Raw genomic sequence first — 68,488 nt, 5'->3', positions numbered from 1 at the left:
TTAACGGCTGAGTAATATTCCATGGTGTATATGTACCACAGCTTCCTTATAGAGGGGTGGTTCTCTACTGGAGTCCCCATCTGGGAACTGACAGAGAGGCAGATTCTCAGCCCCACTGAGACCTCCTGAATCCGACTCTGGGGTGGGGTCCAGCCATTTGCATTTTCAGAAGGCCTCCAGGGGATTCTGACTATGCTGAAGTTTGAGAGGCACTGACTTGAGTCATGAGCTGTCAGCCCCTGCTGTTGTCCAGCTTTGCTGGGATGGGCTTCTGACCCCAGAAAGCCCTGTCATCTGTGGGCCTCAGATTCCTCATATGTCTGTGGTGTGGAGATTCAACCAGAAGCTCCAACGGTTGCAGCCAGAGGGTGTCTGGGCCCTAAAACCTCCTGAAATTGCCCAGTTAGTGGGGATGTCCGAGTGGGGAGGGTTTTGGTCTTACCCTGGGTCCCTCCCTCCACTGTAACCTGTTTCTTCTTGTTGCACAGCCCCAGAGTGTCAGGGGACTTGGAAGGGTGTTTAAGAAGATAGTACGTGTTTGGAAGAGGTATGGCCCAATTATTGTCCCAATAATCAAATTAATTGGTGAATTGTGGGCCCAGGAAAGAGTCCTAAGGGTCTGCCGGCCCTGGTAAAGACTTCTGGACTCTGAGAAATAAACTCTTGTGAGAACAACTTCCTCCAGGCCTCAGTTTAAATTGTCTCCCCTTCTCCCACTTATCATGACTGAGTTGTTTACTCTGGGAGGCCCTCTGTGTCGGGTGTGTGTATGTATGTGTGTCTGTCTGTGTGTGTTTGTGTGTGTGTATGTGTTTGATCACTCCTGTATGTGTATGTGTGTGATCACTCCTGTGTGCTTGTGTCTGTGTATGTGTGTGTGATCACTCCTGTGAACACGGAGAAGTGTGAGGCCCCTGCTCCTTCCAGGAGGGCACGGGGGAGGCAGCAGCCCCAGGAGCCCCAGGGCAGCGTCCCCACCCTCGGGTCCCTCCCGAACCCTTCACCCGCCCCCGCCCTCCTCCTCCAACACCCAGTAGGATGTAAGGAGACCTGCTGTGTGTGCAGTGCTGGTGGGGCTGCTGTTCCAGCTCACGTGGAGCTGACAGTCCATGAAGGGCCAGGATTCTCACCTTGTTAAACACTCACAGAGTCACAGTTAAGTCTCAGGGATAAACTTGCAGGTGCAATGCCCAGGACGTACCTCTTGCCCTCAACAGTCTTAATTTTGAAATAGGCCATCCCTCCTGGCTTTTCCTGTGGCACTGAGACACATCACTGTCTCTTCAGCTGGGTCCCAGATTGAAGTGGTGGGCTTGTGTTTAGGGATCAGCTCAGTTCAGTTCAGCCGCTCAGTCGTGTCCGACCCATGACCCACAGAATGCCAGGCCTCCCTGTCCATCACCAGCTGCTGGAGTCTACCCAAACCCATGTCTATTGAGTGGGTGATGCCATCCAACCATCTCATCCTCTGTCGTCCCCTTCTGCCTTCAATCCTTCCCAGAATCAGGGTCTTTTCAAATGAGTCAGCTCCTCACATTAGGTGGCCAAAATATTGGAGTTTCAGCTTCAACATCTGTCCTTCCAATGAACACCCAGGACTGATCTCCCTTAGGATGGACTGGTTGGATCTCATTGTAATCCAAGGGACTCTGAAGAGTCTTCTCCAACACCGCAATTCAAAAGCATCAATTCTTCTGCACTCAGCTTTCTTTATAGTCCTACTCTCACATCCGTACATGACTACTGGAAAAACCATAGCCTTGACTAGATGGACCTTTGTTGACAAAGTAATGTCTCTGCTTTTTATTTTTTTATTTTTGTCTCTGCTTTTTATTTATTTATTTATTTTTTAATTTTTTTTTTCTTTTTTTTTTTTTTCTTTGTCTCTGCTTTTTAACATGCTGTCTAGGTTGGTTATAACTTTCCTTCCAAGAAGTAAGCGTCTTTTAATTTCATGGCTACAATCACCATCTGCAGTGATTTTGGAGCCCCCAAAAATAAAGTCAGCCACTATTTCCACTGTTTTCCCATCTATTTGCCATGAGGTGATAGGATCAGATGCTGTGGTCTTAGTTTTCTGAATGTTGAGCTTTAAGCTAACTTTTTCACTCTCCTCTTTCACTTTCATCAAGAGGCTCTTTAGTTCTTCACTTTCTGCCATAAGCGTGGTGTCATCTGCATATCTGGCAATCTTGATTCCAGCTTGTGCTTCCTCCAGCCCAGCATTTCTCGTGATGTACTCTGCATATAAGTTAAATAAGCAGGGTGACAATATACAGCCTTGACATACTCCTTTTCCTATTTGGAACCAGTCTGTTGCTCCATGTCCAGTTCTAACTGTTGCTTCCTGACCTGCATACAGGTTTCTCAAGAGGCAGGTCAGGTGGTCTGGTATTCCCACCTCCTTCAGAATTTTCCACAGTTTATTGTGATCCACACAGTCAAAGGCTTTGGCATAGTCAATAAAGCAGAAATAGATGTTTTTCTGGAACTCTCTTGCTTTTTCGATGATCCAGCGGATGTTGGCAATTTGATCTCTGGTTCCTCTGCCTTTTCTAAAACCAGCTTGAACATCTGGAAGTTCATGGTTCACATATTGCTGAAGCTTGACTTGGAGAATTTTGAGCTTTATTTTACTAGCGTGTGAGATGAGTGCAATTGTGCGGTAGTTTGAGCATTCTTTTTTTTTTTTTTTTTGGAACTTAAATATGATAGAATTTGTCAACAATAAATAAACATTTTTAGTGCAAATAGTGCAGAAAAAATTTTCAAAGCAAAGATCATAGCAATCATTCTAATCTATACAAAATCAGTCTCAGTTCTGTATACAGCCTATACAATACATCTAGGAATTCAGCCATTGTGATGAAATGCCAATTTGCAAATCATAAATATAAATGTGCTTAGTTTTGTGTCCCATTCCTCTCTTTGCAGTTCATGTTTTCAGGAAAATCTATAGTGGAGCATGAAACTGGCTGTGCATTGCTATCACTTGTTGAAGTTTCTCTTCCTTGGCTCTTCTACAGTGGCAAATTGTTCTCTTTTCCATGAAGCTACTGAGAAAATCATCTATATCTGTTTTTCCCTCCAAGAAATCTTCTGCAATATTATCAGATTCTTCCTCAGCTTCATGTGCAGCTACTTTTAATCTTGCCTGTAGAGCACTTGCACTACAGCTGTGTGATTCCTGACTCTGACACTTTCCATTTGTATGACCTCAGGGATTCAATATCCATGTGCCTCAGTTTCCTCATCTCACTAAGTTCATGCTGCCTTTGCATCTTCTTTTCAAAAGTTGATTTCATTTGTGTAAGTAATTCATACTTATCTAAAACAGTTTGCCTTTTGGCTTCCAAGCTGGGCTCCAAAAGGAGATTTTTCCTTGCTAGTTCCTCAATACTTTTTACTAGGTCATCCTTGTCAGTAATAATTTGCTTTAGTTGAGGCAAAGTCACAAACTGCTCTAGCAATACATCCTCTTGCTCGTTCATATCTGTAAGCTGTGACACACTTAGTTCTGAGAGTTCTGGAAATGTATCAGGAATATCGGGCATCTTGTAACCAAAACCATTTTGGCTTATCGGTGTTGAAGTGTCTGTTGTGGGAACGGGCAATGGCAGATTTGAAAGGACACCAAATGAAGGAGCAGCGGGTTTGGCGGTTGTATAACTTGTTGTTGAAGAAGAAACAGTGTCAGCAACAGATAAAGAGCTGATAGTCCTGTTTGCTTCTTGTGGGGGATACGGAGGAAGAAATGGGAAACCCTGAGAAGCATAAGGAGGCATCCCACCTGGGTTACTGTACAGGTATGGGAATGCTGTTGAAGCAGGAGCTAAAACTGGAGGATTCTTCCAAAACTCATCCAATAGACTCTGAATAATTTTCCCAAGATTTGAATGCATTGTAAAATTGCTTACTAATGGAGAGGTAACATACACTCCTTGTTTATCCACTAAGTGATGCCATATTGGTGGATAAACACTGATCACTGGTTTTTCCTGAGGAAATTGTGGAGGAAGTAATATGTTAATGTTAATTGTCAGGTTATTTACAGTGAAAGGCAACCTGTATTCCACATCTTTCTGTATTTCAGCTATACTGGAGTGTGAGTTCCGGAGGGACTCGATCAGGCGCTGCTTCTGCTGCTGGAGGCTGGTGAGACCACCGGGGGACCCAGCTGCGGAGGAGGAGGCGCTCTTGGTCAGGGGAAAGAGCCAGCTCATCCTCCACGGGTCCCCGGGCCAAGGCCCCGGAAGGCTCTGGCCTGCTTCTCCCAGCGGCTCAGCCCGGCCGTTCTCCAGCGACAGAGGAGGAGCGGGCAGGCACGGCCCGGCCCAAGTGCTGGGCAGCCACGTCTTCTCTAAGCCGGCCCGGCGTGGGGTCCTCGGGGCCGGGGGGGCATGGTCTTGTCAGCGCAGCAGCTGAAGAGAAGGGAACTCGCCGCTCTAGACCGGCGGTCCTAACCTTCGCCTTGAGCATTCTTTGGGATTGCCTTTCTTAGGGATTGGAATGAAAACTGACCTTTTCCAGTCCTGTGGCCACTGCTGCGTTTTCCAAATTTGCTGACATGTTGAGTGCAACACTTTCACAGCATCATCTTTTAGTATTTGAAAGAGCTCAACTGGAATTCCATCACCTCCACTAGCTTTGCTCGTAGTGATGCTTTCTAAGGCCCACTTGACTTCACATTCTAGGATGTCTGGCTCTAGGTGAGTGTGAGTGATCACACCATTGTCGTGATTGTGACCCATTGTCTGGGTCGTGGATGGTACAAAATTTACACCATTAAATACAAGCATCTTATCCATCAGGGTGAAGAGCTCTGCATGAGGGTGTGAGAGACAGAGTGACAGACAGATCACATGTCTACTTGCCTGTGTGTTCAGACACTGCCCATGTCCTGCCCGCTCCCCATTCTCTAGCTGACCTTTGCTCTGGGGCAGACTGGAAGCACTGGGGAGTTTGAATCCAGGGAGCAGCTTCAACTAACCACTGAGGGGACTTGATGGAAAAACACCTCTTCTTCCTCCCTCCTTGTGTGGCCCACTCCCAGAAGTGTCACACCTCTGCCTGAGGTCCCCAGCCTCAGGTCTGTCCTGCCTGTCCAGTTTTGCATCAGTGTTGACCATATGTCCCTTGCTATGGACCAGGCCCTAAACATGCATATGTGACCACTGATAGCAGAAAGGAAATGATGCAAACAATTTTTCCATCTCAACCCGTGAGAAGGAGACAGAACTGGTTCCGGGCAGAGAGGTGTGCAGGCCTTATCAGTGCCTTCTACAGTGATTGGTGAGATAGTCTGCTGCTTGACCTTTTTGACCTTTTGCCTCTGAGAAAATAGGTAGCAGACTATTTCATGAATGACACTGAGCATCAGTTCACGGCATGCTTGGCTTGTGTCCTCTCTGCACTCGGCCTGTGGATGTGACTGTGAGGGAACAAAAAGCCCGGCCCCCACCTCAGTCAGTCCTAAAGCAGCGGTGCACTTTCAGTTCCAGGGTTTTTGTGGTGAGGCCGAGGCTTGTCCCGAGGTGAGCACCTCTCTGCTCAGCTCCTTCCTCTTCCCTCTCCTCCCCTCTCCCTCCCTCCTTATGACCACCTCCCTCAAAGTTCACATGCCCCTTAATTTCCTGCCGAGGTCCTCCTTCTAGAGAACACAGGCTGTGATGACAGCGGAGTGGTGCAGGGTCCGTCCACTCGTCTCAGACAGGTCAGGTATGGGGCTTGATGTGCAGATAAGAGAGAAGGGCCTCAGGAGTCCAGGGTGGTGGTGCAGAGCGGGGTGGGGTCGGGGCAGTGCAGTAAGCCAAGGGGCATTGAGGGTTTCACAAAGTGGTCAGAGTGGTACAGGAGGTCAAGAGGCCCATAGAGTTGGAATTTCAGTAACCATGTGTATTGCTAGCTATTTTCTATTGTAATCATCTCCCCTTCCTCCTCTGACTTGGGAAAAGGATACAACTTGACCAAGGCAATATCTGGGTTGTGTAACCAGGTTTCACAAAGCCCAACTTTCTTTCTTTCTCCAAGACTGATCGGGCATCCAGCACCGTCCATCCAGGCTGCCACCATCCAAAGTGGCCTGGCCAAGCCCCCAGGGGTCCCACAGGGCAACTGAGTCCACGAGCCACCCCAGGCCTCCTGGGCACATGAGGATTAGAATGGATTAGTGATGCTGGTGATGGATTAGAATGGGCTTCATGGTCTCAGGACTCCTCTGTCCCTTGGGCACACTGTTTCTCCCAGCAGCGCTCTCTTGTCCTCCCAGTGGCCCCCGCTTCCCCCCAAACCACCGGTGTCCAACCAGAGCACTGGGCAGAGAGTCACTGAGGTCAAATCAGAAGGGATGTCCTGAAATCTCTGCGAGCCAAGAGGAGGAGTTTCCTTGTGTGGTTGAGGTCAGGGAAGGCTTCTCAAGGTGGAAGGCAGGTCAAGCAGAGGGATCAGGTGCAGAGATGGGAGGAGAGCAGGAGGCTCCAAGGTGGCTTGTTGTTGGGTTGGGTGGGGCACCCTGACACCTGAGAACTGGAGGGATGTCCCCACTGTGGACAATGGAATTGTCAAGGTTCAGACCCGACTGCCAAGCTGGAATCTGTGTATTCTGAAATCAGGGGATACAATGGTCAAATCAGCATTTTGTCTTAGCACCTAGAAATTGGTATGCAGGGAGAATCGTGGTGTGGGAGAACCTGAAAATCAGAGAACATGGAGTCTGGAGGTTGTGGCTTCACTGAGAGGACAGAAGACGGGGTAGGCCCAGGGCAGCGGTGGCAGGAGGTCAGAGGAGTGTCCTCAGGAGGAAGAAGGAGCAGGTGGGGCTCCCAGGCTTCCAGCTCAGGGCTCCTGCAGCAGCACCCTGCCAACAGCCCAGTGCAGACAACCAGGACATTCATGGGAGTCCTGAACCCAGAGACAGAACAGTGATGCATGTTCACGAGAATGGTGTCTTGAGAAGGGCCGTCCCCAGGAATGTGTGAGGACTGGGAGGAGAAGCAGCCTGGATGCACCTGAGCCAGCCCTGCCTCCTAAGAGGAGAGTCCTTGGAGGAGAGTCAGCAGGAGCCCCCATGGAGTTGGAGGGGACCCAGGAGGGCAGGAACAGGGGAGATGGGCAGAGGGCATTTTCAGGAAGACAGAGTGTTTCCCCAGCGCCTGTGAAGATAAAGAGGTTGAGTGTAGCCAACAGGCCACAACTGCTGACATCTTTAGTGTGAGGAAGGCAGAGGAGAAGAGTAGGAGAGGGAACAGGTGAAGCCGACACCCTGACTGGCTGAGGGTTGCAGAAAGAAGAGGATGGTCTGACCTTGTGACTGCCTAAGGACAGGCTGGATGGGTGGGACTGTAGAAGGGATTGGAGCTGTCATCCACTCATCCAACTTTACCTCTGTGCCTACTGGGTGCCTAGAGGAGGAGTTGTTGTTCAGTCACTCAGTTGTGTCCTACTCTTTGTGACCCCATGGACGCCAGGCTTCCCTGTCCTTCAGTGTCTCCCAGAGTTTGCTCAAACTCATGTCCATTGAGTCGGTGATGCCTTCCAACCATCTTGTCCTCCGTTGTCCCCTTCTCCTCCTGCCTTCAATCTTTCCAGTATCAACGTCTTTTCCAGTGAGTCGACTCTTCTCATCAGGTGGCCAAAATAATGGAGCTTCAGTTTCAGCATCAGTTCTTCCAATGAATATTCAGGGCTGATTTCCTTTAGGATTGACTGATTTGATCTTTCAGTCCAAGGGACTCTCAAGAGTCTTCTCCAACACCACAGTTCGAAAGCATCAATTCTTTGCTGCTAGCCTTCTTTATGGTCCAACTTTTACATCCATACATGACTATTGGAAAAACCATGGCTTTGACTAGATGGACCTTTGCCGGCAAAGTAATGTCTCTGCTTCTAAATACGCTATCTAGGTTTGTCATAGCTTTTCTTCAAAGGAGCAAGCGTCTTTTAATTTCATGGTTGCAGTCACCACTCACAGTGACTTTGGAGCCCAAGAAAATAAAGTCTGTCAATGTTTCCACTGTTTCCCCATCTACTTGCCATGAAGTGATGTGACCAGATTCCATGATCTTAATTTTTTGAATGTTGAGTTTTAAACCTGTTTTTCACTCTCCTCTTTCACTTTCATCAAGGGGCTCTTTAGTTCCTCTTCACTTCCTGCCGTAAGGGTGGTATCATTTGCATATCTGAGATTACTGATATTTCTCCTGGCAACCTTGATTCTAGCTTGTGCTTTATCTGGTCCAGTGTTTTGCATGATGTACTCTGCATATAAGTTATATAAGCAGGGTGACAATATACAGCCTGGATGTACTCCTTTCCCAATTTGGAATCAGCCCATTGTTCCATGTCCAGTTCTAACTGTTGCTTCCTAACCTGCATACAGGTTTCTCAGGAGGCAGGTCAGGTGGTCTGGTATTCCCATCTCTTAAAAGAATTTTCCACAGCTTGTTATGGTCCTCACAGTCAAAGTCTTTAACGTAGTCAGTGAAGCAAGTTGAATAGCAAATACACTCCTTTACACTGAATCCTGAGGTGTGGAGGCAGAGGGGATATAGATAGTGCCTGGCCCCTCCATCTCCTGGAGGATTTAATCCTCTTAAGCAAGACTGCCTGTGACACTCCTCATGGGGTCCAGGAAAGGCCAAGAGGTTGTCAGGAGATGGAGAAATCATTTCTTCACCTTGCACAGGGGCCTCCCTGCCCACTGCTCAGAAATTCCATGAAGCAACAGCAGGGGCTGAGGCAAGTCCAGCTCACACCCTGGGAGGTGGGCAGGGGTGGGGCGGGTCAGGAAGACTCCTGGTTGAGCCATTGCATTAGGCCCAGGCTGAGCATAAAGGCCAATCCTGCAGTCTTGGAGGTGGCAAATTGGGGACCATGGAGACCCAGAGAGCCAACCTCACCCTGGGACGCTGGTCACCGTGGCTACTGCTGCTGGGACTAGTGCTGCCCTCGGCCAGCGCCCAGGCCCTCAGCTACAGGAGAGCTGTGCTTCGTGCTGTGGATCAGTTCAATGAGCAGTCCTCAGAAGCTAATCTCTATCGCCTCCTGGAGCTAGACCCGCCTCTCAAGGACGTGAGTTGGGGAATAGGGTGGGGAGGGGGCCGTCTGCCCCCTGCCTTGGCCACACTGTCGCCCCCTTCACTCAGGCTGTACCTCCTGTCAGGAAGGCAATTCTCCCTCTAGGTGGCTCCCACCTCTTCCAAGAAATCTTCCCAGACCTGGGTCCCCTGCCAGCCCCAGGCTTCCTGCCTTAGCATCTCTGCTGTGGGAACAGGCGCCTTGCACACCTGGCTCCCAGGACTTCCGGGAGCTCCAGGGATGGAGGGGGTCACAGGCTCTGTGAGGTGACGTCCCTGCTGAAGCCCCTCTGCACCTTGGTGTCTCCCTCCCAGGGAGGCCTCTGTCAGCCTGGAGGTTCCAGGTACAAGGGCTCTCCCTGCAGGCGGCCCTGACCTTCCTCAGCCCCTCTGCAGGGAGGCGCTGCCCTCAGCGCTGCCGTGCGGTCCGCTCCTGCTCTCTGTGAGCCTGTGAGGCCAAGGACGGGCTCTGTTCCCTCCCCTGGGCTCCCAGCACCAAGCCCAGGGCCGGACACGCAGGGGGCTGGAGAGGCTGCCGTCTGGGTGGGGGCGGGGAGACAGATCAGAGAAGGAAAGATGAGCCCGAGCCCAGTCTCCCCATTTTATTCCTGGATCAGGATGAGAACCCAAATGTCCCAAAGCCTGTGAGCTTCAGGCTGAAGGAGACCGTGTGTCCCAGGACAAGCCAGCAGTCCCCGGAGCAGTGTGACTTCAAGGAGAATGGGGTAAGCCTGGGGGCTGGGAATGCGGGTGAATGCTTCCCAAGCTGCTGAACAAAGGGCTTTTTAGTCCCTGGGCTGAGCCTGGAAGATTATGGCCCGGGTGGTTCCAGTTTGACCTCCAGCCTCTCATTCCAGCTGGTGAAGCAGTGTGTGGGGATAGTCACTCTGGACGCGGTGAAAGGCAAAATGAACATCACCTGTGAGGAGGTGAGTGGCTCCTTCTGTACTGCAGGAACTGCTAGGGTGATGGGTTGTGGAACATCCTTAGGACCAAAACCCCCTTCCCCATCCAGGGCAGAGGCGGGCGCTCGTATCCTGGCCACTCCGTCCTGCGAGCCCCAGGTCTCCAGCAGTGGTTGTGTCTCTTAGAGCAGTGGTTCTCTAGTGGGGTCCCCACTTAGGAACTGACAGAGATGCAGATTCTCAGCCCAACTCAGACCTCCTGATTCAGACTCTGGGGTGGGGTGCAGCCATTTATCTTTTCACAAGGCCTTCAGGGGATTCTGATGGTTTGAGAGGCACTGACTGGAGTAATGATGTTTTAGCCCCAGCTCCCTTCCACCTTCGCTGGGATGGGCCTGTGACCCTGGAGAGCCCCTTGTCACTCGAGGGCCTCAGTTTGCTGTTCTGTGTATAGGTGTCGGGATTCAAACTTGTGCTTCAAAGGTTGTAGCCAGAGGTCACCCTCGGGCCCCAAATCTCCTAGTGTGGGCCTGGGAGCTGGTGTATGGTTCAGATGGGTCTGCTCTTAACCCTGGTTCCCTTTCCCACAAGTAACCTGGCTCTTCCTGGTTCATAGTTGCAGAGTGTTGGGAGATTTAAACGATTTCGTAAGAAGCTGAAAAAATTCGTTAAGGAAGCTCTTCCATTCGTCCCACTACTCAATCTCGGGTAAATTGCGAGCCCATGGAAGAATTCTATGCGTGTCCTCCCTGGCTCAGGCTTTTGGATTCTGAGAAAGTAAAGTCTTCTGAAAACAACGTCCTCCAAGCTTTAATTTCACTTGTCTCCTCAGATCTTTACGTCTGGGAGCCCTCGTGTGTGTGTGTGTGTGTGTGTGTGTGTGTGTGTCTCTGTGAGAGTGTGTGGGTTTAGTGTGTGTATGTGTGTGTGTGTGTGTGTGAGATCACAAATGCACAGTACAGAAATGGTTGTTATTTCGGTAACAACCAGGAGGGGATGGGCGGCGGGCAGCAGGCTAAGAGAACCAGGACAGCATCTTTATTCTCAGGTCCCTCCATGCCCCGGACCTGACCATGAACACGCATATGTGAACACTGCTTACAGCAACAAAAAATGAATGCATTTCATTTAGATCCCTGAGAAGGGAGATGTAACTGGCCCCTGGCTGGGAGGTCAGCAGGCTTTTCAGTGAATCAAGTATGGGGCCTGATGTGGAGAAGGACCCAAGGTGTCCAGGGTGGTGGTGCAAGAGGTGGAAGGCTTGGGGCTGTGCTGTAAACCCAGGAGAATCAAGGATTTTACAAAGTGGCCAGAGCAGCACAGTAGTCGAAGAAACCCAGGGAGTTGGCATATGGTATGTACATAGGGATTGGGCTCTAACAATAAGTGCACAACTTGTAGAGTTTTTGATGTACAAACACATGTGTGTGATGAAACTGGAAGGGCTTCCCTGGTGGCTCAGTGGGAAGAAATCTGCCTGTCAGTTCAGGAGATGTGAGTTTGATCCCTGGATCAGAAAGATCCCCTGGAGGAGGAAATATTCTCCTCTTCTTGCCCGGAAAATCCCATGGACGGAGGAGCCTGGCCGGCTATAGTCCATGCGGTTGCAAAAGAGCCAGACACGCCTCAGTGACTAAACAACACAATAGCATTGCACCTAGAAACCTCCTTATCCCCCTTCTAGTTGCTTCCGCATCTCCATAACCATGGCCCTGACTTTGGAACCCTTAGGTTAATGTAAGTAGGATTTGAAATTCATAGAAAATTATATTGTAGCATATATAGTCTCATTTGCACAATTTTTTCATGCAACATGTTTGTGAGAACTCATCATGTTTTTGTATGTAATTATAGTAGGGCAATTTTTTATTGCTGACTTAATATTCTGGGCTTCCCTGGGGGCTCAGTTGGTAAAGAATCCATCTGCAAAGCAGGAGACCCAGGACTGATCCCTGGGTGGGGAAGATCCCCTGGGGAAGGAAATGGCAGCCCACTCCAGTATTCCTGCCTGGAAAATCCCATGGACAGAGGAGCATGGCGGGCTACAGTCTATGGGGTTGCAAAGAGTTGGACATGACTTAGCGGCTAAACCACTACCACCTAGTAGTCCAGTGTATGAATATATCAGAATATATTTGCTTTCACTACTGAGAAATATTTGTGGAGTTTATACATCATTGGTTTTAAATGGTTGCACCCTAGGGCACAGAATGGACATAGCATTCCCAGTTACACATGTCTGGAAGGTTTTTAGTTCCCAAGGCTAAAAGAAGATGCAGGAGACATCTTGGTTCCTTTGTCCTCAGCCATGTGAGTGAGTGTCCTTGAGGGAGGCTTCTGAAGAGTGGGACTTTCTGGGGAGACCCCGATAATGTATTGTGCTGTGTGGGCTTTCTCCTAGTAAGCATATTGAGGCGTAGTATGCAGTGGGCAGCTGCTCTGGCCCCCAGGAGTTGGAGAAGACTCTCTGGAAACTGACCCCTCTGACCCTCAGCTTCAAGGTCAGAGGGGGAAATTTTCTCCACGGAGGAGAGGAGGGCCTTCCGTGCATTTTACAGACAAGGAGAAGGAAGGGCAGCTGGTGAGAGTCGGCTTTACGTTCACACCACTGGTCAGCAGATTGGGCAGAGGGGGTGGTGGGAAGTCAAGGCGCTCAGCCTTGGCCTTGCTCGTTCTCCTCACCTCTTTGCTCTCTGCTGGGAGGTCTTGGGCTCTGGGCTGGAATGAGGACATGTATAAGCACAGATGAGGCTGTGCTTTGTCCAGTTAGGGTTTAAGTGCAGAGCATGATGGGAAAGGACATCTGGCTCAACCAGACTGGGAGGGGAGATAGAGGAAGACTGGGAAATGTGGGTGCCCCAGGGTGGGGACGAGGTAGTGACAACAGTCTTGTAGCAGCCTCTGCCAGGAGCTGTGCTCCCATCACTGGGCTGGTGATCCTCTGTGGGGTTAGGAGGGGGTGTGGGCAGAGATCCCAGGGTCCAGTCCGACCATCTCAGGGCACAGCTACTGCGGCCACAGAGGTCCTCCCACTCCTGAGGCTGCTATTTGCACTCTCCTTTCCCTCTCCCCCTGCTTCTCTCTCTCTAAGCAAGAGCCTGGAGAGAGAACTGCAGGAAAATGGAGCCATGAGGGTTTCTCAGTTGTGTCTGAGGCCATGTGAATTGGGTTTACTTTCACTCGCTGCTGAGAGTTCCACCAGAGCAGAATATTTGCAAGGAAGTCGCAGCTGGTGAGACACAAACCAAGGATTCAAACCCTGTCTGCCTGACTCCAGAGTCTAGCTGCTGGGGGCAGCTTCTGGCCCTGCTGATATTAACAGCTGTTATGGAGCATCGGTTATGGGCCAAGTGCTCCCAAGTTCTTTTCCAAGGTGAATTCCTTTATCAGACCTCATCCCTGAGCAGCCACCTGTCCCCATGGAAGGATGGGGAAGGGGACTTCAGTGCTAAGGTTTAGGAAATACAATGATGCAGAGGCAGGAAAGCACAGGGAATGTGCCAGACACCAGTAACCACGCATGTCACTAATTTTCTCCTGTAATCACCTCCTTTTCCATCTTTGACCAAAAATCCTCTGAGGCAATACCTAAACTGTGAAACCACATCAGAGGCTCACCTCTTCTTCCTTCTCCAAGGCTGATATGTAACCAGCGCCATCCATTCAGCTGCCACCTTCCGAGGGAACCTGCCCAAGCCCCCAGGGGTCCCATAGGAACAGCTGAGCCCAAGAGTTACCCCAGACCTCGCAACTACATGGTCATTCCTCCCAAGACCTGTACAAGAATTTCCTTCTCGGCCTGTGGCCCCTCTATTCCTTTGGTTCATTATCCTCCCAGCTGTGTTCTCAACCCGCCCCTCACACTGGCCACCCCAGCGTGGTATCCCAATCAGGGCACGGGGCAGAAAGTCACTTGGGGTCAAATCAGAAGAGACTTCCTGAAGGCTGTGGGAGCCAAGAGGTGGAGTTGCCAAGTCTCCTTGGACGTCAGGGAAGTCTTCCCAAGGAGGAAGGTCAGGGCAAGCAGAGGGATCAGGGGCAGAGATGGGAGACGGGCAGGAGGCTCCAAGGGGCCTGAGGGGTTGGGGTGTCAGGCTGCCCTGACAGCCGAGGCCAGCACCTGTGGGGTGAGGAAAACTAAGAATACAACCGTCTAGGCCCTGATGCCAGGTGGGGGTGATGTGGGCTCGGGAGGCAGGGTGAAATAGTCAAATGGGTGGTGTGTTGGAGCCCTAGAAAATAACGTGGAGGGTGGACACTGGTCAGAGAGAGCCTGGTAATTGGGGAAGATGGAGTCTGGAGGTTGTGGCTTCACTGAGAGGAGAGAAGACGGGGGTAGGACCAGGGCAGGAGTGGTGGGAGGTCAGGGGAGTGTCCTCAGGAGGAAGTAGGAGCAGGTGGGGCTCCCAGGCTTCCAGCTCAGGGCTCCTGCGACAGCACCCAGCCAACAGCCCAGTGCAGACAACCAGGGCATTCATGGGAGTCTTGAACCCAGAGGCACAGTCCAGTATGTGTGTGATGGGCACTGGTGTCTTGAGAAGGGCCATCCCCAGGAATGTGTGAGGACTGGGAGGAGAAGCAGCCTGGATGCACCTGAGCCAGCCCTGCCTCCTAAGAGGAGAGTCCTTGGAGGAGACTCAGCAGGAGCTCCCAGGGAGGAGGAGGGAACCCAGGAGAGCAGGGACAGGGAAGAACTGGTCAGGGTCAAGTTCAGGAGGACAGGGGGTTCCCGGAGTCTGTAGAGATGAAGACAAGGCTTGAATGTGAATGCAGATCCAATGAGGACTGGCCAGCCTTGAGTGTGAGCGGGGGCACCGAATTGGGGTCACAGTGCAGATGACCTTTCCCATGTTTGATTGGGGAGGGGTCAGCTGAACAGGCAATATCTGTTGGGGGGCGGTATCTGTGGAGGAGGGCTTTACTTTTTATGTTTTTTATTTTGTATTGTAGTATAGCTTAATCAGCTATAGGAAGACTATAAGGAAGATTATAAGCTAGAGGAAAACAAAGCAACCCACTCCAGTAATCTTACCTGGAGAATCCCATGGATAGTGGAGCCTGGCAGGCCACAGTCTATAGGGTCTCAAAGAGTCAGACACGACTGAAGCGACTAAGCATGCATGCATGCACACAGAGCTGATTAACAAACCATGTTATGACAGCTTTAGATGAACAGCAAAGGGACTCAGCCATCTGTATATATGTATCCATTCTCTTCCAACCTGGAGGCGACCTTCTTCACTGAGAAAGAGTGGAGATGAATCTAGGAGAGGGGACAGATGGAGCCAAGCTCCTGACTGGCTGAGGGCTGGCCCCAAGGACAGGATGGTGTGGGGTTGATGGCTGCCTAGGGACAGGCTGAGTGGGTAAGGCTCAGAAGGGGTTGGTCCTGTCATCCACTTATCAAATGTTAAGTGAATGCATGCTGTGTGCCAGGCAGTGCCTAGAGCTGGAGATTGAGTGCTGAATACACTCCTTTACCCTGAATCCTGAGGAGCCCATGGTGTGGAGGCAGAGGGGATGCAGACAGTGTCTCCTGGAGGACACAACCCTCTTGAGCAAGCCCGCTGGTGACACTCCCCATGGGGTCCAGGAGAGGCCAAGAAGTTGTCAGGAGATGGAGAAACCATTTCTTCACCTTTCAAAGGGGCCTCCCTGCCCACTGCCCAGAAATCCCATGAGGCAACAGCAAGGCCTGAGGTAATACCAGCTCATACCCTGGGAGGAGGGCAGGGGTGGTGTGGGTCAGGAAGACTCCTGGTTGAGCCTTTGCATCAGAGCTCAGGCTGAGCATAAAAGAAGGGTCCCTTGGGCTGGGAGGAGGCAGATTGGGGATCATGGAGACCCAGAGGGCCAGCCTCTCCCTGGGATGGTGGGCACTGTGGCTACTGCGGCTGGGACTAGTGCTGCCCTCGGCCAGAGCCCAGGCCCTCAGTTACAGGGAGGCCGTGCTTCGTGCTGTGGATCAGCCCATTGAGAAGTCCTCAGAAGCTCATCTCTACCGTCTCCTGGAGCCATCTCCCCCCAGCCTTGGCCACACTGTCGCCCCCTTCGCTCAGGCTGTACCTCCTGTCAGGAAGGCACTTTGCCCTCTAGGTGGCTCCCACCTCTTCCAGAAAACCTTCCCAGACCTGGGACCCTCCCAGCCCCAGGCTTCCTGCCTTAGCATCTCTGCTGTGGGAACAGACTCCCTGCATACCTGGCTCCCAGGACTTCCGGGAGCTCCAGGGATGGAGGGGGTCACAGGCTCTGTGAGGTGACGTCCCTGCTGAAGCCCCTCTGCACCTTGGTGTCTCCCTCCCAGGGAGGCCTCTGTCGGCCTGGAGGTTCCAGGTACAAGGGCTCTCCCTGCAGGCGGCCCTGACCTTCCTCAGCCCCTCTGCAGGGAGGCGCTGCCCTCAGCGCTGCTGTGCGGTTCGCTCCTGCTCTCTGCGAGCCCGTGAGGCTGGGGACGGCCTCTGTCCCCTCCCCTGGGCTCCCAGCACCAAGCCCAGGGCCGGACACACAGAGGGCTGGAGAGGCTGCCGTCTGGGTGGGGGCAGGGAGACAGATCAGAGAAGGAAACATGAGCCCGAGCCCAGTCTCCCGACTTTGATCCTTGACCAAGATGAAGACCTGGACAGCCCGAAGCGTGTGAGCTTCAAGGTGAAAGAGGTGGTGTGCCCCAGGACGAGCCAGCAGCCCGAGGAGCACTGTGACTTCAAGGAGAATGAAGTGAGCCTGGGGCCTGGTGCTTTCCAGGAGCTGATCCGGGGACTTCAGGGAAAAATTTCTAGTCCCTGCGGTGAGGTGGGGTGCGGCTGGGAAGTTATAGCCCAGGAGTTCCAGTTTGACCTTGAACCTCCTTCTCCAGGTGGTGAAAAAATATGGGGTGGCAGTCAGCATGGACCATTGGAACAATGTATTCACGTAAGCCGTTATGAGGTGAGTGGCCCCTTCTGCGGTGTGCAGCTAACAATGCGGTGTTTGGAACATGCTTTGGATCAATAACTCCCTCCCTAGTCCAGGGCAGACCTTGCCCCTGCCTCCCTAAGCCCTAGGTCTCCAGTCCTGGCTCTGCATATCTTAGAGCAGTGTTGTCTAACGGGGCCCCCAGGAAGAAACTAACAGAGAGGCAGGTTCTTGGCCCCACTCAGACCTCCTGGATCAGACTCTGGGGTGGGGCCCTGTCATTTGGATTTTCACAAAGCCTCCAGGGGGTTGTGAATATGCCAGGCACTGACTGAATTTATGGGCTTTCAGCCTCTGTTCTGTCCAGCTTTGCTGGGGTGGGCTTGGACCCTGGAAAGGCCCAGGCTTCCTGTGGGCCTCAGTTTCCTCATCTGCTTATGGATGTAGGGATTCAACTGCATGTGCCAAGGGTCACAGCCAGAGGTGAACTGGGACCCCAAGATTCCTGGAGTCCACCACAAATGGAATGTCAGATGAGGAGGGACGCATCATGTCTTGACTGTCACCCAGTTCTTACCAGAAACCTGTTTTTATTGGTTCACAGCTTAAGAGTTTCAGAAAATTTGGCTCATCACCGTTCAATCCCATGAGGAGTCCCCGGCAGTGTTTCCCTCCACCAATCTCCCTGCTCTACAGTTAGCTCCAGAAATAGTACCTCCATTTCCATTCCCCAGGCCAAAGTTGAATGATATGCAGATAACTCCCTCATAGAGGTTTTTGGTGAATCAGAAGCTCAGGGAAGACCTCTTGGGTTATGTTTTGCCCTGTATCAGCATCTGAAAAATGAATCTTGTGAAAACAACTTCCTTCAGCCTTCATTTTTAATTGTCTCCCCTCTTCCAACTTAACAGGACCTGTTAGGGGTGTGTGTGTGTTTGTGTGTCTGTGTGTGTGTCTATGTGCATGTGTGTATCTATGTGTGTGTGTGTGAGATCACTCCTGTGAACACGGAGAAGCGTGAGGCCCCTGCTCCTTCCAGGAGGGCAGGGAGGCAGCAGTCCCAGGAGCTCCAGGACAGCGTCTCCACCCTCGGGTCCCTCCTGAGCCCTTCACCCGCCCCTGCCCTCCTCCTCCAACACCCAGTAGGACATAAGGAGACCTGCCGTGGATGCAGTGCTGGTGGGAATGCTGCTCCTGCTCACATGGAGCAGACAGTCCACAAGGGGCCAGGCTTCCCATCTTGTTAAACACGCGCAGAGACCCAGTTCAGTCTCAGGGCTGAGCCTGCAGGTGCAATGCCCAGAACATACCTCTGGCCCTTAATTCTGAAATAGCCCATCCCTCCTGGCTTTTCCTGTGGCATTGTGACACATAACTGTTTCTTCAGCTGGGTCCCAGATTGAAGCAGTGGGCTTGTATTTAGGGATCACATGGTACAAAATTTGCACCATTAAATACAAGCATCTTGTCCATCAGGGTGAAGAGCTCTGCATGAGGGTGTGAGAGACAGGGTGACAGACAGATCACATGTCTACTTGCCTGTGTGTTTCAGACACTGCCCATGTCCTGCCCGCTCCCCATTCTCTAGCTGACCTTTACTCTGTGGCAGACTGGAAGCACTGGGGAGTTTGAATTCAGGGAGCAGCTTCAACTAACCACTGAGGGGACTTGATGGAAAAACACCTCTTCTTCCTCCCTCCCTCTCTCCGAGGTCCCCAGCTGGGTTGAGCCCTTGTCCCCTTCCTTATTGATGTGCTCATTGACACCTCCGTTTCTGATTCAGGTCCCGCCCTATCTCCCTTCTCTACACTCCAGCTGGTGCTTTCTGGAATCGCCTCCCAAACAACTACTAAATGCTTGTCTTAGATCTGCTTCTGGCCAACCTGTTCCTGAGAGGGACAGAGGGCAGGATCTCACAGAGCATTTACTTTGTAACCTGTAGCTTGTCTTCTCTTGGTGAGCAGGAGGGGCTGGTTCCAGGCAGGTTAGAGGAATCTCATGTTTCTCATTCTACGTCACCCCAAGCTGAGGGAAGAAACTCTACAGAGGAAACCGAGGGGGCTTTGTTGGGTCTGTGCCCGAAGATACAGACTTGCCAGAGCCAATTGCTAATTGGTCAGGGTATTTTTGAGCTGGTTGTTATACTCTTGGTAGCTTGAAATCAGCCTTGGTAGAAATATTTACACCATGGAAACTAGCAAACGCTCCGTATCAGGCCTGTCACAGTTGTCACGTTCCCACCCAAACGGAGAGGGGGACCACTCATCAAGATGACACGGCATCTGTGCAGGTCACACGTGTTTTCAACTCCTTCCCGTGATTGCCCATCCTGCTTCCATGGCAACCCGCCTGTAGACTCAGGCCTCTCTTGCCCTTTCATGTTTTATATCAGTATTGACCAGATGTTCCTTGCCATGGAGGAGGCACTCAGCATGCATATGTGACCTCTGATAGCAGAAAGGAAATGATGCAAACAATTTTTCCGTCTCAACCCTTGAGAAGGAGACAGAACTGGTCCCGGGCAGGGAGGCATGGAGGCCTTGTCAGTGCCTTCTACAGTGATTGGTGAGTCTGCTGCTTGACCTTTTGACCTCTTACCCCTGAGAAGACAAGTGACAGACTATTTCATGAATGGCTTTGAGCATCTGTCCATGACAAGCTTGATTTGTCAGTTCTCCTGCAATGGAGGGGACCTAAGCCCAGTAGGAGGGAAAGAAGGTTTTCTGGGGAGAAAATTGCTTAGGAAAAAGCACAGTGACTAGTGTGGTAGGATTAGAGATAATGCTCAGTTCAGTGCTCAAGGCAGGCATGCAAAAATAGTGCATAAACTTTCAAATTCTCTATTTCCAGGATCACCTACCTTTTGCCTAAAGTATTTGTTTCTCTCTTTCTCTTTCCCTCCTTCTCTCTCCCACTCTCCCTGTGTCTCTGTCTCCCAGCATTTTCTATGTCCTTACTGTTTGGGCTTTATTCACCTGTGGTCCGATGACTAGGTGGGAAATCGCTGGTGCAGAGGAGTCTGTTACTCACAGTCCCCAGGGAAGGAGGAGTGGGTTGTGCTGGCCCACAGGAGAGGACAGTCACAGCCTGTGTGATGTTCCCAGGGAAGGAATGGGCGAGGTGGGAGGGTGAGACCAGGTTGAGGATGGATTAGCTTGAGTAATTTCAGTGGGCTGGTGTGGGTGTAGGGGCTCCCTGATTTGTTGGTACCTGGCCCTGGGGTTACTAGGACAGAGACTTAGAGTCTCAGTGATAGAAAGGGTGGGATGGGGGTGCTGGTCAGTTTGCATGTGAAAGGCGGGTTGAGGGAGAGAGTGTGTGGTCTCCAGGCATCTACTAAACCTGGTTGGGGCACTGAGATGTGAAAACATTAGATACATAAACTAGAAACTCTGGGTAACACAGAACCACTTGTATTACGTAAGCATTGACACATCTGGAGTATAATCTTATATCTCAAAGCTCTTTTATTCATTCAGTTAGTACCTTATTCTCCCTTCCTTTTCTGTCTTTTTAGATTTTTTTTTTTTTTTTTTTTAAGATCTTGGCTTGCAGGATCTTAGTTCTCCAAACAATGATTGAACCCAAGACTCTGGCATTGAGAGCACCAAGCCCTAACCACTGGACAGCCAGAGAGTTCCCCTTTGGACTTTTTTTAATGATTCTGTTTTATGTCCACTTTTGGCCTACTATTTGTACTTCTGTTTAAAATTCTTTTATGTGATTGTGGTAGGGTTTACAGACAGAATTCATCTGTCATCAATGCGTCTGTATTGAATAATATATCAACATACAGTGGAAGGGACTTGCCACAATATACTGACAACAGTGTCTAGTGTTTTCATGTGTAGGTGATGTTGGTTGGTTGGGAAACCAAAGGTTTCTATCTAATTGCTCCGCCTTCTGTGTTATCAATAGTGCAGGCATGACTGAACAACAATAACAATACCCAGAGGCTTTTTCGCTGAGTGAAGTTTCTTGAAACCATGAGGGCCTTCCACAAAATTGAACCCCTAAAGCATCCATGTGAAATTGCTCCCTTTTATAAAGTAGAGGCAGGAGTAGAAGGAGATTGAAGGCAGAAGGAAAAGGGGGCGACAGAGGATGAGATGGTTGGATGGCATCACCTACTTGATGGATATGAGTTTGAGCAGGCTCCGGAAATCAGTGATGGATAGGGAAGCCTGGACTGCTATAGTCCATGGGGTCACAAAGAGTCAGACGAGACTGAGTGACTGAACTGAACTGATAAAGACCTTGATGCTCCTGGTACTAGGACTACCCCTGTGCTGAACATGAAATGCCCTTTAAAAGCTGGTCCCTTTTTCTCTTCATAGTAAACAAAGCCACACTCCGTGGGGCTGTGGCCCCACGTGGTCCTGATGACATCCGTAATGACTCCTCTTTAGGCTGAGATGGTACTATAGGATGTCTTTTTTAGGTCACAAATGTTCCCTTTCAGGATTTCCCTGATGGTACAATGGTTAACACTCTGCCCTTCGAATGCAGTGGGCACTGATTTGATCCTAGGTTGGGGAAGCTCCACGGCCATTTCATGGGGGAAAAAAGAAAAAAAGAGAATAGTGACTTAATCCAGCTAGCATGCAGTTAATAAAAATGTATGATGCAGGGCACCCGAAGTCAGTGCTCTGTGAAAACCTGGAGGGATAGGTGGGAATGGAGGTGGGAGGGGAGGTTCAGGATGGAGGGGACACATGTATACCTATGGCCGCTTCATATTGATGTCTGGCAAAAACCATCACAATATTGTAAAGTAATCATCCTCCAGTTAATATATTATATAACCCTTACTGTGAGGGGTGCTGACATTGGGGAAAGCCCAGTTAGGACAGTGACATTGGTACAAATGCCCAGAGGGAGCCCTCCAGGCTCTCCTGCTCGGCCACACACGTGCCAGGTTGCTTCAGACCTGTCCGACTCTTTGCGACCCCATAGACTGTTCCCTGCCAGGCTCCTCTGTCCACAAGATTCTCCAGGCCAGAACGCTGGAGTGGGTTGCCATTTCCTTCTCCAGGGGATCTTCCCCTGCTCGGCCACATGGTGGCAGTAAAGCAGTTTAGAAGACAAAGGTGGACAAACAAGGAGCTTACTGCACATCAGCTAGGGAGCTGTGGACACAGAAGAACTTCAAGAAAGCAGCTTGCGGATTGTACAGACTGCCGCCTGCTCAAGCCAGTCTGTCCTAGGAGCCTTTCCAGTTACATGTATGGGGGACTGAGAACTACACAGCCTGGAGCCCCGGGCAGAAGGAAGCCGACAGCAGGCAACGCTCCTTCTGTGGACACGGACACAGCACAAGCCTGACACTGCAGCCCATTCAAGAGGCATCACTGGCTTGTTGCTGGGCATCAGTGGATGTTCAGAGTCTCAAAGAGCAACACCCCTATCATGGGAAGGGTGAAAAATGAAAATCTCAACAAAATGGCTCTTTCCCCCAAAACGGGAAAATGGGGCATTTGGAGGGAAACATCTAGAGGGAAACATGGCCAGTCACGTTCTAGATGCGGCTCTCTCAGACATGGGGTCTGTGTCAGAGCTCCCGGGGGGGTTTTTGGTCCACCAGAGTCCTGAAAACGCCTAGCCCTTCATGGATGGATCAGCTAAGTTAAAGGTGGATGTGTGGGCTGTGCCGCTGGGCAGGAGGGGAGGCTGACCCAGCCCAGGAAGCTGCTTGCGGTGCGGGACCTCCTGGGTTCTTGCAGGCTGGTGGGGCGGGGGGTGCTGGGCTGAACAGGAAGACAGGGGCCAAGTCACGAGCTCCAGATGCCCCCAGGGTGGGACAGCTGGAGATGCTGTGGGGAGTGGAAAGGGCACTGATCTGGGAGTCCAGCCCTAGGCTTGCCATGTGCACCCCCTGGCCTTGCTAAGCACCCCTCTCTCTTGCTCTCCTGGGGCCTGGTTGCCCTTCTCCTGGGGAGTTGCAAAGGCACCGCTCTTCTCCTGTATTTGCGTGTTCAGAGCCCTACTTTATTTCTTTCTCACTCCCTCTCTCTCTCTCTCTTTTTTTTTTCTAACAGAAATCAGTTTATGTACTTCACACTGGAAGAGGTTTTCTTTTTGCTTTTGGCTGCACTGGGTCTTTGCTGCTGTGTGCTGGCTTCCTCTAGGTGCGGCAACTGGGGGCTACTGTCTACTTGCGGTCATGGAGTTGTTTTTCTTGCTGTGGATCACAGGCTCTAGGGCACCGGGGCTTCAGTAGTTGTGGCTCCCGGGCTCGAGAGCGCAGACTCAGTAGTTGCGTTGCATGGGCTTAGTAGCCCCTCGGCATATGGGATCTTCCCTGACCAGGCATTGAACTTGTGTCTCCTGCATTGGTAACTAGATTCCTAACTGCTTGACTCCCGGAGAAGTCCCCTTCTTTACTTCTTAGAGAAGACTTTAGAGAACCAGTAAAACAAAATGATAAGTGCCTGTTGTATTTCCCAGGGAATCAAAACCTCTACTATCTGAGGAACTCCAGAAGCAGGTACTTGGCATCCTTCTTGCCATGACTGTGTTTTGGGGGCTGGACACAGGGTCAGCATCTGTGTCACCAGGGAGGTCACACAGGACCCAGGGCTCCAGAGGGCTGGGTACTTGGTTTAATGCTCTGTATATCCTTGAGGTCTTGAAATTCTGTATACCTTTTGGACCTGGGATCCTGCAATTTCAATTTGTAGTTGTGTAGCTGATTTTGGCCAGTGGTGACTCCACACCTCCCACTACACACGAAGGAGTCTGTGGAAGTCATTCTGAGAAAACTTCTTTCCCTGTAAACTTGCCCAGAAAATCCCCGAGTCCTCGCCCCCAGCCTTGAGCAGTCAGAGGGCAGGGGAGAGCCCAGGAAGGGAAGGAAGGGAGTGGCAACACAAGTCAGAAGGGGTCCACCAGCCCTTCCCCACAGAGAGTGCTTTTGAACTGATGCTCAGCTTTTGAACTGAGTCTTCAAAGCCCCGGACTGCAGGAGGGAGGCTGCAGGAGAGAGGATGATGTTTGCTGGGGTCTTACCGGGAACCAGGGACTAATCTGAGAGAGAAGGAGGCCACAGTGGGCCCTGGGAAACTCACACAGGAACCAGAGCTCTGAGTGCCGCCATCCACCCTGACTTGGCCAAGACCTCCCTCCCAAGGCCACACCCCACCCCACCCTGGGCCTCAATTTCCTCCCTGGTCTGATGAGACTGGTGGTGAGCCGTGCCCTGCCTCCCAACAAGACTGCTGTGAGCTCAGAGTGGGTGGCTGCGTGGGAGACCATTGTACCCTGCAGGACCACACACCCAGGTCACATCCTTGGACTTACGTCTCCGGACTCTGTAGACAACACGGCCATGGGAGGCTGTGAGGCGGGGGCAGGACACAAGAGGCCCCAGGCTCCCCTCCCAGTGTTGCTACCATGACCATCCTAAGGATTCGTGTTAGGGTTGTTGCTTTGGTGACAGGATGGACCCCGGGGTCCTCAGTCAGTGCTGCTGCCACTGGCAAATTGCTTGGAAGAAAACTCTTTCAACGAGGTTGCCCAAGTTCTCACAGGGGACCATCAGGGCAGGATCTCCCAGGAGAATGGAGGGGGTCATCTGTTTCAGGTATAGCAGGGGGGATCTCACTGATGTCCTCCTCATAACTTGGGTTTCACACATCACAGCATGGCTCCCACCAGCTCAGCTCCACCCACCATGGTTCCTCCCACCCATCAGCCCTCCCAGTCTCCACCCCCATCACCTACCTGCAATCCTAGTTTCCTAGGCCCTTCCTTTGTCTGTTGGTTTAAACAAGATGGGGCTTCCCTTGTGGCTCAGACAGTAAAGAATCTGCCTGAAATGTGGGAGACCTGAGTTCAACCCCAGGGTTGGGAAGATCCCCTGGAGAAGGGAATGGCAAACCACTCCAGTATTCTTGTCTGGAGAATTCCACGGACAAGGAGCCTGGTGGGCTACAGTCCATGAGATCACAAAGAGTTGGGCACGGCTGAGCTACTTTCACTTCACTTTGATCAAGAAGGTAATTTCAGATAGGAAAGAAACACCTAGGGGGCAGTTTTTTTTGCTGGAGACATGATCAGTGGTTCTCAGCTGGTAATCAGAGGCCAGAAATGTGCCTTTAAAATCTACTAATTCTTTTTGGAAATAAGAAATGTTGGTCTTCCCTTGGCAATGTAGACATCACCACACGAGTCTGTTGTGCTTCTGTGAGTGGTGGGGCTGGGGAAATTTTGTTCTGATCAGCAATCTGTCCTTCCGCTCAGGAGTTGGTCCCTGCTCCATTGCTTTACAAAGTGGACCTGACTGGAGCATCTGAAGGGGAAGTGTCTGCCTTCCCAGGAATCCATGTGCAAATGGATGGAACAAGGAAAACCCAGGATGCAGGAAGGGATCACCCAAATACCAGGGACCCGGAAGTACCACCGTGGGTGGAGGGGTGTGTGTGCCTGTGTGAAGTGCCCTCTCTTACTCCATCCTCCTGGAAGTCAGGCTCCAGATGACTTGACCTGCCTCCTGTTTGTAGCACATGGGGGTCCTTCTTGGAAAGATACTGCATGTGGGTCTCATTGACTTTTCAGCTGGTCAGAGAGCTGGTGGGTGTCCCCAGAGTCGGGGGCACGGCAGCCTGGGGCTCAGTTCTCTTTCTCACCGAGGATCTGGAGAGGAAGGAGGGGTGAGAGGAACAAAGGAGGGGGCCATGCAGGATCCTGGCTCATTCCTGAGTGAGTTGGGGGGAAGGGTGCATGCGGATTTCTCAAGGACCAAAGGTGGAGTCGGGGATAACGAGCCTGGGGATGGGGGTGTGGTATCTTTCCTGAGAAGACCTCAGCTCTGACAGGCTGTGAGCCCTAAACCAGGAAAGTTGGTTTCTGGAGGAAGGGAAGGTTCACCGCCAACACAGGAGGTGCAGCCTGAGGACCCAGATGTGGACCCTCCAAGGGCTCCAGGGAGGATGGGGGAGGGAAATTCAGTTTGACATGTGAGCAAATGCCTAAACCCAGAGGCAGAAAAGCACAGGGCGGGTTTCAGGCTTACCTAATAGCCAGCAACCATGTGTTCTACCAGTTGCTTATACCATGGACATTCCTCTTCCTCCACCGAGTTGGGAAAGGATATAGCTTGACCAAGACGCCACTGGGGCAATACCTGGACTGTGAGACCAGGGTGCACAGAGGCCCACCTCTCCTTCCTTCCCCAAGGCTGATGTGTAAGCAGCACATTCTGACCCAGCTGAGGGGCTTTGGCCAAGTCCCCAAGAGTCCCATAAGGCAACTGAATCCAGGAAACATCACAGGCCTCACAGTCACATGGCCAGGTCAAAGGAGAGAAGGATGAGAATTTGCTTCATCGCTTTCAGACGCCTTCATCATTTTGGCTCATTGTGTTTCCCAGCCATGCTCTCCCAGCCCTGGCCTCCCCAGCCTGCTTTCTCAGCCAGGGCACTGGACAGGGAGACAGTGAGGTCCAGTCAGAAGGGCTGTCCCGCAGGCCGTGTGGGTGATGAGGACGAGATGTTGGGTCTAGCTGGAGGTCAGGGAAGGCTTCCCAAGGTGGAGGTCAGGACACACGGAGGGATCAGAGGCAGAGATGGGAGGAGAGCAAGAGGCTCAGAGGGGCCTGAGTGGTTGAGATGTAAGGGGCAGCCTGACAGCTGAGGCCCGCAGGGCTGGGAGTGAGGAAAACTGAAACAACAACCTTGGCCCTGATGCCTGGAGTGGGGAGTGTGGGTGCCTGAAGACAGTACTTGAAAAGGTCAAACTGGTGGTATGTTGGAACTCCCAGAAAATGGTGTGGAGAGTGGACAGTGGTCAGGGGTGAACTGGGATATCAGGGAAGGTGGAGTGTGAAGGTTGTGGCTACACTGAGAGGAGAGAAGATGGAGGTAGGCCCAGGGCAGGGGTGGTGGGAAGTTAGGGGAGTGTCCTCAGGAGGAAGAAGTAGCAGGTGGGGTTCCCAGGCATCCAATCCAGGGCTCCTGTGGCAGCAAGCAGTCAATAGCCCAGAGTGGACAACCAGGGCAGTGATGCGTGTTCAGGAGAACTGGTGTCTTGAGAAGGGCTGTTCCCAGGAATGTGTGAGGACTGGGAGGAGAAGCAGCCTGGGTGGACCTGACCAGTCTTTCTTCTGAAGAGGAGAGTCCTTGGGGGAGACTCAGCAGGAGCCCCCAGTGAGGAGGAGGGGACCCAGGAGAGCAGGGACAGGGGAGAATTGTCAGGGGCAAGTTCAGGAGGACAGAGGGTCCCTGGAGTCTATGGAGATGAAGACACGGCTTGAATGTGAATATGTGTCCGGTGAAGACTGGGCAGCCTGCAGTGGCCTTGAGTGTAGAGAGGGCCCTGAATTGGAGTTACAATGCAGATGACCCTTCCCCTGCCTGATTCAGGAGGGATCAGGGGAACAGGCCATGTCTTGGTGGGGGGTTGCTGTGCAGGAGAACTTTTTCAGTGAGAAAAGAGTGGAGATGAATCTAGGAGAGGGCACCAAGGGAGCCAAGCCCTGACTGGCTGAGGTCTCCGCCCAGAGGACAGGATGGTGTGGGATTGATGTCTGCCTAGGGATGGGCTGGAAATGTAATTCTGTAGCAGGAGTTGGTGGTCTTCGCATTCATCAAGTGTTAACTGAGTGCCTATTGGGTGCCAGACAGGGCCAAGAGCTGGCGATTGAGACGTGAATACACCGCTTTACTCTGCATCCTGAGGGGCACATGGTGTAGAATCAGAGGGGATGTACAGTGCCTGGTCCCTTCCTCTCCTGGAGGACACAACTTTCTTGAGCAAGCCTGCATGTGACATTCCTCATGGGGTCCAGGAAAGGCCAACCCTTGTCAGGAGATGGAGAAATCATTTCTTCACCTTGCACAGGGTCCTCCCTGCCCACTGCTCAGCAGTCCTGTGAGGCCACAGCAGGGTCTGAGGCAAGTCCTTCTCACAGGCTGGGAGGAGGGCAGTGATGGGGCGGATGAGGAAGACTCCTGGTGGAGTGATTGCATCAGGCCCTGGCTAAGCATAAAAGGAGGGTCCCTCAGGCTGGGAGGATGAGGACTGGGGACCATGGAGACCCAGAGAGCCAGCCTCACCCTGGGACGCTGGTCACTGTGGCTACTGCTGCTGGGACTGGTGCTGCCCTCGGCCAGCGCCCCGGCCCTCAGCTACAGGGAGGCTGTGCTTCGTGCTGTGGATCAGTTCAACGAGCGGTCCTCAGAAGATAATCTCTACCGCCTCCTGGATCTAGACGCTACACCCAATGATGTGAGTTATGAAGGGATCTGGGGAGGGGGGCAGCTAGTTAGGGGGCAGGGAGACAGATCAGAGGAAGAAGAATGAGCCCAAACCCAGTTTCCCCTACTTTGGCCCATGACCAGGAGGTCGACCCAGGCACCAGAAAGCCTGTGAGCTTCACGGTGAAGGAGACCGTGTGCCCCAAGACGGCCCAGCAGTCCCCGGAGCAGTGTGACTTCAAGGAGAATGGGGTGAGGATGGGAGTGGGGGAGGGGAATGGCAGATGCCTCTCAGGGGTTGGACAGCGGGGTTGGGGACGATTTCCAACTCCTGGGAGGAAGCCGGGAGGTTATGGCCACAGGGGTTCCAGTTTGACCTGAACCTCCCCTTCCAGCTGGTGAAACAGTGTGTGGGGACAGTCACCCTGGACCCATCAAATGACCAATTTGACATAAACTGTAATGAGGTGAGTGGCCCCTTCTGGGCTGTGAGGTTTCTGGGGGGGCTAAGTATGTGAAACATCCTTTGGACCAATGACTGTCTGCCCAATTGAGGGCAGAGAAAGGCCCTCCAACCCGGGGTCCCGCCTGGGGCCCACCCTCCCTGAGCCCCAGGTCTCCAGCCTGGCTGTGCATTCCTTAAAGCAGTGGTTCTCTCATGGGGTCCCCACCCGGGAACTGACAGGAAGGCAGATTCTCGGCAGCAGTCAACCCAACCGAATCCGATTCTGGGGCAAGGTCCAGCCATTTGTATTTTCACAAGGCCTCCCGGGGACTCTGACTGTGCAGAAGCTGGAGGGGCACTGACTCAGTGATGATCTTCATGCCCTTCTTTGCTGGGATGGGTTTGTGACCCTGGGAAGCCCCTTATCATCTGTGGGCCTCAGTTTTATCTCTGTCTGTGGTATGGAGATTTAAGCATCTGCTCCAAGGGTCACAGCCAGAGGGTGATCTGGGTCCCCAAGTTTCCTGGAGTCCACTAGGAATGGGGGGCAGGTGTGGAGGGAGGTGTCTTGTCTTGACCTTCACCCAGTTCTCACAAGAAACCTGTTTTTATTGGTTCACAGCTTCAGAGCGTGAGAATTCCTCCACCCTTTGGTCCACCGTTTTGGCCACCATTTGGTCCACAATTTCCATTTCCTGGGCCAAGATTTCCTGGGCCAAGATTTCTCGGTAGACGGTGACCAATAGGCAGATAACTCCCTGATAAGGGCTTCTGATGAATCAGAAGCCCAGGGAAGACCTCTTGGGATCTCTTTTGCCCTGAGTCAGCATCCAAAAAATAAAATCTTGTGAAAACAACTTCCTCCAGCTTTCAATTTCAATTGTCTCCCCTCTTCCAACTTACCATGACCTTTAGGAGTGTCTTTGTGTGTGTGTGTGTGTGTGTGTGTGTGTGTGTGTGATCACTCCTGTGAACACAGAGAAGTGTGAGGCCCGTGTTCCTTCCAGAAGGGCAAGGGGGAGGCAGCAGCCCCAGGAGCTCCAGGACAGTGTCTCCACCCTAGGGTCCCTCTGGGACCCTCCACCCGCCCCTGCCCTCCTCCTCCAGCACCCAGTAGGACGTACAGAGACCTGCTGTGTGTGCAGTCCTGGCGGGGCTGCTTCTCCTGCTTACGTGGAGCTGACAGTTCAGGAGGGGCCAGGCTGCTCACCTTGCTAAACACTCACAGAGATCCAGTTCAGTCTCAGGGTGAAGCCTGCATGTACCGTGTCCAGAACATTCCTCTTCCCCATGACAGTCTTAACTCTGGAAAGTCCACGCCTCCTGACTTTCCTGTGGCATCAGACACATCACTGTCTTTCTAGTTTTCTCCCACATTTTATGGTGGGTCTATATGATGGAATCCAATGATATAAAACTCTCATTAAAAAGAAGCATTCTGCTCATCGGGGCGATGAGCTGAATGAACACTGTGGGAGAGGTGGGAAGTGACACAGAGGTCACATCTCTCTTTCCCCGGGGCACTGTGGGAGACGTGGAAAGTGACACGCAAGTCACATCTCTCTTTCCCCGGGTGTTCAGACACTGTCCATCTCCTGCCCACTCCCCATGCTCTAGCTGACCTTTGCTCTGGGGCAGACTGGAAGCACTAGGAAGTTTGTATTCTGGTAGCAGCTTCAACCAACCATTGGAGGGACTTGGGGGAAAAACACCTCCTCTTCCTCCCTCTTGGGGTGGCCCACTCCCAGATATGTATACCCCTGTGTGAGGTCCCCACCGGGATTGAGCCCCGTCCACCCCCATCAGTGACCTCTTCATTGACCCCTCCTCTTCTGACTCATGTCGTGCCCTGTCTCCCCTGTCCACACTTTTACTGGCTTTTTCTGGAATCTCCTTGCAAGGAAACTCCTTCCACCAAAGGGTTGTCTTAGGTTCCCTGCTGGGTCCACCTGAATAAGACACAGATTGCCTTCTCTGAGAGGGACAGAGGACACGATCTCCCAGAGCCTTTACTCTGCTACCTGTCAGGCTCAGCTCCTCTTGGTGAGCAGGTGGGGCTGCTTTCAGGCAGGTTAGAGGAACCTCACGCTTCTCACTCTAGGGAACCGGGCCTGTGGTGGCTGTGGAACCGTGTAGTCTGTCCACTCGTTCCATATGGGTCAGGTGCGGGGCCTGATGTGGAGACAAGAGAGAAGGGCCCGAGGGGTCCAGGGTGGTGTTGCAGGAGGGGGTTGTGAGGCTGTCACGGCTAACACCATGGCAGGCAGCCTAGAGTAGGAGTAGGCCTGGTTTCCCGGGGTAACATAATTATCTGGCTACCTGGAGCCAGCCAATCAACATATGCCTAGCCAGAAGAAAGGGAACCTATCAGGGGAAAGCTGAAAGCCCCACGTAGGGCCAACAAAAATTACCTTGCAACTGTGTAACCAATCCGTTTACGCCAACTACCCACTGTGTAACCAATCCGATTGTGCCAACTACCTGCTGCTTATTTTGACCTAATAAATACCCGAGAGAACTGGGGCTCGGGGCCTTTCGTCCTCACACACCTGGTGAGGGCGGGACGCCCTGGCTCGAGTCAGTAATAAATTCCCCTATTGCGAGTTGCATTGTTTCGAAGAGTCTTCTTTCCCGACCGGGGACTCGGACTACGGGCAGAACAGGGCGTCCTGGGGACAGTGCTGAAAGCCAAGGGGCACTGAAGGTTTCACAACGTGGTGAGAGTGGACAGGAGGTCACGCAGCCCAGGGAGATGACTCCTCCCTGGAGTGTTTCTCAGTGTTTGTGTAGGTGTGAAGGTCACTCCCTTCAGGGCAGGGGGCAGCTTCCTTGGTTAGGGGCACTGAAATCAAAGACAGAGTGGAGGAGATCAAGAGATCAGGAAGAGGGGAGCCAATCAGCGTGGACCAGCAGGGGCCTCTCCTTCCCCCAGACCCGTGCTATATCAAGGAGGCACACTGGGCCGTTACTAGGTAAGGACCTTGTGGATCTTGATTGTATCCATCCTTGCATGGATGAAGTTGTAAGATAAAACATGGAGCCCCTGTTCTCCTGTGTGCCACTCTGCCTCTGTGTCATCCCCATCTGGAGCAGGGTAGGCCGCTGTCAGGGGAGGCAGAGAGCTACATTGCCTCTTTCATGGCCCCTAGGCACCTTCAACTGTGTGGACTCATTCATCCTCAAAAATGTGTCTCATGCTACATTTTACAACTCAGTTCAGTTCAGTTCAGTTCAGTTCAGTCACTCGGTTGTGTGTGACCCCACAGACCTGCAGCATGCCAGGCTTCCCTGTCCATCACCATCCCAGAGTTTGCTCATACTCATGTCCATTGAGTCAGTGATGCCCTCCAGCCATCTTGTCCTCCACCGCCCCCTTCTCCTCCTGCCTTCCATCTTTCCAAGCATAAGTCTTTTCCAAGAAGTCAGTTCTTCACATCAGGTGGCCAGAGTATTGGAGTTTCAGCTTCAGCATCAGTGCTTCCAATGAATATTCAGAACTGATTTCCTTTAGGATTAACCGACTTGATTTCCTTGCAGTCCAAGGGACTCTCAAGAGTCTTCTCCAACATCACAGTTCAAAAGCATCAATTCTTTAGGACTCAGCTTTCTTTATGGTCCAACTCTCATATCCATACGTAACTACTGGGAAAACCATAGCTTTGATTATACTTTGTCGGCCAAGTGATGTCTCTGCTTTTTAATACAGTCAAGGTTTGTCATAGCTGTTCTTGCAAGGAGCAAGTGTCTTTTAATTTCATGGCTGCAGTCACTGTCTGCGGTGATTTTGGAGCCCAAGAAAATAAAATCTGCCACTGTTTCTAGTTTTCTCGCATCTATTTGCCATGAAGTGGTAGGACCAGATGCCATGATCTTTGTTTTCTGAACGTCGAGATTTAATCCAGTTTTTTCACTCTCCTCTCTCACTTTCATCAAGAACCTCTTTACCTCCACTTCTCTTTCTGCCATAAGGGTGGTGTTATCTGCATAACTGAAGTTACTGATATTTCTCCAAGCAATCTTGATTCTAGCTTGTGCTTCATCCAGCTTATCATTTTGCATGATGTATTCTGCATATAAACTAAATAAGCTGGGTGACAATTTACAACCTTGATGTACCCCTTTCCCAATTTGGAACCAGTCCATTTTTCCATGACTGGTTGTAACTGTTGCTTCTTGACCTGCATACAGATTTCTCATGAGGCAGGTAATGTGGTCTGGTATTCCCATCTCTTTAAGAATTTTCCACAGTTTGTTGTGATCCACACAATCAACGTGAAAGGTTGTTACTGAACCTTGAAAATACACCGGAATTCTTGGCCTCTGGAGGAGAAGAATTCAATCCTGGGCCAGAGACGAGACTTGATCGCTCAGAGCTTTTGTGCAATAGAGTTTATTAAAGTGTAAAAGGGACAGAGAAAGCTTATAACATAGACATCAGAAGGGGGCAGAAAGAGTACTCACTTGCTAGTATTAGCAATGGAGTTATATACTCTCCAATGAATCCAAAGAATGTCTGGAGGTTGTAAAGACCTCACCAGACCTACTCCCATAATTTACATTTGAAGATAACGGGATTAGCCAGAAGGTTTAAGCCAGAGACTGTCCTCAGACAGGATACATTATTGTTATATAATCCTAAGGAATGTAGAGGGGGAAAAGTTTGTCCTTTCTTCCTTGTTGAGAATTCCAGTCCCCTCTCTCCTTGGGGACCCCTAGACTTTTTATCACCCTGCCTAGGAAATGACTCTCTCATTTCCCCCTTTTCTTTTAGGAGAATTATGATGCCAAGGGAAAGGGGCGTAGTTTTCATTCGATAACTACTTCCCACTGTTTAGGCATGTGGTCCCTAAATTGTTGAGGCAACATATTCTCCTAACCCTCATTTTGAGGGTCTCTGATCCAAGGGCCCCCAAATAACAGTTGGAGGAGGCTGTGGCACTTGTAGGAGCTTGGACAACCATTTTTAACTTAAGAGATTTTAGATGGTTAGAAAACCCCATTATAGAGTTACAGACATAAAATAGTCATTAAACCAAGTTAAAATCAAAATGAAAATTCACATTATGTCCATAGTTACATCAGTCCACCTTAAGGTTGTTAGATGTTGACAATTTAAGAGGCATCACATGTGATTGTTGTTGAAGGTATTTGCAGATTTGAAGAAAGTCTTTTCCTTGAAGTGGGATGTCTACCATGGGAAGCCTTTCACTGATGAAGAGGGGAGCGCTCCACAGACCCAGCAGTTAGACTGATTGTGGAATTCAGTGTAGGAATGAGCCCAGGACAGGAAGGCATTGTCTTGAGGATCAAACGGCAGACTCAGGATTTTTGGAGTCAGCAGAAGTGGGCTCACATAGGTTATCTGGCCCATCTTTTGGCTCATCCAGACAGTCCCGTTATAGAAGCGGATCGGGAAGAAGGTGGGCCAGGGGCTTCAGTAAGAACAGAGTAAATTGTCCCAGTATCTAAAAGGAAATCGACATATTGGCCCCCCACAGTTATTAATACCCGGGGTTCTTTGGGTGTAATTAGGATGGGAACTTCTGTGGGGTCCCTCGGGCTCCTTTAGTGCTGATTGTCTTGAGAGTCTGACCCCTGAAACCTATGCCTCTGGGGGCAGTCTCTCTTCCAGTGTGGTCCTTTGCAGAGGGGACACGGAGCTGGTGGTGGCTTGGATGCCTGAGGGCAATCCCGCTTGAGGTGCCCCTCCTTTCCACAGTAATAACAAGCCCATCCCTTTTCACCTGGGTTCCTCAGGGCATTTTTTCTCAGGCTATTTAAGAAGGTTCTCATAGCCATTGTGCAGGCATCCTGTTCCTTTGTCTTTTTCTGCCTTTCTTTCTTTTTCCTCATATTCTCTACCATAATAGACTGTCTGAGACACTTGTAACAGATTATCTAAAGACTGGTTTGGTCCATATGCCCATTTTAATAGCTTACGGTGGATATCTGGAGCCGACTGAGTGAGAAATCTATCTTTTAAGATCACTTTTCCCTCTTCACTTTTGGGATGAATCTCAGTGAATCTGTGAAGGGCTTCTCTCAGTCTATCTAGGAATTGACCAGGAGCTTCCTTCTCCTCCTGTTCTTTGTTTGCCAATTTGCCATAGTTTAAAGGCTTAGCATGCACCTGCCTGAGTCCTTCAAGAGTCAGTTCAGTTCAGTTTAGCCGCTCAGTCGTGTCCGACTCTTTGCGACCCCATGAATCGCGGCATGCCAGGCCTCCTTGTCCATCACCAACTCCTGGAGTTTACTTGAACTCATACCCATCGAGTCGGTGATGCCATCCAGCCATCTCATCTTCTGTCGTCCCCTTCTCCTCCTGCCACCAGTCCCTCCCAGCATCAGGATCTTTTCCAGTGAGTCAACTCTTTGCGTGGGGTGGCCAAAGTACTGGAGTTTCAGCTTGAGCTTCAGTCCTTCCAATGAACACCCAGGACTGATCTCCTTTAAGATGCACTGCTTGGATCTCCTTGCAGTCCAAGGCACTCTCACCTTGAAGAATACATCTGACAAAATGACTCTGATCCCATCTTCCTTTAGCTGTGTTGTAGTCCCAGTCTGGGTCTGTAATTGGGACCGCCTGTTTCCCAGTGGAGAGGGAAACAGGTTATAATGTCCTCCCTCTTGCCTACTGATTCATTACCAAGCCGTTCATCTCCATAAGCAACTTCTTTTCCCAGAACTCGAGTTTTTGAGTCGGGAGTCAGCATTTGTCCCACGATATACATCACATCCTTCCAAGTAAGGTCATAAAGCAGAGTAACACCTTTAAAAGCTCTAATATATTTTTCTGGGTCTTCTGAATAGTCTCACAGATCCTCCTTGATTCTTTGTATTTCTTGATAAGAAAAAGGCTTATTAACTCTCATAGACTGATTATTTCTCCCGGTACATGCTTCATGACGAGGCAACAGCTTGTGTGACTGTTCCTCAGTTTCTCTGGCTGCTCTGCGCATATGATCCCAGGGATAGATTGGAGAAACCTGCTTTTCCTTATCTCTTTGTCTCCTGTCCTCCATCTCATCCAGCGAAGTAGGAGGACAGGAGGGAGCTGGAGGTTTCACACCCAAATCTATACCCTTAGGACATAAGTCCTGCATATTTTGCAGAGAGAAAAAGGGCAACACTTATGCTACTTCTACCCATTTCCCTTGTTTTCTACAGAACCAGTCTAATTGTAAAACAGTTATTATACTTAAGAGACCCTCCAACCTGCCACCATTCGCCATCCTCCAATGGATACTGTGGCCATGCAGTATCACATAGGAAGACCAGGTGTGTCTTCTTTAAGTCCTGGGATCAAATCTATCCCAGTTCTTCAGGATACAGTTCAAAGGAGTGAGGCTGGAATTGTTAGCTCCCATCTGTAAGAGAGAAAAAAGCGACCAGCGGCATCTTTCTACAGGAGGCGACCCTCCCTGCTCTAGATGGGGGTGTAGACAGACTTTATACCAAAGCTTTCCTTCCCTGGTCAGACTTAGTCTGTCCCTTACTGTCGCGGGCGACCTACTCGTCCTGCCCGGTTCTACCACGGAGACGGCGGGGTGGAGATGCACCAAGGGTAGACCTGATGGCATCCCTGACTGACGTCCAGCTCCTCACCATTAAAACCTTGCTTGCCCCTGATGCCACCCGGGGTGCAATCAGAGTGCAATCAGGCTAAACCCTTGGAGGAAACTTTGGTCACCGGAGTGCCTGTGCACGACCCTGAGTCTGTTCCTGACCGCAACAAGACCGATACGAACGTAAAACTGAGATGTTTCTTCCAAGCGTCACCACACCAGTATAAGGGCCTCCTCTGGTCCACTAAGAGCCAGTGTTACCAAAGGGGGGGGGGGGAAACTCAATGTAGTTCCAATCTGAGTAACCTTTAACCTCAGAGATGCTCCTGTAGCTAGAGCTCCATCTAACTTTCGAACTTTCATTCTTATCGAGGCTAGGTGCTTCCTGACTGCCAATGCACGTTTGGGACCTAAGTCACAGCACACAGTAACAGCACAGATCAAAAGTCCCTTGAAAGTCTGTGATGCGACAGATTAGGTTCGTACTTCTAATTTCCAAGGAGTTATGAAATGGTCAAAGAGACTGAAAAGTTTGACCGAGAAAGGAGAGTTCGGTCCACACACTTTGCCCATTTCTGTTCGGTCTCCAAAGGTGACGTTGGGTGCTTCTTGGCACTGGCAGGTTGATATAAACCCCCGACAGGTTTCTGCCATAAGCCGTGTGAGGTCACTGCGGAACCGCAGAGCAGGGCTCCTCACTTGCTTCATGCAGGGCGTTTCATTCATGCACACAAGCATACTATAGAGTTAGTAAAGTACAGCAGAAAACGTGTTCTCTAGGAGAACAAAGAACTAGAGCTCCAAGCACCCTTACCTTGTCCTGAAGGATCCTGGACGAGCCCCCAAGATGGAAGGTTGTTGCTGAACCTCAAAAAGATGCCAGGATTGTTGGCTTCCAGAGAAGAAGAATTCAATCCGGGGCCAGAGACAAGGCTTGATCGCTCAGAGCTTTTGTGCAACAGAGTTTATGAAAGTATAAAAGGGATAGAGAAAGCTTCTGACATAGACATCGGAAGGGAGTATAAACAGTACCCGCTTGCTAGTGTTAGCAATGGAGTTATATACTCTCCAATGAATCCAAAGAATGTCTGGAGGTTGTAAAGGTCTCACCAGACCTACTCCCATAATTTAAAGATAACAGGATTAGCCAGAAGGTTTAATCCAGAAAAGGTGCTCAGGCAGAATACATTATGGTTATATAATCCTAAGGAATGTTGAGGGAAAAAAGTTTGTCCTTTCTTCCTCGTTGAGAATTCCAGACCCTCTCTCCTTGTGGACCCCTAGACTTCTTAGCAACCTGCCTAGGAAATGACTCTCTCAAAAGGCTTTAGCATAGTCAATGAAGAAGAAGTAGATGTCCTTCTGGAATTCTCTTGCTTTTTCTATGTTCCAACGGATGTTGGCAATTTGATATCTGGTTCCTCTGCCTTTTCTAAATCCATCTTGAACATCTGGAAGTTCTCCGATCACACGTTTTAAAACTGCATTCATGCAAACATTCAATGCTGCATTTCATGTTATGTAGTCATTGGTGCTATAGTCATTTTTATACTCTGTTTGTGAGAGGTATTAAAATTAAAACTTTTTTTGGGCCCCTAGAAGTATCATAGTCCCTAGGTGTATTGTTTGCTGTGCCTAAACAATAGTTGCCTCTGGGGAGATGGTTTTTATGGCAATGCAGGTTCTCTGGCAGGGAAATAAAAGCTGCTGTGACCTGGGTTCACTGGACACGTGCTGGTGTTGCTCTGGGATCGCCCCACTGGCCGTGTGTGGGTATGGCAGGGCAAGCGGGCAGGCTTGCGGTGACCTTGCAGCCAGTGCCTGGGGGCTGCCCTGCCCTGGCGACTTGGCAGGGAGCAGTCTAGGAGCTGGGGTTTCCCTGAGGGGCTGGATTCTTTCATCACTGTTTCCACTGACCATCATCTTTATGGGTGGGGTTTGTTAAAGCTTCACTTCTCCACACAACTGGGAACAAAATCTTTTGACCGCAAAACTGAGAAAAAGCTGTTACTTAGGCTTGTTCTGTACTGTCACAGAGGAGATGTCCTAGACTCAGAGAAGTTGTTTGAAGCTGATGTGGTCATGCTGGATCTAGCCTTGTATCATTCCCATTGTATTTCTTAAGACTAGGAAACTGAAAGTCGCTCAGTCATATCCAATTCTTTCTGACCCCCTAGACTGTAGCCCACCAGGCTCATCTGTCCATGGAATTCTCCAGGCCAGAATACTGGAGTGGGTAGCCATTCAATTCTCCAGGGGATCTTGCCAATCTAGGGATGGAACCCAGGTCTCCCGCATTGCAGGTAGATTCTCTGCCATCTGAGGCACCAGGGAAGCCCAAGAATACTACAGTGTGTTGTCTATCCCTTCTCCAGCAGATCTTCCTGACCCAGGAATCAAACCAGAGTCTCCTGCATTGCAGGCAGATTCTTTACCAGCTAAGCTACCAGGGAACCCCTAAAACTAGGCGTAGCCTCTATTATGCTTCCCAAGTGGCACTAGCAGTAAAGAACCCAGCTATCAGGGCAGGAGAATTGACACCCAGGTTCGATCCCTGGATCGGAAGTTCCCTTGGAGATGGCCATGGCAACCCACTCCGGTATTCTTTCCTAGAGAATCCTCATGGACAGAAGAGCCTGGCAGGCTACAGTCCATAGGGTCATAAAGAGTTGGAGATGAGTGAAGCAGCTTGGCATGCATTCACCCTCCTACATAACTATGGAGTGGTTTTCAACTATATACATTTCCATGGATACAACACTTTTTCTTGCATTCTGGCCCTATCCATTGTGTCCTTTGATAAAATAATGTGCTTTACAGTGTTTCTCACCTCCAGGACAGCTTCCAGCTGAGGCTCAGATGTATCAGAAATTTGTCATTTTTCAGGGACTTCCCTGATGTTTCAGTGACTCAGACTCTGTGCTCCCGGGGCAGGGGGTCAGCGTTCAATCCCTAGTCCAGATACCAGGTCCCGAATACCTCACCTAAGACACAGTGCAGCCAAATAAATAAAGAAAAGGAAACAGACTGATACAAATTTGTCATTTCTCATTTGCCTTCGTTAATGTGGAAGATTCCTGCAGCCTTCTGCATCCATTTATTCTCATACAAGTTTTTGTGAGTGTGAGTTTGTGTGTTATGTGGGGTTGAATTATTGGGTGTTTAGGTATGGAGGTGTGTGTGCATGTGAGATGTTGTGAAGCATTTGCGAAGGTGTCAGTGTGTGTATAGGTTAATATGTGTCTGTGGGGTGTATATGCCCCCGCATGTATGTTGGAGTTAGGTTGTGTGTATGTGAGGTCGGACAGGAGTGTGGGTGGCGGTTTGTGGATGTGCTGTATAGGTGTCAGGGTGTGTTTGAAATGTGCATGGAGGATGCGTATCTGGGTGTGTGTGCGTGTGTGTGGGCTTTCAGAGTGTGGCATATGTCTTCTGTGTGAGGATATGTGAATGATGTGTGTGTATGGTGACTTCTAAACCATGTGTGCGGATGTGTGAGTGAATGTGTGTGTATGAGGAGTGTATAAGGCGACTGCTGCTGCTGCTAAGTCACCTCAGTCGTGCCCAACTGTGCGACCCCATAGATGGCAGCCCACCAGGCTCTGCCGTCCCTGGGATTCTCCAGGCAAGAACACTGGAGTGGGTTGTCATGTCCTTCTCCAACGCATGAAAGTGAAAAGTGAAAGTGAAGTCGCTCAGTCGTGTCTGACTCTTAGTGACCCCATGGACTGCAGCCCACCAGGCTCCTCCATCCATGAGATTTTCCAGGCTAGAGTACTGGAGTGGGGTGCCATTGCCTCTCCGCTATAAGGTGACTGGGGTGTGTAATTCAGGGTGTGTGTGTGGATGTATGGCTGGGTGTTCATGTGCGTGTAGTGTCGTGGGTGTGCCCCTGCAGGCATATTTAGAGAACAGGGGTATACATGGCAGTGTGTTTTCTAACACACTGTATAATTTATGTAAATGAAGATTTTATGTATTCACTTTAATCTCCACAGGTTATATTTATTTATATAAAAATACGTCAATTTAGTTATTTATTGCTTAGCTGTGCTGGGTCTTCATTGCTGGGCGGGTTTTTCTCTGGTTGCATCGAGTGGGGGGTTACTCTCTAGTTGTAGTTCGAGGGCTTCTCCTGCGGAGGCTTTTCCTGTGGAACTTGGGATCTAGGGCATAAGGGGGTCAGTAGCTATGACTAGGGGGCTCTAGAGCACAGCGTCAGAAGCTGTGACACTCGGGCTCAGCTGCTCCACACCATGTGGTATTCTCCCAGACCAGAGATCGAACCCGTGTTTCCTGCACTGGTAGCAGGATTCGTTACCACTGAGCCACCAGGGAAGCCCCAGTCTCCAAAGGTTGTAGCCATACTCATAAACATATGCTTTAAGCAGCATGAACAGGAAGAGTGGTTTATTGACTCATTATTCCCTAGGGAAGGGGGCACCTGTAAGAAGTTCTTCTGGGGGAAGAACTTGATTGACAAGAGTAGAAGCAAGTTACAAAGGAGAATGTACCACTTATCCTATTACTCAATGCTTATGTTTAAAAATGAAAAAAAAAAATTACCTGGCAAGAATATAAAATCTGTGGAAAATAGCAAAAATAGTATATAAAATTTTCATGTTCTCTATTTCCAGGATCACCTACCTTTTGCCTAAAGTATTTGTTTCTCTCTTTCTCTTTCCCTCCCTCTCTCTCCCACTCTCCCTGTGTCCCTGTATCCCAGCATTTTCTATGTTCCCAGTGTTTGGGCTTATTCACCTGTGGTCCGATCACCAGATGGGGAGCCCATCGCTGGTGCAGAGCGAGTCTGTCACTCACAGTCCCCAGGGGAGGAGGAGTGGGTCGTGCTGGCCCACAGGAGAGGACAGTCACAGCCCATGCGATGTTCTCAGGGAAGGAATGGGCGAGGCCGGAGGGTGAGGCTGACCAGGTTGAGGAAGGGCTAGCTGAGCAATTTCAGTGGGCTGGGGGTGAATGTGGGGGCTGCCGAATTTGTTGATGCCTGGCCCTGGGGTTATCAGGACCCGGGCTTAGAGTCTCGTTGGTAGAGAGGGTGGGATGGGGCTGCTGCTCAGATTGCATGTGAGAGGAGTGCTGAGGGCGAGGGTTTGCTGTATCCAGGAAATTACTAACCTTGGATGGGTAGTCAGATGTGAAAACATCAGAGACAGAAACTAGAAACCCTGGGTAACACAGGACCCACTTATATAAATTATTCACGACACATTTGAATGATAACTACATGTCTTGTAGCTCCTTCTAGCGACTGAATTTTTAATTTATATTTTTCCTCTTTTTTGCCTTCTTTTAGATGTTTACGATTTTATGTCAACTTTTGGTCCAGTATAACACACTTCTGTTTAAAGTACTTTTAGGACTCTCCCGGTGGCGCAGGAGATAACAATCCGCCTGCCTGTGCAGTGGCCTGGCAGATGGGGTTAGATCTGGCTTAGATCCCTGGTTTGGGAAGATTCAACACGCTGGGGAGAAACTAAGGTGGAGTGCCACAGCTCCTGAGTCTGTGCTCCAGAGCCCGGGAGCCACTCCAGGAGAAGTCACCGCAATGAGAAGCCCGAGCACCGCAACGAGAGAGTAGCCCTGGCTCGCTGCAACTAGAGGAAAGCCTCCGCAGCAACGAAGACTCAGCACGCCCAAAAATACATCAATGAAGGTATATGCAAAAAGCTGGTCCATTTTTGTCTTATAGTAAAAAAAGACACACTCCACGGGTTGCGGATCCCGCATGCTTCTGATGAGATCTCTGACGGTCCTCCCCAGGCAAGGTTGGGGCTCCAGACTGTCCTTTTCGGCATACAAAGATAGCGCTGCCACTAACACTGACCTTAACAGGGTCCTTGAATCTAATCTGTGTGGTTTCATTTGGCGGATATTTCACACAGCCAGGAAAGCGAGGTTTTAGGATGAGAACTACTTCTTACTGTGACGGGGTGCTGAGTTGGGGAAATGTCTTTGTTCGCCAGTGACTCCAGGAAAGTGCAGTGTGAGTCCACGAGGCTCCCCCGCTCGGCCACGTGGGGGCAGTAAAGCATTTGAGAAGAGTACTTCCTGTCCTTGGACGACTGTGTTCTGGGGGTTGGGGACAGGACCAGCATCATGGGTGTGTCACCAGGGAGGTCACACAGGACCCAGGAATCAGGAGGGCTGGGTACTTGGTTTAATGCTCTGTATATCCTTGAGGTCTTGAAATTCTGTATACCTTTTGAACCTGGGATCCTGCAATTTCAATTTGCTAGCTGTATATCTGGTTCTGGTCAGTGGTGACTCCACACCTCCCACTACACACGAAGGAGTCTGTGGAAGTCATTCTGAGAAAACTTCTTTCCCTGTAAACTTGCCCAGAAAATCCCCGAGTCCTCGCCCCCAGCCTTGAGCAGTCAGAGGGCAGGGGAGAGCCCAGGAAGGGAAGGAAGAGAGTGGCAACACAAGTCAGAAGGGGTCCACCAGCCCTTCCCCACAGAGAGTGCTTTTGAACTGATGCTCAGCTTTTGAACTGAGTCTTCAAAGCACCGGACTGCAGGAGGGAGGCTGCAAGAGAGAGGATGATGTTTGTTTGCTGGGGTCTTACCGGGAACCAGGGACTAGTCTGAGAGGGAGGGGGACCCAGTGGGCCCCAGGAAACTCACACAGGAACCAGAGCTCTGGGTGCCGCCATCCACCCTGACTTGGCCAAGACCTCCCTCCCAAGGCCACACCCCACCCCACCCTGGGCCTCAACTTCCTCCCTGGTCTGATGAGACTGGTGGTGAGCCGTGCCCTGCCTCCCAACAATACTGCTGTGAGCTCAGAGTGGGTGGCTGCGTGGGAGACCATTGTGTTAGGGGAAGCACACTGTTTGAAACCGCCCACCCTGGCCAGGCACCATAGTAACCATTTGCATGAGTTGTTTTATGACTGGAGATCCTGATAAGGAATACGGAACTAATAAGCCACCACCAGCCGGAAAAGTTCGGGAAAGATCGAGAAGAGACACTACCTGTCCATCCACTTCCCAGAATCCCTCTTGCTAGCATCCATCTTGGCTGAGCGATGCGTGCGCCACCAGAAAAGACTCTGAATTAGAATGATTGGCCAAAGACCACCCGGAAACTAATCCCATCCCCATAAAACCCAAGACTGTGAGCCATGCGGCAGAGCAGTTGTCCTGGGTTCCCTTACCCTCCTGCTCTCCACCCGGGTGCCCTTTCCCAATAAAATCTCTTGCTTTGTCAACATGTGTCTCCTCGGACAATTCATTTCCGAGTGTTAGACAAGAGCCCAGTTTCGGGCCCTGGAAGGGGTCCCCCTTCCTGCAACAAATGGCGACCACGAAGGGACATCTTCTTCACTGAGATTGACATCCTGACCACTCGGGGTACTCAGGGGCCAGCTTGCCTGCCAATGGACCAGACCCAGCGGCCGCAACTGGGACCGTTTTGTCTCTGGTCTCCTCCTGACGCGGACAACTGGCCAGAGTGCCCCGACCGGTAAGGAACAAGAGATTTTATTGACCTCCCTTCCCCTTCCCTCTCTTTTTCCTCTCCTTAATCCTTCCTATCCTTCCCGTTTTTCTAATCCCCCGGTCCTGGATGCAGGAATCTGGTCAAAGGGCCTCACTCAGCCTGAGCTGTGGATTGGAGACTGATCACCTCCTCTTGGCAGAGAACTCGAATTCTGGTCTGGTTTCTGGTAGGGCCGAGTTCCAGTCCTCCCTTCTCTGGAAGCCCAGGGAAAAGTCCCGTAACGCCTGGATGTCTGCAGGTGGCAGGAGACGTCTGTAAGGCCACCCCTTTTGCCCCCCTTTCCCGCCTCCTCCTCCTCCTTCTTTCAACCTGGCTTCCTTTCCTCCTTTTGAAATCTTTGAAGACATCTCAAGTTCTGTGTCTCTATAGAAGGTTTTCTGAGAGACTGCATTCTTGTATTTAAGGGAGTGTCTGATGAGGACTGCCAGGTTTATATGTGTGTGTTTTAACTCTGTTCTGTGTTGTGATTTGTGACGGCCGTTTTCTTTGTCTGGCCACCATTTAGACCTGCCGCCATTTTGTTAAAACTTGATTTTCTTTCCCTGTGCCTTGAGACCAGGGCTCTCAGGAACACTTGTCTAGACCATCTCTAACTCCTGAGACTGAGAGAAAAAGGAAAAAAGCCTTTTAAAATGTTATTTAAATTTTATATTGTAATATCTAATTCATGACCAAACTTAGAAAATGAAGCTAGATCTTGCAGTGTGTCTGTCTAAATATGTCTTGGTATGTTTTTGTCTCTGGGTAATATTTTTTAGGTTAATTTGTAAATGAGCTCTATTTAATTGGCTTAAAAAAAAGTAAGCGCTTACAAATCAAATAATTCTAAATTAAACAATAAATTCCAGGTTCAGGTGAACTGGGAAATATTCAGTATTAAATATCTGATATTAATGTTTGTTTGTTGACCTATCTAATATAGACATGTCTTAGAGTAATTAACATCAAGAAGAGGATTAAACCTAGGTTTAATATAAGTTAAATATTATATCTGTTACAAGTTTGTCAACAAGGAAATTACCTCGAGTGAAGAAACTTTTAAAAAATGTAAATGAGATATGAATTTGTATTCTTTAAGAATATCTGTCTACAATAGTCTCCCCAGATTGGCGTAACTTGAATTTCTAAGGGTTGTGCTAAACTAAGTATTGGAAGTCTATTAAATAATTAGGTCATTTCCAAATGAAATAAGATTTTGAAACATTTACTACTAAACACTGACTTCCTTTTACAGAAAAACTAAAGAGATTTGGGGCCATAAATGAATAATGTTTGATGCCATCCTAAAATGTTTTAAGAAAGCAAGGGTTTTAGAAATTATCACTGGTATTTATGCTCATCAATCTATAAAATGCTAATATAAAAGTTAGCTCTTGGTTGCTAAAGGAAAGCAGGAAGAGTGATTTCAGTAAAAAGTATGAAAAAATACTAAAAAGAGTTATGCATAATCAGGATTTTCTAAAATTGGATTACAATTAGTTAGATAAGTGGATTTTGTTAGGAATGACATGGTTGTAAGAAAACTGCTTAGAGCCAATTAGGTCCAAGATGGCGGAGGTGACTTTCACTAGACCTTGAGCCTTGGTATTTACGCCCATTGTGACATATCAACAAGTTAAATGATACAGCCATCAACATTGACTAAATCTGACCAAATGTTCTAAACGCTTTTAATTGATCTTTTCGATAAAAATTCTTAAATCGAATTCTTTTAAAGTTCCTTTGACCTCTAGCTAACTTTGGGGTGCTTCAGAGGGCCCCTGAAACATCCCAAAGAGAGATATTAAACTGTGTTTATTTGGTTGGTTAAATTACATAAAAAAGATTATCAAATGAGCAATAAATCTGCTCATGTTATAATGTATGGTAAAATTACTAATACAGATATCCTAGAAATTATATGGAGTTCTTAACATTTTGATATGTCTTGGTGTTCTAATGAGAAACCTGATGACTTCACAAAAGTTAACAAAGGACTAAATGAACCAGCGAATATGCTTATAGTTTTTATGGTTTCTACCTGAAAAATTACAGGTTTAAATCTTGTGTTTTCCGGGAGTAAGGAAAACATTCCTCTCAAACTAATTATGAAAATAATTTGGTAAAACTACGTTATGAACAAAACAATTATATTTTCTCTCTATCTGACTCCTCCAGAAATTTGAAACTCTTAAGTTTCCAGTAAGTTTATCAAATGAGCTAAAAAGGTTATCTCACTAACAGGTACAAAAATCTCAAGGAATTTTTGAGACCTTAAAAAGAGAAGAGTTCACCTAGATTTGTTATTCAAAATCTGTGATAAGCTTTTGGTGTGAGTTTCCCAGCCCTGTTTTATATTAAAAGTTCAGCCTGAGATTCTATAGGTGTTTCAGCAAAATAAAAAGTCTATAATCAATTATGGTTATATAAATCATCAGACCAAAATTAGTGAGAACAGACCTATTTTGCAAACAAAATAGCCTTAATTTGGTTATATTTGATAAAAATGAGGGTAACTTTGGGGAAAAAGATATTTTAAAAATGTTAAATCCCAGTTTGTTCATGGAGGTCTGCATGTAGTAAGACTCATTTCTTGGATAGTTCTTTGCTGTTATGTGATATTAATGCAAATTTAATTGAATTCTTAAAGAACACCTTAAGTTTGTTTCTGAAGCTTACCTCAATAATCTATCTTTGGATGAAGATTGGATGCCTCATGACCTGCAACCAGGACTGGAAAAAGACATAATTTAAGGGACTGTCTCCAACCTGGATGGAAGGACTTTTTATCAGGTACTCTTAACTAACTCTTGCACAATGAAACTGAAGAAAATTAACTCTTAGATTAATTCCCACCTCCAAAGGCCCCTACACTGGATTGGTCTATAGAGAAGACAGCTGACCTGATCTCACCTTAAAATGATGCTCAAACAAGAGAAACTACAGTACACCAGGATGAGAAGACAACAACATCAGAGGTAGACAGCTTGTCCAAGATGCTGGACCTGATTCATATGATCATTTATAATGTTTTCTTGACTTCTTAGACTTTTGCATATAAATCAAATGCTTTTCTATCACAGGCCTGATACTATGCTAGTTTTAAAAATCAATCCAATTGTTGGGTTTGTGGCCAATTATCTGTGTCTAGCTCTGGGTTACCTTGGTAAATTTCTCTACTACAAGACTCTAACTGATTGGCCCTGAGGAAATTTACTTGAAAAAATTATAGTCATATTCAGGTTACTATGATACTACCAGACGGGATCCCTTCACTGGGCCAATTAATAATGCCTACTCTGACTCTGGCCATAAATTTGAGCCTTTTTCTATTCCTCAAGCTCAATCAGAGCAACACAAGAAGTTTTAGCAAAAGAGAAAAAAATTTCCCACAATTATGAGATAGATTTATGTAGATAACACTAAGCTATGGTAATTTAGGTTTAAAGTCTCTGTGTTAAAAACAATTAAATCGTACTAAAGATAACCAGTCTAGTAACACTAGAAAACTGGGGTGTGTGCCTTATAGATGGTGGTGCCAATGTATAATTTCCCTGAAAGATAAAGATTCGTACAGAGTAGACTAAGTCAGATGACCTGGGATATACTGGGCTACATCTAATAGAAGCTCTTAAGTCTTACTTGTGACTTTACTAGTACTGCTGGCTATGTTCTTTGTATTTCACCTGTTTTACAGAATTGCTATTTCTTACAGTGCCAAATGTGTGACTGAGGCCTCTGATAGAATAATATATAGTTCCTTAGGAAATCAATGATGATGACAGTGTAACTCTAGATATGAGAAAAAGCAACAAGAGGGAATGTTTTCCTGGACCAAGAGGCTAGTAAGACAGGTGGTCCAGAGAATTTTAGATACTGTTTTATGGCCTAATCCAGTAACAGCACATTGAGAGACCGGTCGACAAAATCTTTGCCAAACCCGAGAATGGACATTCTCAGCACCATGGGATAAAATGGTCATGAAATGCCCCCCTCAAAGTCATCGTCAAGTTTGTGAGCAAAAAGGGGCTTTGCCACCTGAAGACTGACACTTGCCATCTACATCTACAGTGATTATAGCATGGCCACTGCAACTGCTGACTTTCAATGGCCCTGAAAGGGGTTCAGGGTGAAGGTCAAGAATGAGGTGTTCCGTGCTCTGGAAAAAACTGGCAGAACAGGCCTTCAGATAGTTAGATCTTTTCAAGAGATTTTATGAGTCCCAATTCTTGCATCTTCTCATACCTGGGGAAACACTGACATCATTAATGGTGCCATCTGCTTTGGCTATTAAAGAAAAAATTTTAAAATTAAAAGTCAAAATAGAGTACTCAGCTATGGTTCAGACATCCTGGGAAATAACCAGGTGTTACTATGGGTGTAATTTCAGATTAGACATTGTATTGCTAAACACTTGAGTTTTCTGAGTCGTGTCAGGCTTGGATGCCACCATTCTCAAAACAATGTCTGCTGGAAGCTAGTAACTTCTACCTTACTTTTTATAAAACTAGGCAACTGGCCACCTGGCTACAAGTCTCCCTGAAGTGCCAGGTCTAGACTGGATTTCAGGCCTATTCTTCTAAAAGAAAGAGATTTACTTTGTCTATTAAAACTCCAGTTATCCCTCCTGTGGCTACTACCAACTGGGTATGTTACAACAAAATGGCAGACCAAGGGATTGAGATTTTAATCACACAAGGCTCAAATCTAGGACTTGGAACTCAGGAATACTTCCAATTCAGTGTCTCTTCTCCAAGCTGAGGCGGTCCTGTGCCCCATTTTGACAAAAAGTTATCACAGTCATAGTTGCCTTGTTCCCTAAATAAAACTAAACAGGACTCCGCGGGGTGGCGACTCTGGAGTACAGATCTGCTGTACTGTAAAATATAAGCTTTATTCAGCCTCCTTGACCTTCCCTGACTTCCAAAGGGTAGATTCAAACAATTGCCAATCAGAGAAGAAAAAAATACAGAAACAGAGGGGAAACAATCAAACGGTGGTACAGCCTTGAGACGGGTCCTGGTTCCTACTCAAAAAAATATATGCATAACAATGTCTTTTGAGTTCTTCTACAGAACTAGAGCCCCCACCCAGGTGGAAGATGATAACTTCAGACTAAACATAAGATTCTTAGAACACAGCTCTGTTGCTTGACCACCAGCCAATCATCCCAGCGGTGCCTCCTGTTTCTGGGGACCAGTGATGACCATCCTGTTAGGTCTCCTCTTTGACCCCTGTCTATTTTATCTCTGAGAGGCACCAACAGTTTCAAACTAAGTTGCTGTTATTACAAGAGTAAAAGTTGGTTTCAGATATAAAACACCCCAACTTAGGTCAGGTATAGAGAGACTTCTGCTCTGCTAGGCAGGCCTACGCCCAGGCACAGCAGGAAGAAGTTACAGAAGAAAGAGACCTCCGCCCTAATTCCCAAGAAGCATCTTGAGTATGAAGTCTCTCAGGGGGGAGTTGTTAGGGGAAGCACACTGATTGAAACCGCCCACCCTGGCCAGACACCATAGTAACCATTTGCATGAGTTGTTTTATGACTGGAGATCCTGATAAGGAATACGGAACTAATAAGCCACCACCAGCCAGAAAAGTTCGGGAAAGATCGAGAAGAGACCCTACCTGTCCGTCCACTTCCCAGAATCCCTCTTGCTAGCGTCCATCTTGGCTGAGCGATGCGTGAGCCACCAGGAAAGACTCTGAATTAGAATGATTGGCCAAAGACCACCCGGAAACTAATCCCATGCCCATAAAACCCAAGACTGTGAGCCATGCGGCAGAGCAGTTGTCCTGGGTTCCCTTACCCTCCTGCTCTCCACCCGGGTGCCCTTTCCCAATAAAATCTCTTGCTTTGTCAACATGTGTCTCCTCGGACAATTCATTTCCGAGTGTTAGACAAGAGCCCAGTTTCGGGCCCTGGAAGGGGTCCCCCTTCCTGCAACAAATGGCGACCACAGTGTTAGACAAGAGCCCAGTTTCGGGCCCTGGAAGGGGTCCCCCTTCCTGCAACAATTGTACCCTGTAGGACCACACACCCAGGTCACATCCTTGGACTTACGTCTCCGGACTCTGTAGACAACACGGCCATGGGAGGCTGTGAGGCGGGGGCAGGACACAAGAGGTCCCAGGCTCCCCTCCCAGTGTTGCTACCATGACCATCCTAAGGATTCGTGTTAGGGTTGTTGCTTTGGTGACAGGATGGACCCCGGGGTCCTCAGTCAGTGCTGCTGCCACTGGCAAATTGCTTGGAAGAAAACTCTTTCAACGAGGTTGCCCAAGTTCTCACAGGGGACCATCAGGGCAGGATCTCCCAGGAGAATGGAGGGGGTCATCTGTTTCAGGTATAGCAGGGGGGATCTCGCTGATGTCCTCCTCATAGTTTGGGTTTCACATCACGGCATGGCTCCCACCAGCTCAGCTCCACCCACCATGGTTCCTGCCACCCATCAGCCCTCCCAGTCTCCACCCCCATCACCTACCTGCAATCCTAGTTTCCTAGACTCTTCCTTTGTCTGTTGGTATAAACAAGATGGGGCTTCCCTTGTGGCTCAGCCAGTAAAGAATCTGCCTGAAATGTGGGAGACCTGAGTTCGGTTCCTCGGTTGGGAAGATCCCTTGGAGAAAGGAATGGCAAACCACTCCAGTATTCTTGCCTGGAGAATTCCATGGACAGAGGAGCCTGGTGGCTACAGTCCATGAGAGCGCAAAGAGTTGGACAGGACTGAGCTACTTTCACTTCAGTTTGATCAAGAAGGTAATTTCAGATAGGAAAGAAACACCTAGAGAGAGGCAGTTTCTTTTGCTGGAGACATAATCAGTGGTTCTCAGGTGATAATCAGAGGCTAGAAATGTGCCTTTAAAATCTACTAAGTTCTTTTTGGAAATAAGAAATGTAAGTGACACCAGAGTCTGTTGGGCTTCTGTGAGTGTTCTGATCTGCAATCTGTCCTTCTGCTCAAGAGTTGGTCCCTGCTCCATCACTTTACAAAGTGGACCTGACTGGAGCATGTGAAGGGGAAGTGTCTGCCTTCCCAGGAATCCATGTGCAAATGGATGGAACAAGGAAAACCCAGGATGGAGAAAGGGATCACCCAGGTACCAGGGATCTGGAAGTACCACCGTGGGTGGAGGGGTGTGTGTGCCTGTTTGAAGTGCCCTCTCTGACTCGATCCTCCTGGAAGTCAGGCTCCAGGTGGCTTGACCTGCCTCCTGTTTGCAGCACATGGGGGTCCTTCTTGGAATGATACCGCCTGTGGGTCTCATTGACTTTTCATCTGGTCAGAGAGCTGGTGGGTGTCCCCAGAGTCGGGGGCACGGCAGCCTGGGGCTCAGTTCTCTTTCCCATGGAGAGTCTGGAGAGGAAGGAAGGGTGAGAGGAACAAAGGAGGGGGCCATGCAGGATCCTGGCTCATTCCTGAGTGAGTTGGGGGGAAGGGTGCATGCGGATTTCTGAAGGACCAGATGTGGAGTCTGGGATAATGTTTCTGGGGACGGGGGTGTGGTATCTTTCCTGAGGAGACCTCAGCTCTGCAGGCTGTGAGCCCTAAACCAGGAAAGCTGGTTGCTGGCGGAAAGGAAGGTTCACCACCAACACAGGAGACGCAGCCTGAGGACCCAGACATGGACTCTCCAAGGGCTCCAGGGAGGATGGGGGAGGGAAATTCAGTTTGACATGTGAGCAAATGCCCAAACCCAGAGGCAGAAAAGCACAGGGCGGGTTTCAGGCTTACATAATAGCCAGCAACCATGTGTTCTACCAGTTGCTTCTACCGTGGACATTCCTCTTCCTCCACCGAGTTGGGAAAGGATATAGCTTGACCAAGAGGCCACTGGGGCAATACCTGGACTGTGAGACCAGGTTGCACAGAGGCCCACCTCTCCTTCCTTCCCCAAGGCTGATGTGTAAACAGCACATTCTGACCCAGCTGAGGGGCTTTGGCCAAGTCCCCAAGAGTCGCATAAGGCAACTGAATCCAGGAAACATCACAGGCCTCACAGGCACAAGACCAGGTCAAAGGAGAGAAGGATGAGAATTTGCTTCATCGCTTTCAGACGCCTTCATCATTTTGGCTCATTGTGTTTCCCAGCCATGCTCTCCCAGCCCTGGCCTCCCCAGCCTGCTTTCTCAGCCAGAGCACTGGACAGGGAGACAGTGAGGTCCAGTCAGAAGGGCTGTCCCGCAGGCCGTGTGGGTGACGAGGACGAGATGTTGGGTCTAGCTGGAGGTCAGGGAAGGCTTCCCAAGGTGGAGGTCAGGACACACGGAGGGATCAGAGGCAGAGATGGGAGGAGAGCCGGAGGCTCAGAGGGGCCTGAGTGGTTGAGATGTAAGGGGCAGCCTGACAGCTGAGGCCCGCAGGGCTGGGAGTGAGGAAAACTGAAACAAGAGCCTTGGCCCTGATACCTGATGTGGGGAGTGTGGGAGGCTGAAGACAGGACTTGAAAAGATCAAACTGGTGTGTGCTGGAACTCCCAGAAAATGGTGTGGAGAGTGGACAGTGGTCAGGGGAGAGCCAGGAAATCAGGGAAGGTGGAGTCTGGAGGTTTTGGCTACCCTGAGAGGAGAGAAGATGGAGTTAGGCCCAGGGCAGGGGTGGTGGGAGGTCAGGGGTGTGTCCTCACGAGGAAGAAGGAGCAGGTGGGGTTCCCAGGGATCCAGTTCAGAGCTCCTGCCACAGCACCCCCCAAACAGTGCAGTGCAGAAACCAGGGCGTTCACGGGAGTCTTGAACCCAGAGACAGAGCAGTGATGTGTGTTCAGGAGAACTGGTGTCTTGAGAAGGGCCGTTCCCAGGAACGTGTGAGGACTGGGAGGAGAAGCAGCCTGGGTGGACCTGACCAGTCTTTCTTCTGAAGAGGAGAGTCCTTGGGGGAGACTCAGCAGGAGCCCCTAGTGAGGAGGAGGGGACCCAGGAGAGCAGGGACAGGGGAGAATTGGTCAGGGGCATGTTCAGGAGGACAGGGGGTCCCCGGAGTCTGTGGAGATTAAGACACGGCTTGAATGTGAATATGGATCCAGTGAGGACTCGGCAAACTGCAGTGGCCTTGAGTTTAGAGAGGGCCCTGAATTGGGGTCACAATGCAGATGACCCTTCCCCTGCCTGATTCAGGAGGGATCAGGGGAACAGGCCATGTCTTGATGGGGAGTTGCTGTGCGGGAGAACTTTTTCAGTGAGAAAAGAGTGGAGATGAATCTAGGAGAGGGCACCAAGGGAGCCAAGCCTGACTGACTGAGGTCTCCGCCCAGAGGAGAGGATGGTGTGGGATTGATGTCTGCCTAGGGATGGGCTGGAAATGTAATTCTGTAGCAGGAGTTGGTGGTCTTCCCATTCTTCAAGTGTTAACTGAGTGCCTTTGGGTGCCAGACAGGGCCAGGAGCTGGCGATTGAGACGTGAATACACCGCTTTACTCTGCATCCTGAGGGGCACATGGTGTAGAGTCAGAGGCGATGTAGAGAGAGCCTGGCCCCTCCCTCTCCTGGAGGACACAACTTTCTTGAGCAAGCCTGCCTCTGACACTTCCCATGGGGTCCAGGAGAGGATGAAACACTGTCAGGAGATGGAGAAATCATTTCTTCAGCAGTCCTGTGAGGCCACAGCAGGGTCTGAGGCAAGTCCTTCAAAAGGCTGGGAGGAGGGCAGGGATGGGGCGGGTGAGGAAGACTCTTGGTTGAATGATTGCATCAGGCCCTGGCTAAGTATAAAAGGCGGGTCCCTCAGGCTGGGAGGATGAGGACTGGGGACCATGGAGACCCAGAGAGCCAGCCTCACCCTGGGGCGCTGGTCACTGTGCCTACTGCTGCTAGGACTGGTGCTGCCTTCGGCCAGCACCCAGTCCCTCAGCTACAGGGAGGCTGTGCTTCGTGCTGTGGATCAGTTCAACGAGCGTTCCTCAGAAGCTAATCTCTACCGCCTCCTGGATCTAGACGCTACACCCAATGATGTGAGTTATGAAGGGATCTGGGGAGGGGGCCAGCTAGTTGGGGGGCAGGGAGACAGATCAGAGGAAGAAGAATGAGCCCAAACCCAGTTTCCCCTACTTTGGTCCATGACCAGGAGGTTGACCCAGGCACCAGAAAGCCTGTGAGCTTCACGGTGAAGGAGACCGTGTGCCCCAAGACGGCCCAGCAGTCCCCGGAGCAGTGTGACTTCAAGGAGAATGGGGTGAGGATGGGAGTGGGGGAGGGGAATGGCAGATGCCTCTCAGGGGTTGGACAGCGGGGTTGGGGACGATTTCCAACTACTGGGAGGAAGCCGGGAGGTTATGGCCACAGGGGTTCCAGTTTGACCTGAACCTCCCCTTCCAGCTGGTGAAACAGTGTGTGGGGACAGTCACCCTGGACCCATCAAATGACCAATTTGACATAAACTGTAATGAGGTGAGTGGCCCCTTCTGGACTGTGGGATTTCTGGGAGGGCTAAGTATGTGAAACATCCTTTGGACCAATGACCGGCTGCCGCATTGAGGGCAGAGAAAGGCCCTTGACCCAGTCCCACCCTCCCTGAGCCCCAGTCTCCAGCCTGGCTGTGCATCCCTTAAAGCAGTGGTTCTCTCATGGGGTCCCCACCCGGGAACTGACAGGAAGGCAGATTCTCGGCAGCACTCAACCCAACCGAATCCGATTCTGGGGCAAGGTCCAGCCATTTGTATTTTCACAAGGCCTCCCGGGGACTCTGACTGTGCAGAAGCTGGAGGGGCACTGACTCAGTGATGATCTTCATGCCCTTCTTTGCTGGGATGGGTTTGTGACACTGGGAGCCCCTTATCATCTGTGGGCCTCAGTTTTATCTCTGTCTGTGGTATGGAGATTTAAGCATTTGCTCCAAGGGTCACAGCCAGAGGGTGATCTGGGTCCCCAAGTTTCCTGGAGTCCACTAGGAATGGGGGGCAGGTGTTGAGGGAGGGGTTTTGTCTTGACCTTCACCTGGTTCTCACAAGAGACCTGTTTTTATTGGTTCACAGTTTCAGAGTGTCAGATTTATTCCACCAATCCGACGTCCACCAGTCCGTCCACCGTACCGCCCACGGTTCCGCCCACCGTTCCGCCCAAGATTTCCTGGTAGAGGGTGACCAATAGGCAGATAACTCCCTGATAAGGGCTTCTGATGAATCAGAAGCCCAGGGAAGACCTCTTGGGATCTCTTTTGCCCTGAGTCAGCATCCAAAAAATAAAATCTTGTGAAAACAACTTCCTCCACTTTTCAGTTTCAATTGTCTCCCCTCTTCCAACTTACCATGACCTTTAGGAGTGTCTTTGTATGTGTGTGTGTGTGTGTGTGTGTGATCAGTCCTGTGAACACAGAGAAGTGTGAGGCCCGTGTTCCTTCCAGGAGGGCAAGGGGGAGGCAGCAGCCCCAGGAGCTCCAGGACAGGGTCTCCACCCTCGGGTCCCTCCGGGACCCTTCACCCGCCCCCGCCCTCCTCCTCCAGCACCCAGTAGGACGTACAGAGACCTGCTGTGTGTGCAGTCCTGGCGGGGCTGCTTCTCCTGCTTACGTGGAGCTGACAGTTCACGAGGGGCCAGGCTGCTCACCTTGCTAAACACTCACAGAGATCCAGTTCAGTCTCAGGGTGAAGCCTGCATGTACCGTGTCCAGAACATTCCTCTTCCCCATGACAGTCTTAACTCTGGAAAGTCCACGCCTCCTGACTTTCCTGTGGCATCAGACATATCACTGTCTTTCTAGTTTTCTCCCACATTTTATGGTGGGTCTATGTGATGGAATCCAATGATATAAAACTCTCATTAAAAAGAAGCATTCTGCTCATCGGGGCGATGAGCTGAATGAACACTGTGGGAGAGGTGGGAAGTGACACGGAGGTCACATCTCTCTTTCCCCGGGTGTTCAGACTCTGTCCATCTCCTGCCCACTCCCCATGCTCTAGCTGACCTTTGCTCTGGGGCAGACTGGAAGCACTAGGAAGTTTGTATTCTGGTAGCAGCTTCAACCAACTATTGGAGGGACTTGGGGGAAAAACACCTCCTCTTCCTTCCTCTTGGGGTGGCCCACTCCCAGATATGTATACCCCTGTGTGAGGTCCCCACCGGGATTGAGCCCCGACCACCCCCATCAGTGACCTCTTCATTGACCCCTCCTCTTCTGACTCATGTCCTGCCCTGTCTCCCCTGTCCACACTTCTGCTGGCTTTTTCTGGAATCTCCTCGAAGACAAACTCCTTCCACCAAAGGCTTGTCTTAGTTTCCCTGCCGGGTCCACCTGAAAAAGACACAGATTGCCTTCTCTGAGAGGGACAGAGGACACGATCTCCCAGAGCCTTTACTCTGCTACCTGTCAGGCTCGGCTCCTCTTAGTGAGCAGGTGGGGCTGCTTTCAGGCAGGTTAGAGGAACCTCACGCTTCTCACTCTAGGGAACCTGGCCTGTGGTGGCTGTGGAACCGTGCAGTCTGTCCACTCATTCCATATGGGTCAGGTGCGGGGCCTGATGTGGAGACAAGAGAGAAGGGCCCGAGGTGTCCAGGGTCGTGGTGCGGGAGGTGGCGTCCTGGGATCAGTGCTGAAAGCCAAGGGGCGCTGAAGGTTTCACAACGTGGTGAGAGTGGACAGGAGGTCACGCAGCCCAGGGAGATGACTCCTCCCTGGAGTGTTTCTCAGTGTTTGTGTAGGTGTGAAGGTCACTCCCTTCAGGGCAGGGGGCAGCTTCCTTGGTTAGGGGCACTGAAATCAAAGACAGAGTGGAGGAGATCAAGAGATCAGGAAGAGGGGAGCCAATCAGCGTGGACCAGCAGGGGCTTCTCCTTCCCCCAGACCCGTGCTGTGTCAAGGAGGCACACTGGGCCATTACTAGGCAAGGACCTTGTGGATCTTGATTGTATCCATCCTTGCATGGATGAAGTTGTAAGATAAAACATGCAGGCCCTGTTCTCCCGTGTGCCTCTCTGCCTCTGTGTCATCCCCAGCTGGAGCAGGGTAGGCCGCTGTCAGGGGAGGCAGAGAGCTACATTGCCTCTTTCATGGCCCCTAGGCACCTTCAACTGTGTGGACTCATTCATCCTCAAAAATGTGTCTCATGCTACATTTTACAACTCAGTTCAGTTCAGTTCAGTTCAGTTCAGTTCAGTCACTCGGTTGTGTGTGACCCCACAGACCTGCAGCATGCCAGGCTTCCCTGTCCATCACCATCCCAGAGTTTGCTCATACTCATGTCCATTGAGTCAGTGATGCCCTCCAGCCATCTTGTCCTCCACCGCCCCCTTCTCCTCCTGCCTTCCATCTTTCCAAGTATAAGTCTTTTCCAAGAAGTCAGTTCTTCACATCAGGTGGCCAGAGTATTGGAGTTTCAGCTTCAGCATCAGTGCTTCCAATGAATATTCAGAACTGATTTCCTTTAGGATTAACCGACTTGATTTCCTTGCAGTCCAAGGGACTCTCAAGAGTCTTCTCCAACATCACAGTTCAAAAGCATCAATTCTTTAGGACTCAGCTTTCTTTATGGTCCAACTCTCATATCCATACGTAACTACTGGGAAAACCATAGCTTTGATTATACTTTGTCGGCCAAGTGATGTCTCTGCTTTTTAATACAGTCAAGGTTTGTCATAGCTGTTCTTGCAAGGAGCAAGTGTCTTTTAATTTCATGGCTGCAGTCACTGTCTGCGGTGATTTTGGAGCCCAAGAAAATAAAATCTGCCACTGTTTCTAGTTTTCTCGCATCTATTTGCCATGAAGTGGTAGGACCAGATGCCATGATCTTTGTTTTCTGAACGTTGAGATTTAATCCAGTTTTTTCACTCTCCTCTCTCACTTTCATCAAGAACCTCTTTACCTCCACTTCTCTTTCTGCCATAAGGGTGGTGTTATCTGCATAACTGAAGTTACTGATATTTCTCCAAGCAATCTTGATTCTAGCTTGTGCTTCATCCAGCTTATCATTTTGCATGACGTACCCTGCATATAAATTAAATAAGCAGGGTGACAATTTACAACCTTGATGTACCCCTTTCCCAATTTGGAACCAGTCCATTTTTCCATGACTGGTTGTAACTGTTGCTTCTTGACCTGCATACAGATTTCTCATGAGGCAGGTAATGTGGTCTGGTATTCCCATCTCTTTAAGAATTTTCCACAGTTTGTTGTGATCCACACAGTCAACCTGAAAGGTTGTTACTGAACCTCGAAAAGACACCGGAATTCTTGGCCTCTGGAGGAGAAGAATTCAATCCTGGGCCAGAGACGAGACTTGATCGCTCAGAGCTTTTGTGCAATAGAGTTTATTAAAGTGTAAAAGGGACAGAGAAAGCTTATGACATAGACATCAGAAGGGGGCAGAAAGAGTACTCACTTGCTAGTATTAGCAGTGGAGTTATATACTCTCCAATGAATCCAAAGAATGTCTGGAGGTTGTAAAGACCTCACCAGACCTACTCCCATAATTTACATTTGAAGATAACGGGATTAGCCAGAAGGTTTAAGCCAGAGACTGTCCTCAGACAGGATACATTATTGTTATATAATCCTAAGGAATGTAGAGGGGAAAAAGTTTGTCCTTTCTTCCTCGTTGAGAATTCCAGACCCCTCTCTCTTTGGGAACCCCTAGACTTTTTATCACCCTGCCTAGGAAATGACTCTCTCATTTCCCCCTTTTCTTTTAGGAGAATAATGATGCCAAGGGAAAGGGGCGTTGTTTTCATTCCGTAACTACTTCCCGCTGTTTAGGCATGTGGTCCCTAAATTGTTGAGGCAACATATTCTCCTAACCCTCATTTTGAGAGTCTCTGATCCAGGGGCCCCAAGTAACAGTTGGAGGAGGCTGTGGCACTTGTAGGAGCTTGGACAACCATTTTTAACTTAAGAGTTTTTAATTGGTTAGAAAACCCCATTATACAGTTACAGACATAAAATATTCATTAAACCAAGTTAAAATCAAAATGAAAATTCACATTATGTCCATAGTTACATCAGTCCACCTTAAGGTTGTTAGATGTTGACAATTTAAGAGGCATCACATGTGATTGTTGTTGAAGGTATTTGCAGATTTGAAGAAAGTCTTTTCCTTGAAGTGGGATGTCTACCATGGGAAGCCTTTCACTGATGAAGAGGGGAGCGCTCCACAGACCCAGCAGTTAGACTGATTGTGGAATTCAGTGTAGGAATGAGCCCAGGACAGGAAGGCATTGTCTTGAGGATCAAACGGCAGACTCAGGATTTTTGGAGTCAGCAGAAGTGGGCTCACATAGGTTATCTGGCCCATCTTTTGGCTCATCCAGACAGTCCCGTTATAGAAGCGGATCGGGAAGAAGGTGGGCCAGGGGCTTCAGTAAGAACAGAGTAAATTGTCCCAGTATCTAAAAGGAAATCGACAGATTGGCCCCCCACAGTTATTAATACCCGGGGTTCTTTGGGTGTAATTAGGATGGGAACTTCTGTGGGGTCCCTCGGGCTCCTTTAGTGCTGATTGTCTTGAGAGTCTGACCCCTGAAACCTATGCCTCTGGGGGCAGTCTCTCTTCCAGTGTGGTCCTTTGCAGAGGGGACACGGAGCTGGTGGTGGCTTGGATGCCTGAGGGCAATCCCGCTTGAGGTGCCCCTCCTTTCCACAGTAATAACAAGCCCATCCCTTTTCACCTGGGTTCCTCAGGGCATTTTTTCTCAGGCTATTTAAGAAGGTTCTCATAGCCATTGTGCAGGCATCCTGTTCCTTTGTCTTTTTCTGCCTTTCTTTCTTTTTCCTCATATTCTCTACCATAATAGACTGTCTGAGACACTTGTAACAGATTATCTAAAGACTGGTTTGGTCCATATGCCCATTTTAATAGCTTACGGTGGATATCTGGAGCCGACTGAGTGAGAAATCTATCTTTTAAGATCACTTTTCCCTCTTCACTTTTGGGATGAATCTCAGTGAATCTGTGAAGGGCTTCTCTCAGTCTATCTAGGAATTGACCAGGAGCTTCCTTCTCCTCCTGTTCTTTGTTTGCCAATTTGCCATAGTTTAAAGGCTTAGCATGCACCTGCCTGAGTCCTTCAAGAGTCAGTTCAGTTCAGTTTAGCCGCTCAGTCGTGTCCGACTCTTTGCGACCCCATGAATCGCGGCATGCCAGGCCTCCTTGTCCATCACCAACTCCTGGAGTTTACTTGAACTCATACCCATCGAGTCGGTGATGCCATCCAGCCATCTCATCTTCTGTCGTCCCCTTCTCCTCCTGCCACCAGTCCCTCCCAGCATCAGGATCTTTTCCAGTGAGTCAACTCTTTGCGTGGGGTGGCCAAAGTACTGGAGTTTCAGCTTGAGCTTCAGTCCTTCCAATGAACACCCAGGACTGATCTCCTTTAAGATGCACTGCTTGGATCTCCTTGCAGTCCAAGGCACTCTCACCTTGAAGAATACATCTGACAAAATGACTCTGATCCCATCTTCCTTTAGCTGTGTTGTAGTCCCAGTCTGGGTCTGTAATTGGGACCGCCTGTTTCCCAGTGGAGAGGGAAACAGGTTATAATGTCCTCCCTCTTGCCTACTGATTCATTACCAAGCCGTTCATCTCCATAAGCAACTTCTTTTCCCAGAACTCGAGTTTTTGAGTTGGGAGTCAGCATTTGTCCCACGATATACATCACATCCTTCCAAGTAAGGTCATAAAGCAGAGTAACACCTTTAAAAGCTCTAATATATTTTTCTGGGTCTTCTGAATAGTCTCACAGATCCTCCTTGATTCTTTGTAGTTTTTAATAAGAAAAAGGCTTATTAACTCTCATAGACTGATTATTTCTCCCGGTACATGCTTCTTGAAGAGGCAACAGCTTGTGTGACTGTTCCTCAGTCTCTCTGGCTGCTCTGCGCATATGATCCCAGGGATAGATTGGAGAAACCTGCTTTTCCTTATCTCTTTGTCTCCTGTCCTCCATCTCATCCAGCGAAGTAGGAGGACAGGAGGGAGCTGGAGGTTTCACACCCAAATCTATACCCTTAGGACATAAGTCCTGCATATTTTGCAGAGACAAAAAGGGCAACACTTATGCTACTTCTACCCATTTCCCTTGTTTTCTACAGAACCAGTCTAATTGTAAAACAGTTATTGTACGTAAGAGACCCTCCAGGGAGAAGGTGAGGGTGGGATGTTTCGAAAGAACAGCATGTATATTATCTATGGTGAAACAGATCACTAGCCCACGTGAGATGCACGAGACAAGTGCTCGGGCCTGGTGCACTGGGAGGACCCAGAGGAGTCCGGTGGAGAGGGAGGTGGGAGGGGGATTGGGGTGGGAAATACGTGTAACTCTATGGCTGAATCATGTCAATGTATGACAAACCCACTGAAATGTTGTGAAGTAATTAGCCTCCAACTAATAAAATAAAATTAAAAAAAAAAAAAAAAAAAGAGATCCTCCAACCTGCCACCATTTGCCATCCTCCAATGGATACTGTGGCCATGCAGTATCACATAGGAAGACCAGGTGTGTCTTCTTTAAGCCCTGGGATCAAATCTATCCCAGTTTTTCAGGATACAGTTCAAAGGAGTGAGGCTGGAATTGTTAGCTCCCATCTGTAAGAGAGAAAAAAAGCGACCAGCATCTTTCTACCGGAGGCGACCCTCCCTGCTCTAGATGGGGGTGTAGACAGACTTTATACCAAAGCTTTCCTTCCCTGGTCAGACTTAGTCTGTCCCTTACCGACGCAGGCGACCTACTCGTCCTGCCCGGTTCTACCACGGAAATGGCGGGGTGGAGATGCACCAGGGGTAGACCTGATGGCATCCCTGACTGACGTCCAGCTCCTCACCATTAAAACCTTGCTTGCCTCTGGTGCCACCCGGGGTGCAATCAGAGTAACCTTCAGGAATGCCTCCCAGGCTAAACCGCTGGGGGAAACATTGGTCACCAGAGTGCCTGTGCACGACCCTGAGTCTATTCCTGACTGCAATAAGACTGATACGAACGTAAAACTGAGATATTTCTTCCAAGCGTCACCGCACCAGTATAAGAGCCTCCTCTGGTCCACTAAGAGCCAGTGTTACCAAAGGGGGGGGGGAACCCAATGTAGTTCCAATCTGAGTAACCTTTAACCTCAGAGATGTTCCTGTAGCCAGAGCGCCATCTAATTTTCGAGCTTTCATTCTTAGCGTGGCAAGGTGCTTCCTGACTGCCAATGCACGTTTGGGACCTAAGTCACAGTACACAGTAACAGCACAGATCACAAGTCCCTTGAAAGTCTGTGATGCGACAGATTAGGTTAGTACTTCTAATTTCCAAGGAGTTATGAAATGGTCAAAGAGACTGAAAAGTTTGACCGAGAAAGTAGAGTTCGTTCCACACACTTTGCCCATTTCTGGTCGGTCCCCAAAGGAGACGTTGGGTGCTTCTTGGCACTGGCAGGTCGATATAAACCCCTGACAGGTTTCTGCCATAAGCCGTGTGAGGTCACTGCGGAACCACAGAGCAGGGCTCCTCACTTGCTTCATGCAGTGCGTTACAATTCATTCACACAAGCACACCGTAGAGTTAGTAAAGTACAGCAGAAAACGTGTTCACTAGGAGAACAAAGAACTAGAGCTCCAAGCATCCTTCCCTTGTCCTGAAGGATCCCGGATGAGCCCCCAAGATGGAAGGTTGTTGCTGAACCTCAAAAAGATGCCAGGATTGTTGGCTTCCAGAGGAGAAGAATTCAATCCGGGGCCAGAGACAAGGCTTGATCGCTCAGAGCTTTTGTGCAACAGAGTTTATTAAAATATAAAAGGGATAGAGAAAGCTTCTGACATAGACATCGGAAGGGAGTAGTAACAGTACCCGCTTGCTAGTGTTAGCAATGGAGTTATATACTCTCCAATGAATCCAAAGAATGTCTGGAGGTTGTAAAGGTCTCACCAGACCTACTCTCATAATTTAAAGATAACAGGATTAGCCAGAAGGTTTAATCCAGAGACTGTGCTCAGGCAGAATACATTATGGTTATATAATCCTAAAGAATGTAGAGGGAAAAAAGTTTGTCCTTTCTTCCTCGTTGAGAATTCCAGACCCCTCTCTCCTTGGGGACCCCTAGACTTCTTATCAACCTGCCTAGGAAATGACTCTCTCAAAAGGCTTTAGCATAGTCAATGAAGAAGAAGTAGATGTCCTTCTGGAATTCTCTTGCTTTTTCTATGTTCCAACGGATGTTGGCAATTTGATATCTGGTTCCTCTGCCTTTTCTAAATCCATCTTGAACATCTGGAAGTTCTCCGATCACACGTTTTAAAACTGCATTCATGCAAACATGAATACATTCAATGCTGCATTTCATGTTATGTAGTCATTGGTGCTATAGTCATTTTTATACTCTGTTTGTGAGAGGTATTAAAATTAAAACTTTTTTTGGGCCCCTAGAAGTATCATAGTCCCTAGGTGTATTGTTTGCTGTGCCTAAACAATAGTTGCCTCTGGGGAGATGGTTTTTATGGCAATGCAGGTTCTCTGGCAGGGAAATAAAAGCTGCTGTGACCTGGGTTCACTGGACACGTGCTGGTGTTGCTCTGGGATCGCCCCACTGGCCGTGTGTGGGTATGGCAGGGCAAGCGGGCAGGTTCGCGGTGACCTTGCAGCCAGTGCCTGGGGATTGCCCTGCCCTGGCGACTTGGCAGGGAGCAGTCTAGGAGCTGGGGTTTCCCTGAGGGGCTGGATTCTTTCATCACTGTTTCCACTGACCATCATCTTTATGGGTGGGGTTTGTTAAAGCTTCACTTCTCCAGAAAACTGGCAACAAAGTCTTTTGACTGCAAAATTGAGAAAAAGCTGTTACTGAGGCTTGTTCTGTACTGTCACAGAGGAGATGTCCTAGACTCAGAGAAGTTGTTTGAAGCCGATGTGGTCATGCTGGCTCTAGCCTTGTATCATTCCCATTGTATTTCTTAAGACTAGGAAAGCGAAAGTGAAAGTCGCTCAGTCATATCCAATTCTTTGTGACCCCCCCCCAGACTGTAGCCCACCAGGCTCATCTGTCCATGGAATTCTCCAGGCCAGAATACTGGAGTGGGTAGCCATTCAGTTCTCCAGGGGATCTTGCCAAACTAGGGATGGAACCCAGGTCTCCCGCATTGCAGGTAGATTCTCTACCATCTGAGGCACCAGGGAAGCCCAAGAATACTACAGTGTGTTGCTTATCCCTTCTCCAGCAGATCTTCCTGACCCAGGAATCAAACCAGAGTCTCCTGCATTGCAGGCAGATTCTTTACCAGCTAAGCTACCAAGGAAGCCCTAAAACTAAGCGTAGCCTCTTTTATGCTTCCCAGGTGGCGCTAGCGGTAAAGAAACCACCTATCAGTGCAGGAGACTTGACATCCGGGTTCGATCCCTGGATCGGAAGATCCCCTGGAGATGGGCATGGAATCCCACTCCAGTATTCTTGCCTGGAGAATCCTCATGGACAGAAGAGCCTGGCAGGCTACAGTCCATAGGGTCATAAAGAGTTGGAGATGAGTGAAGCAGCTTGGCATGCATTCACCCTCCTACATAACTATGGAGTGGTTTTCAACTATATACATTTCCATGGATACAACACATTTTCTTGCATGCTGGCCCTATCCATTGTGTCCGTTGATGAAATAATGTGCTTTACAGTGTTTCTCACCTCCAGGACAGCTTCCAGTTGAGGCTCAGATATATCAGAAATTTGTCATTTTTCAGGGACTTCCCTGATTAAGACTTTGTGCTCCGAGTGCAGGGGGTCAGCATTCAATCTCTGGTCCAGATACCAGATCCCGAATACCTCACCTAAGACACAGTGCAGCCAAATAAAGAAAGAAAAGGAAACAGACTGAAACAAATTTGTCATTTCTCATTTGCCTTCATTAATGTGGAAGATTCCTGCAGCCTTCTGCATCCATTTATTCTCATACAAGTTTTTGTGAGTGTGAGTTTGTGTGTTATGTGGGGTTGAATTATTGGGTGTTTAGGTATGGAGGTGTGTGTGCATGTGAGATGTTGTGAAGCATTTGTGAAGGTGTCAGTGTGTGTATAGGTTAATATGTGTCTGTGGGGTGTATATGCCCCCGCATGTATGTTGGAGTTAGGTTGTGTGTATGTGAGGTCGGACAGGAGTGCGGGTGGGGGTTTGTGGATGTGCTGTATAGGTGTCAGGGTGTGTTTGAAATGTGTATGGAGGATGCATATCTGGGTGTGTGTGCGTGTGTGTGGGCTTTCAGAGTGTGGCATATGTCTTCTGTGTGAGGATATGTGAATGATGTGTGTGTATGGTGACTTCTAAACCATGTGCGTGGATGTGTGAATGAATGTGTGTGTATGAGGAGTGTATAAGGCGACTGCTGCTGCTGCTAAGTCACCTCAGTCGTGCCCAACTGTGTGTGACCCCAAAGACGGCAGCCCACCAGGCTCCGCCGTCCCTGGGATTCTCCAGGCAAGAACACTGGAGTGGGTTGCCATGTTCTTCTCCAACGCATGAAAGTGTAAAGTGAAAGTGAAGCCGTTCAGTCGTGTCTGACTCTTAGTGACCCCATGGACTGCAGCCCACCAGGCTCCTCCATCCATGAGATTTTCCAGGCAAGAGTACTGGAGTGGGGTGCCATTGCCGTCTCCAGTATAAGGTGACTGGGGTGTGTAATTCAGGGTGTGTGTGTGGATGTATGGCTGGGTGTTCATGTGTGTGTAGTGTCGTGGGTGTGCCCCTGCAGGCATATTTAGAGAACAGGGGTATACATGGCAGTGTGTTTTCTAACACACTGTATAATTTATGTAAATGAAGATTTTATGTATTCACTTTAATCTCCACAGGTTATATTTATTTATATAAAAATACGTCAATTTAGTTATTTATTGCTTAGCTGTGCTGGGTCTTCGTTGCTGGGCGGGTTTTTCTCTGGTTGCATCGAGTGGGGGGTTACTCTCTAGTTGTAGTTCGAGGGCTTCTCCTGCGGAGGCTTTTCCTGTGGAACTTGGGATCTAGGGCATAAGGGGGTCAGTAGCTATGACTAGGGGGCTCTAGAGCACAGCGTCAGAAGCTGTGACACTCGGGCTCAGCTGCTCCACACCATGTGGTATTCTCCCAGACCAGAGATCGAACCCGTGTTTCCTGCACTGGTAGCAGGATTCGTTACCACTGAGCCACCAGGGAAGCCCCAGTCTCCAAAGGTTGTAGCCATACTCATAAACATATGCTTTAAGCAGCATGAACAGGAAGAGTGGTTTATTGACTCATTATTCCCTAGGGAAGGGGGCACCTGTAAGAAGCTCTTCTGGGGGAAGAACTTGATTGACAAGAGTAGAAGCAAGTTACAAAGGAGAATGCACCACTTATCGTACTACTCAATGCTTATGTTTAAAAATGAAAAAAAGAAATTACCTGGCAATAATATAAAATCTGTGGAAAATAGCAAAAATAGTATATAGACTTTTCATGTTCTCTATTTTCAGGATCACCTACCTTTTGCCTAAAGTATTTGTTTCTCTCTTTCTCTTTCCCTCCCTCTCTCTCCCACTCTCCCTGTGTCCGTGTCTCCCAGCATTTCTAGGTCCCCAGTGTTTGGGCTTTATTCACCTGTGGTCCGATCACTAGGTGGGGAGCCCATCGCTGGTGCAGAGCGAGTCTGTCACTCACAGTCCCCAGGGGAGGCGGAGTGGGTCGTGCTGGCCCACAGGAGAGGACAGTCACAGCCCATGCGATGTTCTCAGGGAAGGAATGGGCGAGGCCGGAGGGTGAGGCTGACCAGGTTGAGGAAGGGCTAGCTGAGCAATTTCAGTGGGCTGGGGGTGAATGTGGGGGCTGCCGAATTTGTTGATGCCTGGCCCTGGGGTTATCAGGACCCGGGCTTAGAGTCTCGTTGGTAGAGAGGGTGGGATGGGGCTGCTGCTCAGTTTGCATGTGAGAGGAGTGCTGAGGGCGAGGGTTTGCTGTATCCAGGAAATTACTAACCTTGGATGGGTAGTCAGATGTGAAAACATCAGAGACAGAAACTAGAAACCCTGGGTAACACAGGACCCACTTATATAAATTATTCACGACACATTTGAATGATAACTACATGTCTTGTAGCTCCTTCTAGCGACTGAATTTTTAATTTATATTTTTCCTCTTTTTTGCCTTCTTTTAGATGTTTACGATTTTATGTCCACTTTTGGTGCAGTATAACACACTTCTGTTTAAAGTACTTTTAGGACTCTCCCGGTGGCGCAGGAGATAACAATCCGCCTGCCTGTGCAGTGGCCTGGCAGATGGTGTTAGATCTGGCTTAGATCCCTGGTTTGGGAAGATTCAACACGCTGGGGGAGAAACTAAGGTGGAGTGCCACAGCTCCTGAGTCTGTGCTCCAGAGCCCGGGAGCCACTCCAGGAGAAGTCACCGCAATGAGAAGCCCGAGCACCGCAACGAGAGAGTAGCCCTGGCTCGCTGCAACTAGAGGAAAGCCTCCGCAGCAATGAAGACTCAGCACGCCCAAAAATACATCAATGAAAGTATATGCAAAAAGCTGGTCCATTTTTGTCTTATAGTAAAAAAAGACACACTCCACGGGTTGCGGATCCCGCATGCTTCTGATGAGATCTCTGACGGTCCTCCCCAGGCAAGGTTGGGGCTCCAGACTGTCCTTTTCGGCATACAAAGATAGCGCTGCCACTAACACTGACCTTAACAGGGTCCTTGAATCTAATCTGTGTGGTTTCATTTGGCGGATATTTCACACAGCCAGGAAAGCGAGGTTTTAGGATGAGAACTACTTCTTACTGTGACGGGGTGCTGAGTTGGGGAAATGTCTTTGTTCGCCAGTGACTCCAGGAAAGTGCAGTGTGAGTCCACGAGGCTCCCCCGCTCGGCCACGTGGGGGCAGTAAAGCATTTGAGAAGAGTCCTTGGTGTCCCTGCCAGGACTGTGTTCTGGGGGTTGGGGACAGGACCAGCATCATGGGTGTGTCACCAGGGAGGTCACACAGGACCCAGGGCTCAGGAGGGCTGGGTACTTGGTTTAATGCTCTGTATATCCTTGAGGTCTTGAAATTCTGTATACCTTTTGGACCTGGGATCCTGCAATTTCAATTTGCTAGCTGTATAGCTGGTTCTGGCCAGTGGTGACTCCACACCTCCCACCACACACGAAGGAGTCTGTGGCATTCATTCTGAGAAAACTTCTTTCCCTGTAAACTTGCCCAGAATATCCCCGAGTCCTCGCCCCCAGCCTTGAGCAGTCAGAGGGCAGGGGAAGCCCAGGAAAGGAAGGGAGTGGCAACACAAGTCAGAAGGGGTCCACCAGCCCTTCCCGGCAGAGAGTAGTTTTGAACTGATGCTCAGCTTTTGAACTGAGTCTTCAAAGCACCTGGCTGCAGGAGGGAGGCTGGAGGAGAGAGGATGATGTTTGCTGGGGTCTTACAGGGAAGCAGGGCCTAATCTGAGAGAGAAGGAGGCCACAGTGGGCCCTGCGAAACTCACACAGAAACCAGAGCTCTGGGTGCCGCCATCCATCCTGACTTGGGCAAGACCTCCCTCCCAAGGCCACACCCCAAGCCACCCTGGGCCTCAATTTCCTCCCTGGTCTGATGAGACTGGTGGTGAGCCGTGCCCTGCCTCCCAACAAGACTGCTGTGAGCTCAGAGACGGTGGCTGCGTGGGAGACCATTGTACCCTGCAGGACCACACACCCAGGTCACATCCTTGGACTTACGTCTCCGGACTCTGTAGACAACACGGCCATGGGAGGCTGTGAGGCGGGGGCAGGACACAAGAGGTCCCAGGCTCCCCTCCCAGTGTTGCTACCATGACCATCCTAAGGATTCGTGTTAGGGTTGTTGCTTTGGTGACAGGATGGACCCCGGGGTCCTCAGTCAGTGCTGCTGCCACTGGCAAATTGCTTGGAAGAAAACTCTTTCAACGAGATTGCCCAAGTTCTCACAGGGGACCATCAGGGCAGGATCTCCCAGGAGAATGGAGGGGGTCATCTGTTTCAGGTATAGCAGGGGGGATCTCGCTGATGTCCTCC

At 49.6% G+C, this 68,488-nt stretch overlaps 4 protein-coding genes across 4 annotated transcripts; 3 read left to right on the top strand and 1 right to left on the bottom strand.

Annotated features, from left to right (window-relative positions):
- Positions 1-2,704: 2,704 nt before the first annotated feature.
- On the bottom strand, positions 2,705-4,464 carry LOC136166871 (vacuolar protein sorting-associated protein 37A-like). The gene is made up of 2 exons (XM_065933799.1): positions 3,255-4,464; positions 2,705-3,178 (listed from the first exon to the last, which is right to left on the bottom strand). The coding sequence occupies exons 1-2, from the start codon at positions 4,221-4,223 to the stop codon at positions 2,954-2,956; spliced, it is 1,194 nt and encodes a 397-aa protein (XP_065789871.1). The 5' UTR covers positions 4,224-4,464; the 3' UTR covers positions 2,705-2,953.
- A 4,407-nt stretch (positions 4,465-8,871) lies between these two features.
- Positions 8,872-10,732, top strand: LOC136166872 (cathelicidin-6-like). The gene is made up of 4 exons (XM_065933800.1): positions 8,872-9,069; positions 9,692-9,799; positions 9,932-10,003; positions 10,596-10,732. The coding sequence occupies exons 1-4, from the start codon at positions 8,872-8,874 to the stop codon at positions 10,689-10,691; spliced, it is 474 nt and encodes a 157-aa protein (XP_065789872.1). The 3' UTR covers positions 10,692-10,732.
- Positions 10,733-27,898: 17,166 nt separating this feature from the next.
- On the top strand, positions 27,899-29,249 carry LOC136167839 (cathelicidin-2-like). Its single transcript, XM_065935387.1, has 4 exons — positions 27,899-28,096; positions 28,210-28,317; positions 28,461-28,532; positions 29,133-29,249. The coding sequence occupies exons 1-4, from the start codon at positions 27,899-27,901 to the stop codon at positions 29,247-29,249; spliced, it is 495 nt and encodes a 164-aa protein (XP_065791459.1).
- Positions 29,250-53,327: 24,078 nt separating this feature from the next.
- LOC136167838 (cathelicidin-2-like) lies at positions 53,328-54,704 on the top strand. Its single transcript, XM_065935386.1, has 4 exons — positions 53,328-53,525; positions 53,639-53,746; positions 53,890-53,961; positions 54,546-54,704. The coding sequence occupies exons 1-4, from the start codon at positions 53,328-53,330 to the stop codon at positions 54,651-54,653; spliced, it is 486 nt and encodes a 161-aa protein (XP_065791458.1). The 3' UTR covers positions 54,654-54,704.
- The last annotated feature ends 13,784 nt before the right edge of the window (positions 54,705-68,488 follow it).

The sequence above is a fragment of the Muntiacus reevesi genome, chromosome 4 (assembly GCF_963930625.1).
Source record: "Muntiacus reevesi chromosome 4, mMunRee1.1, whole genome shotgun sequence".
NCBI lineage: Eukaryota > Metazoa > Chordata > Mammalia > Artiodactyla > Cervidae > Muntiacus > Muntiacus reevesi.
This window is presented reverse-complemented; position numbering and strand designations above follow the sequence as displayed.

What these genes read in the sequence shown, in the direction of transcription:
- LOC136166871 (XM_065933799.1), bottom strand. Translation starts at nt 4,223, where the DNA reads ATGAGCTGGCTCTTTCCCCTGACCAAGAGCGCCTCCTCCTCCGCAGCT. An exon ending in GGCAGCATGAACTTAGTGAG is followed by an intron (nt 3,179 to 3,254) that starts ATGAGGAAACTG and finishes CAGGAATCACAC; the next exon opens with AGCTGTAGTGCAAGTGCTCT.
- LOC136166872 (XM_065933800.1), top strand. Translation starts at nt 8,872, where the DNA reads ATGGAGACCCAGAGAGCCAACCTCACCCTGGGACGCTGGTCACCGTGG. An exon ending in TAGACCCGCCTCTCAAGGAC is followed by an intron (nt 9,070 to 9,691) that starts GTGAGTTGGGGA and finishes TTCCTGGATCAG; the next exon opens with GATGAGAACCCAAATGTCCC. An exon ending in TGAACATCACCTGTGAGGAG is followed by an intron (nt 10,004 to 10,595) that starts GTGAGTGGCTCC and finishes CCTGGTTCATAG; the next exon opens with TTGCAGAGTGTTGGGAGATT.
- LOC136167839 (XM_065935387.1), top strand. Translation starts at nt 27,899, where the DNA reads ATGGAGACCCAGAGAGCCAGCCTCACCCTGGGACGCTGGTCACTGTGG. An exon ending in GTGACTTCAAGGAGAATGGG is followed by an intron (nt 28,318 to 28,460) that starts GTGAGGATGGGA and finishes CTCCCCTTCCAG; the next exon opens with CTGGTGAAACAGTGTGTGGG. An exon ending in TTGACATAAACTGTAATGAG is followed by an intron (nt 28,533 to 29,132) that starts GTGAGTGGCCCC and finishes ATTGGTTCACAG; the next exon opens with CTTCAGAGCGTGAGAATTCC.
- LOC136167838 (XM_065935386.1), top strand. Translation starts at nt 53,328, where the DNA reads ATGGAGACCCAGAGAGCCAGCCTCACCCTGGGGCGCTGGTCACTGTGC. An exon ending in TAGACGCTACACCCAATGAT is followed by an intron (nt 53,526 to 53,638) that starts GTGAGTTATGAA and finishes GTCCATGACCAG; the next exon opens with GAGGTTGACCCAGGCACCAG. An exon ending in TTGACATAAACTGTAATGAG is followed by an intron (nt 53,962 to 54,545) that starts GTGAGTGGCCCC and finishes ATTGGTTCACAG; the next exon opens with TTTCAGAGTGTCAGATTTAT.